Raw genomic sequence first — 60,948 nt, forward strand, 5'->3', positions numbered from 1 at the left:
TCTTGGCCTTCCAGGTAGGGGAAAAAAGTGGGATTGAGTAAGGAGAACGAAGAATAAAAGGAGTGATTTGTGTGAATCAGAAGTGAATGAAAGAGTTGGAGATAAAGGCTGTCGTCAGCTTTTGGAGGCCCTTGAAAGCCAAGATAGCGGGCACTGAAGGCATCTGATCAGAGGGAGGACATGCACACAGCCAGGTTTTAGGACGATTAGCCTGGCAAGAGTGGTGGAAAGAATTAGAAGAAGAGATAGAAGACTGTTTTGTTATTGGTTAGGAATGAATTTGGCTGCAAGTCACAGAAAGTGATAAACAGAAGTTTATTCATATCATATGACAAGAAGTCCAGAACAGCAGGTACTAGTGTCAGTTTAGCTGCTCACTGATGTTGGGCTGATGTCATTGCAGTTCTCTTGGTCTTTCCTTCGTGGTTGCAAGATGGCTGCTGCAGCTCCGCACATCCTATTTGCATTCAAGGCACAAGATGGAGGGAAGAGGAGGTATAGCCACAGGTGGCTCATTTTATTAGGAAAGCAAAAACTTCCCAGAACTCTCCCCCTCCCAGCAGGTTTCTATTTCTATCTCATCGGCCAGAGCTGTGTCCGTCCTACCTGCAAGGGAGGCTAGGAAGGCAAGTTATTTAGCTGGACACACTTCAAAGGAAAAATGGGGAATGAATATTTACAGGCAACTGAAAATGTTTTCCAGAACACAGAAAGTACCACCACTGCCAAAAATAAATAAATAAATAAATAAATAGGACAATGTTAAAACTAAGAACGTTTGTCTGTTCATCAAATAACACCATAGAGTGAAAAGGCAAACGACACTGGGAAAAAAGATGCTGACAGAGAAATTGTATTCAGAATTTTCAAAGATCTAGAAATCAATAAGAAAAAGACAACTCAGTAGGAAAAAAAGGCATATATATATATGTGTGTGTGTGTGTCACTTCGTATAACCACAATGAGTTACCAACACACAGCCACCAGCGTGGCTAAAATGAAAGATGGGAATTACGAAGTGTTGATGAGGATGCAGAGCAGCTGACACTCTCATACCCAGCTGGTAGGAGTAAAAATTGGCGCAATCACTTTGGAAAACTGGTAGTATCTACTGAAGCTGGACTTACGCATACTCATAATTCCACTTTTGGCAGAAATACCCAGCAAAGGAAAAAAGATACATATAAATATACGAGTGTGGATTTATTTACTTATTAACAAGAGACACGTCCTAGAATATTCACAGCAGCACTACTTGTAATAGTCCCAAACTAGAAACTACCAAGTGTGTATTAACAATAGAACAGGTAAATACATTGTGGTATATTCATCCGTGGGAATACTATCGACAGTGAGAATGAACCCCTACAAGTAGACACAACAAGATATAGGAATCATAAACCTCATGCTGAGCAAAAGAATCTATACAGCACACACTGCATGTTTACACTTACATAAAATGCAGAAATGGGTGAATCAATTGATGCTGTTAAAACTCGGGATAGTGGCTGTTCTTGGCGGGAACGAGAGGAGGCTGTCAGAGACTAACAGGGGACGTGGGGTGGATTCTGGCAGGTGCTGGTGATCTTCTCTTTCTTGAGCTGGGTGTTGGTCATACAGTTGTGTCCAGTCTGTGACACTTCATCACACTGTATATTTATGATATGTGTGCTACACATATCATATGTATGTAGGCTACACTTCAAGGAAGAAAACTAAGATTATAAAAAAGTGACTGTCATATACCAGGCGTGAGATTAGGAAAAGAGGGCCCCTTCACCATCTCCTTCGTACCTGTGACAGGCTCTGCCCACTGTACCCGGACTCTCAGGTACATCGTTCTGCAGGCACACAGCAGTACCACCCGCCCTGCCCCCACTCACCCGGCTGGCTACTTGTTCAACCGAAACAGCAGCCGCACAGGACGGTCACTCAGTAACTACCGTGTATCACAGGGTCCCACAGTCAAATGCCTACAGGAGCCAGGTGGGTTACGTAATTGAGTGGGGTGGCCGGTTCTCACATTAAGAAGTGGCGAGGACCATGGTGAATGGGCTTCTAAGGGGGCAGTTGGCTGTATCTCCAGCTGACGAATGCCACGCCGCAACGCAGGCCAGGCAAGTCAGATTTTCCAAATGTTTTTAAAAGAAACCGGAAATCCAGATGACTCTACGAAGCCTTTCAGTTTTCACGTTTTGGCAATTCCTTCAACCCAAATAGGCCAATGAAAACATGCCCTGGGGCCAGATTTGGACTCCAGCCTCCCGTGGCAACCTCTAGTTTACTGGCTGAATGAATCACTGTGGAAGCCCAGTCCGCCGGAGCTGTAATAATAAAAACAAGAGCCACTCTTTATTGAGCACTCACTGGGACCTTTACTAACCGTGTATCCTTGCTGCTACGATGCCACCCAAACCATTCAGACAACAACAGCTTTCCAGGAAAAAGAAAAGCAAACGGAAAAGAAAAAAACTACCCTGTGAAATGCATTCATCTATTAAAAGACACGCCTAGATCTGAGAAAGGTTAAAATGTAAAACAAACTAACAAAACAAATGTGCTCCTGAGAAATGAGAAAAACATGGGACAGTTTCTCGTTTAATTCTTACAAAACCATTATGTGGTAAGTACGGTTGTTAGGTCTGTTGTACTGTGTGAGGCTCCATGAGGTTAACTGTCCCAAGTTGACACCTCCAACAAGTGACAGGGCCAGGACCTAAACCCAGATCTGTCCCACACCCTGTGCCATGCTCTTGGTTATTGCTGCACCTTCTTCCTTTGTGGAGTGAGTGTCATTGAGAGCAAAGGTTGTAGGTTTGGGTGAGTGTCAGGGTAGGTTAAGCAGCTGTAACAAACAGACCCAGACATGCCCCGGCACAAATGAAATAAACATGCATTTCTTGCTTATCTCATAGTTTTTGGTAGCTGTTCAGGGCTGGGAGCAACTCTTCCATGCTGTCCTTCAGAGTGGTGAGTCTGCCATCCTCAACACGCAGCTTCCAAGATGTCACCAGCTTTGTGAGCTAGAAGGAAAAGCACATGGAAGAGGCACCTGCAGACTTAGAAATCCTCCGAAGTGGCATTCACTCATATTCTACCCAGAAGAACCCAGGCCACACTAAACCACGATGGGGCTAGGAAACCACTACACTATTACCGCGGAAGGGGAAAATGAATTTTGGTGAAAAGCTATCGGTCTCTTTCACAGAGTGGCTTACAGACATCAAATAATAGTGAATCACAGAGAAAAACCTCAATTTGGTGCTAGTAGACCTTTGACACTTTTCTGCATTTGCTAGCCTCTTTTTTAACAAAAAGAGCAAATGATGGTGTTTAATAGAGCTTACTAACATTGTCGATTTGTATGATCCTTTACAGTTGACTTCTGTTTTTGGCAACGGATGCCAGGAAAGCATACAAAGTTTCCTTTTATAATTAATGTGTTTAAGTTGAGAATAGTCAGTAAATGTTTTAAAACATTAACTACTTGTGCAGTGGCATGTGGATATGATGAAAATTATGCGGGTGTTTTGCAAATGACAGTACTCTGATGAAGGGTGCATTATGCTGCAGACACCAGACAGTGTTCCTGAAGCCGGAGGAAGTAATCCAGCGCGGTGGGGTGACTAGCATGGTAGCTAATGTTGTATGATTCAGGTTGAAAGCGGACAGGCCTTGCTTGGGGCCTGGCCTGGTCCGAGGGGCCGGTGGGAGCAGCCCAGCTCTGAGGGAAACATGAGGCCAGGTCCCTGTTCCTGTGTTCCCACTGGCCAGTTCCTCAGGGCATAAGCAGGAATGTGGGTCCAGTCAGGTGCGTGAAGCTCTCGCTGGCAAGCTTGCTGATGTCTCCTCCCTCCCTGTTCCCCTTTGCCCCACTGGGCCATCCTCCAGAGGGCAGAATTCTTGGGTGCTTTTTATGGAAGACTCTGTCCTCTGGCTTAGTACCTGGCTGGCTGCTGCCTCTTGCCGTAGGCTGCCATATTCCCTGGGGGGTAGGGAGGAGGTGAAGTCGGCTCCCAGTCCTGGAACTGGGTGAGTGTGGACACAGTCTGAAGTCTGCGTCCTTCCTGGAAATGACTGGCTAACTGAGGCATTTCTAGGCATCCCATCAGGCCAGTCACAAAGGACAGAATTTGCCCAGGGGATGGAGGATCGTGGGAAATTCCTTGGGAGATGAGCTTCCCCTGGAGTGATCTGGTAAGCTTTGTGTTGTTGAAGACTCTGACCCCAAGTATGCTTCCTGAGGCTCTGGGTGGACATGCCCACTGGTTCTTGGGTAAATGGAAATTAGAACAATGGGATTCTTTCCACTTTTTAGTGTGGCCAAAAGTTTGAAAGTCTGACAGTATCAGTGCTCTCAGGGATGTGGGGGAATGGTACTCTCGAACACTGATGGGGGAGACTGTCTTGGGATATTTACTTTGGAGAACAAATTAGCACCTCTAGGAAAATGTTACTGTTTGTTGCCAAAAAGTTCTTACACATGGGAGTAAAGAAGCATGTACAGATTTGTTCATTGCAGCCAGGTTTGTAATGGCAAAAAACCAGAAACAACCTCGATGCCTGACATTAAGGGAACATATGGATAAAATGTGGTTGTGGCAGCCAAAATAAATAACCTGATCTACGTGCTTCAGTATAAAAAGAGCTAAAAAATACGATGTTAAATGAACAAAGCATGATGCAGAACTATATGTGTGTTAGCTATCTATTGTCATATAACAAATTATTCCCAAACTTAGTGGCTGTAAACAGCAATAAACGTTTACCTGCTTCATAGTTTGTGTGAGTTATGAATTCAGGAGTAGCTGAGCTGGGAAGGTCTGGTTGAGGGTCTCATGAAGTTATAGTCAAGATGTCAGCTGGGGCTACAGTCAGCTGAAGACTTGACTGGGGCTGGAGGATCCATTTCTAGGTGCTTTACTCATATGTCAACTTTGTGCTGATTGTTTGTGAGAGGCCTGAGTTCCTCTCCATGTGGCCCTGTCCACGGTGCTGCTTGAGTATCCTTACAACATGGCGGCTGACTACCCCAGGTGAGCAATCCAAGAGAGCGCAGGTGGAAGCGGCAACATCTTTTATAGTCGAGCTTTGGAAGTCACACGCCATCACCTCTGCCACATTCTATTCGTTAGGAATAAGTCATTAAGTTTGGTCTACATTTAAGGGAAGAGGAATTGGTTTCCTCGTTTCAAAGGAAAGAGTTTCACAGAATTTGTGGACTTATTTGGTAACTCGCACATGTAGATTTTGATACCCTTTATGTAATTCAAAATGATGCATTACACATGTAGGCCTGGCCAATCAGAGCTCCCTACCACCCTGGCTATGGTGATTGCTTCAGAGATGGATATGTGACACAACTTAGATCAATCAGAATTCTCCCCAGCACTTGGGAACTAGAGATTCTGTCTTTGTTCTGGGCTTGTTAAGCTTTTAGGATCTTGGACTGCTTGAGCCCATTTTGTCCACCAGAATTGAGAGAGACTTTCTGAAGGACTGAGAGAGAGAAATACAGCCGTAATGAGATTATTTGAACTGCTGGATTGAGACATGCCTGAAGCCTGCATGATTGTCTCTGGATTTTTCAATTACATAAGACAATAAATTCCTTTTTTAGCTTATGCTGGCTTGAATTGGGTTTCTGTCCCTTGCTACTTCAACACTCTTGATAAATACAATAGTTATTGTATTGCTGTATTAGTCAAGGTTCTCTGGAGAAACAGAACCAATAGAAGAGAGAGAGAGAGATTTATTATAAAGAACTGGCGCTGGCTCATGACTCACGTGATTATGGAGGCTGAGATGTCCCACCATCCGCCATCTGCAAGGTGGAGACTCAGGAAAGCTGGTAGGGTAGTTCCCATTGAAGTCCAAAGGCCTGAGAACCAAGAGAAGTGATGATGTAGGTTCTAGTCCCAGTCTGAAGCCCTGAGAGGCAGAGAGCCACGTAAATCCCAGCCCAAAAGCAGGAAAAGACCAATGTCTCAGCTCAAATAGTCACGCAGAGAGAGCAAATTTTCCCTTCTCTTTTTTTGTTCTATTCGGACCCTCACCAGATTGGATGAGGCCCACCCACATGGAGGAGGGCAATCTGCTTTATTCAGTTTTCTGATTCAAAAGCTACTAAGTCACTAAGTTTTGGGGTAATTTGTAATGTGCCAACAGATAATGAATAAAGGTTTAGGATCAAGATTGAGATTATTAAAATTATCTGAGATATTTAGACCCAGATTGCTTCTCTCTCTTTTACTAGCGTTTTGTTCATGGCCATGCCTGTTCCCGGGATCTTTATTTGGAACAGTGTCTGGGCTAGAGAAATTTTTTGGAAAGGTATGTGGGTAGTATCTTTTCTGAACTCTTGCATGCTAGATTTTTTTCCTGTTTCACTTGCATGTAAATGGGCCACAATCTTTCCCACTAAAAATCTTACATGTTTCTCTGATATTTCCATGATGTCTAAATCTTAGAAATCTGCTGACAACCTAACTTGTACGTAACCTGGTTTTTCTGCCTGGGTTCTTAGAGGAATGTTTTCTGTATGTTTGAAGTTTTGAAAAGTTTCCCCAGGCTATATACAGATTATGGAGCTTTTTTCATTAATTTTTGCCAGATCATCAAGGAAGCATTTTATTTCACGGATTCAAATATTTCTTCTGTTGGCGATGATTTCTTCTGTTATTCTCTCGACTCTTTCTTCTCTGTTCTCTTCTTCTGGATATCCAATACATACACATTTCTCCCTTGAATCTCTTTGTCAGTCTGCTTATCTTTTTTTCTCTTTATCTTTTCTTTCTGAGCTTTATGACCTTTTTTTAAAGCATTTTTTAATGATCAGAAGATTTTATTTTTTCTTTTTTCCCCCCAAAGCCTCCTGGTACATAGTTGTGTATTTTTAGTTGTGGGTCCTTCTAGTTGTGGCATGTGGGACGCTGCCTCAGCATGGCCTGACGAGTGGTGCCATGTCCGCGCCCAGGATTCGAACCGGTGAAACCCTGGGCCACCGAAGCAGAGCACACAAACTTTAACCACTCGGTCATGGGGCCGGCACTGAACTTTATGGCTTTTTAATCTGCTCTTCAGATTCACTCACTTGATTTTACACAGCATCAAATCTTTTGTCAACTGCCTTTACAGCCTTTTAAAACTCCCTAGATAATATTTGCCATCTTTAGAATAGTTTTATGTACTAGGGTCATTTTCTTGTTAAGAATTGTTTGAGAGATTCAAAAGCCTCTAACCTTAAGACTATAAATTAGCTAATTTTTTCCCTTAAATTTTGTTCTCTGGGACCTCAGGGTGATTTATCCAGGGACACTTGCTCTAACCCTTCATAGCAGCATCCTTTGACGTGTTAGATCCCCAGATGTGTCCAGCCAATATTCTCTATTTACTCATTCTTCGGGAAGGAGGCCCGTGTTTGTCCAACAGTGGGCGTTAAGATGCGTTAAACTGTTTAAATATTTTGGTCCAGGCAAAAAAAGAAGGGAAGAGTGTATACTTACTGCACCTTTTCTTGCCCTGTGAAAGAGTCAGCAACCTGTAGAGATGGGGAGGGAGCTGCAGCCCAGGGCAGCTGCACCAGAGGGTTTCACCTTTGTGCCAAATGGCTTCTGTTATGTTCATGTCTGTTGTCACAGGCAGATTTAACTGGGGCAAAGACACCTTGTTTAATAAGCCCAACTGGCCTTACTGGGGGCCGTGCTAGGGGACGCCCTTGTTTAATCCAGCACACCTCTGGGACTGGAGAGACACGGCTGGACACTCTAGCAGAATCAGGTTTCGTTCCCCCCGCCCCCGTCGCCCCCAATCCCCACAGACTGCACCGCTGGAGTCCTCAGCTAGTGTCCTCAGAGCTAGCAGGGATCACAGACCCCTTTTGGTCCCTTCCCTCTCCTCCCTGAATGGGCTTTTCTCTTGCCTGGAATGAATCACTGCTTGCCATCGTTACTCTCAATCTGGTTTAAGCTCAGCGTATCTTGCAGAAAACCCTTAATGTTTCCGGCCCTGCCCTATAAGTGGCATCCTTCCCTACTTTGCCTCTGCGGGTGAGGTTTTTCCTCTCATGAGAATCCTCATTCTCCCTTTGCTTCATCCTCCTTCACTTGGCTGACCAAGCCATGCCTCAGGCCTCAGCTTAAACCCCACTTCCTCCAGGCAGTGTTCCGGGAAGTCCCCCCAAGTAGACACCCTATGCTACGCTCTTAGAAATTCTTGTGTTCTGTCTATCATAGAACTCATCACCTGGAATTCCATCTCTGTTTGTTGATCTGTCTTCCCCTGTAGACTGTAGTCCACAGAGCGTGGGCAAGGCCCACTCATTCATTCAAAAAATATTTATGGAGAGCCAAGTACATATGAGGCACAGGGCTAGTGTTTTTGTCTCCTGCCCAGTGTCTGTCACAGCTTATTTAGTAACTATTTGCTGAAAGAATTAAAGGCCAGCTTCAAGGAACCAAACCCTAGACAGCGGCGGGTGATCAGAAAAGAATGTTGGAACACCGGTGGGCGGAGCTCGCTCCAGGGAGCAAGATAAGTTCTAGGGTAGAGGGAACTGAGTTCTCCTAACCTGGGCTGGTGGCCTGCGGCCGGTGGAAACTGCCTGACAGCAGCCGCCAGGAATTTGTTTTGCGGGGCCCAGGCAAGGAGCGAGCCAGGGCTGGGAGTTGGGCGGACCCTCTGATGTTGGACTAAGAAATCTCAGTGTGTCTATGGCTAAATTCTCCACAGCTAGAACTCTGCACGGATGAGCCAGTGTGCTGGAGTGCAGTGAAGTGTCCAAGCCTGGGGACTTTGCAGTCAAAGAAATTCCCTTCAGTTCCCAGAGCCTCAGTGTCCTTTTCTGTAAAATGGGGATAAGATTAGTACCCATTTTGTAGGCCATTGTGAGGATTAAAAAAGATCATGTGTGTAGCACATGCAGTGTCTGGTGTATAGTAAAAGTTTAATCGACATTAACGATTATTATTATCTAGGTTTGCTTTTATTATATGCAGCACATCTGGGGAACATAAAAGGAGCAAAGTTTTTGCCTGAGTGTGGAGGTGTATCTTCAGTTATCTCTTAGAGCCCCAGGAATGTGCCAGCCAATAGCACGTAAAAGGCCCCTTTCTAGGCCTGCACTTCTCCGACCTTTCTGTGGCTGGATTGTGGTGCAGAATGGCTGGGTCATCCCCAACATGCTGTGCATCCAGAGACAGGGCACAGGCTGCTGTTGCCCATGTGAGACGGTAAAAACCTCAGTGCTAGCTAAGCATACCTAAGCGCAGTCCACATCCTCAGATGAAGGGAGTTACCCATATATCACGGACAAAGCTAGATAAGAGAGCTATCCTGGGACCAAGTGGAGAGGAATGTAGGCCAAAGGAGGTTTGAAAGAGCCACTGATGATGACCTCTGTCCCCAAATTCAGATGTCTAAATTATGACTCTGGTCCAACGCATTGGAACAATTTCTTTCTAAGCCTGTCCAACGTTAAGGGCTTGGTGACTCCCTGGATTGGGGGTGAAGGCAGAACGACTTCCAGGCTTTTTGTCTGACTAATTGGGTAGACAGAGATGCCACCAGGTGATAATTTTGGAAGATGATCAGATTTGGAAGGGGAAGAGATTGTCCAGTTTTTTGGGTTTTTTTTTTAAAGATTGGCACCTGAGCTAACAACTGGTGCCAACCTTCTTTTTTTTTTTTCCTGCTTTTTTCTCCCCAAATCCCCCCAGTACATAGTTATATATTTCAGTTGTGGGTTCTTCTAGTTGTGGCATGTGGGATGCCACCTCAACATGGCCTAATGAGCGGTGCCATGTCCACACCCAGGATGCAAACCCTGCGCCGCTGAAGCGGAATGGGTGAACTTAACCACTCAGTCATGGGTCTGGCCCCCTAGTTTTGAACGTAGAGACTTTTGAGGTGTTGGAAGGGTGTTGAGGTAGAAATGTCTAGAAGGCAATTGAAAATGTGGATCTGGAGCTCCCAAAGAGTTATATAAAGACATAGAATTAGAATTGAATATAAGTAGAGGACAGTGGCTACTGTGAGCAAGAACAGGTAGCCCAGAAATGCAGATTGAGAAGAGGACTAAGCAGAAAACCATGGAGACGAATTACCATTTGGAGAGGGAAAGTGGAGAAAGGGAAGCTGCAAAGAAGATGGGAAGGAAAAGATGTCAGAGAAGTAAGGGCAAAACCAGGGGCTAGATGTGATGCCCCCAGACATCTTAAGGAGAATTTTGATTCTCTGGAAATGCAATAGAATTTTAGAGACATGAAAACATACTCAGTCTCACTCATAATGGAAGAAGTGCACAATAAAACAATGAAGAGAGACCATTTTTAAAAAAAATCTACCGGATTGGCAAGAATGGAAAAGTTTTGCAACATGTTGGAGAGGATGTGGGGAAATAGGCACTGAAAAATAGTAAAGACACACACGCTTGGCCCGGTGAGCCCACTTCATGGATCTGTTGGATGGACGTGCTCAGACATCGTACAGAGAGGCTGGTCCAAGGATGGTCATTGCAGCACTATTTATTGTAGCAAAGGGTTGGAAACAACCTAACCTTCCATCCATGGGGGACTTGCCAAATAAATAACAGTACATCATCCGGTGAAATAGATGGGGTAGTTAAAACAAATAACGGAGAGCAATAAGTGCTGATGTGGAACAAGCTAAGATATCTGAAATGAAAAAAGTCAGAAGCAGAACAGAGCAAGATGTGCCATCACTTACGTAAAAATGGATAAAGGTTTGGCGTTGGAGCCAGACTGCCTTGGTTCAAATGCCAGCGCTCTCACCTCCCAGCTGGGTCACCAGGGGAAAGTGACCTGTGCCTCGGTTTCCTCAGCTGTCACCTTCACGGGCCTACCAGGGATACGAAGGAGATTCGGTTTTCCCTTTTGACTGTTTGAATTTTTTAAAACCATGGGCATGTGTTACCTTAATTTGTTTTAATTAAATATTTTAACCAAAGAAGATATATGAGTACCAAATATGCATATGAAAAGATGCTCAAATTCATCAGTCATTGGGGGAACGCGTATTAAAACTACAATAAGATACCACCTCATGCCTACTCACGTTGCCGAAATTATAAAGACTGACGATACGAAGTGCTGGTGAAGGTGTGGAGCGACTGGAACTCTTATTCATTGCTGGCGGGAATGTCACATGGTACAGAAACTTTGGGAGACAGATTGGCAGTTTCTTATGAAGTTAAACACACACCTACATAATGTCCCAGCAATTCTACTCAGAGGAATTTACCCAGGAGAAATGGAAAACATGCTCACAGAGAGACTCGCACTTGAATGTTCTTAACAGGTTTATTCAAAATAGTCAAAAACTGGAAAAGACCCAAAAGTCCGTCCACCTGGGAATGGATAAACCAACTATGGAACGTTCTTACATTGTAGTGAAAAGGAATGAATTACTGACACTCACAACAACATTGATGAATCTTAAAAGCGTTACACTAAGAGAAAGAATCCAGAAACAAAAACCCAAATATTACCTGATTCCTCTCGTATAAAATTTGAGAAAAGGCAAAACCACAATGATAAAAAGCAGATTAGCGGTTTCCAGGGACCAGGGCAGGGGAGGGGTTGATTGCAAAGAGGCACAAGAGAACTTTTTGAAGTGGTGGAAATATCCTATATTACAATTGTGGTGGTGGTTACACAACCATATATGTTTGTCAAACTCAAATTAGGTACATAAAATTGTAAATTCTATAAACAGAGCTGGATTTTAAAAACACAGGTTCAGTCCAACAACTACACGTTTTTAAAGGATGGCCTGATCTATCATGTACAGTGACAAAGGGAAATCAAACAGGATGAAGACGGGAAGGGCCCATTTGGTTGAGTGCCATGCGGCAGACTTTGCTGGAGCGTCTTGGTGGGGAGGGATGAAGTTGGATCCCACATTGTAAGGAGTCGAAGAGCCAATGGGGAGTGAAGAAGTGGAGGCAGAAATCTGAGGTCATCTTCCAAGAAATTCATCTGTACATAGATACTGAATAAACGCGGCCCAGCCTCTTTGGTTACAAAAGAAATGGATTCAAATACCACCACTGTGGCCTATCTGACTGGCACAGTCTGATAGCCTGGGTGGGCCTGGCTGTAGCGAAGTGGTGTATAATCTTTGTAGAAAGCAATTTGAAGTCAAAGGACACCGACACCCTCCTCCCCTAAAGTGTCTACTTTTTGACCTGGCCACTCCACTAGGAATTTATCCTGAGGAAATAATTGGACAACGAGGCAAAGGCAGAAGCATAAGGTGGTTAAATCAAAGTGTCGTTTATAACGTAAACCAGCAGAAACAACCTAAGTATCAAGTAATAGGGGACTGACTAAAATAATGGTTTATTCATCCAAGAATTTGCTTTTGGCATTTAACATTTTTTGATCTACAAAATAATTTGGGAGAGGAAAGGATTGGGTGAGTGAGAAATGGAGATGGGTAATTTTTGCTAAATATCCCTTTCTACCTTTTGAATTTTGAACCATGTGGATCTATTACCTATCAAAAAGTGAAAATAGGAGCCAGCCCCATGGCCAAGTGGTTGTGTTTGCACCCTCTGCTTTAGAGGCCTGGGTTCATGGGTTCAGATCCCAGGTGTGGACCTACTCCTCTCATCAGCCATGCTGTGGAGGCATCCCACATACAAAAGAGAGGAAGATTGGCACAGATGTTAGCTCAGGGCTGATCTTCCTCAAGCAAAAAAAAAAAAAAAAAGAGGAAGATTGGCAATGGATGTTAGCTCAGTGTGAATCTTCCTCATCAAAAAAAAAAAAAAAAGAAGTGAAAATAAAAAAGTTTAATAAAATAAAAATTTATGATCTGGGGCTATATAATTACTAACATGGGAGGTCATTTATAATGTGGTATTTAATGGGAAGAGCTGATTCTGGGGCAGGGTAAGCATATTTCCATAAAAAAATATATATTTATATGGGTCAAACATTGCAGGAGAAACAATAAAACATTAGCTGTGTTTGTGTCTGGATGGTGGTTTCGGTGACCATGATTTTTTTCTCTTTTTATATCTGTACTTTCTAACTTTTGAAAGAATGATGAATATAATGAAAAATATACACTTTTTGGACCTTAGTGGAAAAACTGGTGAAATCGAATAAAGTTTGTAGTTTAGTTCATAGGATTGTACCAATATCAATTTTTCAGGTTGGACAAATGGGCCCTGGTTCCGTAAGACGTGAACATTAGATATTGTGTTCTAATGAAGGAAGCCAGATGAAGGGTACACAGGAACTCTCTCCCATTTTTGTGACTCACCTATAAATCTAAAACGATTTCAAAATGCAAAGGCTTTTTAAAATGTTTACAAAACAAGTTTGCTGACGTCAAAGATCCCTTTTTAATTACAGCATTGTAGGACCTAGATAGACGTGATTTAAAAAAAGCTCGGTGGTGAGGGAGGAGGAAGACAGGATATGAGTAAAGAGGGAATTCAGGACGGGAGAGTTTTCGCAGGCAGAGAAGGGGCCAGGAGAGGGGCAGAGGTTGAACAAAGCATGAAAGGGTCCAACAACCGGGCTGAGGACAGCTGGTGGAGGAGGTGCCTCTTTCTCCAAGACTAGAGGGAGAAGAACGAAGAAAGAAGGATGTAACTGTGTAAAGTTTATTGGCAGAAGAGTTTATGCCAACCCACCTGGGTTTTCTCTGGAAGGTGGGGCCAGCTCACCCGCTGAAGGTGGGGGAATGGGGAAAGCGGATTGAGAAGGCCTGGAAGCCAAAATGAGTCATTCAACCAAATCACCATGAGCCAGCAGTATTTCCCCATTATCCCAGGAGATAAGAGTCATTTGGAACGTGTTAAAATCAGGAGTCCCTGGACCTCCAACCCACACCTACTCAATCAGAAATTCCAGGGGAGAAACTTGATAATCTTTTGTATTTAAAAAGTGCCCCAGGTGGTTCTTCCCTGGAGGGAAGCGGGAGGAACAGCGAGGTAAAGGATTGTAACCACTGGCTCCTCAAATTGTGCTCTGAGGACCAGCAACGTTGGCCTCACCCGGGAGCTGGTTAGAACTGCTCACCTCACTCGAGATCTAGGAAATCAGCATGTGCATTTTAAACTCGATCCCTAAGTGAATCGTATGCACATGAAACTTTGAGAAGCATTATGCTAAGTAACCATAAACACGCACAATGGCATCAAAACATGATTGTCCCCAGTGGAGAGCCCAGTAGCAGGAAGAAGAAAATCCCATTTGGACTGAGCAGGGTTGGGAGGGTGGAAAGTTGAAGACGGGGCGGAGGGGGTTGAGATGTTTGAACATGGGTCAAGGATGGAAGGAAGACGAAGGGGGCTGATGAGCTGGGAGTCTAGGGAAGGCTGAGGGGTCTGGAGATTCTGATTGGGTCAAGAAGCAGGGCTGGAGGGAGTACAGAGTGGGCAAGGTGGCGGGTGGGAGGTAGGTTTCCGTTCAAGGTGTAGCATTGGGAGTGGGCGGCTACAGAGGAATGGAGTAAAAGCTATTAGAGTGGAGGAACTCAAGGAATTGTGAGGTCTCCTGACTGAGTGGGTCGTTCACAGTTCAAGTTCAATTTGCTCAAGGTGAGGGTCTATGCTTGTTTGCTCAGCCACCATTCTTTGGGGATCCATGTGATTTGGGTGGAATTCACCCTTGTCAAGGACGGGTATGAGACACAGACATGGCTGACTAGAGTACTCCCTTCTCCGGCCACAGCGATCGGTTCAGAGCTGGGCATGTAACCCAAGCAGGACCAATCACAATCCCTTGGTGAGCTTGGTCTACGAACGCTGGGAGAAGAAGGATCATGTTTTCTTTGACATGAATGAGCTGTCAAAGCAATAGGCTCAGGGGGGTGGTGGTGGATGTCAGAGGCCGTTTTCCCACTTTATGGAGAGAAGTGGTCTTGAGAATAAAGGCAAGGAGATGAGGGGGCTGGAGGAGAGGGATGGATGAAGCTCTGACAACTGACTGAACACCTGGGTCTGTCCATGCCTAAAACTGGATGCATCTACACGATTCACTGAAGTGAGTTAAACATTCCCCTACCCCATCCTTTGCCGAGCCAGTGTGAGCTGGGGTATCTGCTATGACTGGAAAAGCACTAATGCGAGAAGAAACAGGGCAGCGGGGGCTGACGTCTTCAGGGGATGTGGACAAGGGCCCTGGATGATAGTGTGTGAGGTGGGCAAGGACGAACGAGGGTGGTATGTCATAAGCCAGGAGGCTCAAAGGAGGAGGCTGTGAGGAGTGGCATGGGAGTAGCAGAGAGGGTCCAAGGAACCTTAAGCCCACCTGGAGGAATGCCTGCAGACGAGGAAGCGGCCGCCACCGAAAGCCTGATAGCACAGTGGGGTGAGCAGGACCAGAGACCAGGTCACTGACTGGGCCTGGCCCTAATTGGGCTAAACCCTCATCCTGACCACAGATGGACTCCTGACTCTGACTACAGGCTGGGCCCTCCTGTGGCCTGAGGTTGACCCTTGACTCAGGCCCCATGCCAAGCCCTGATCCTGTTCTTTTTCTCCCTTTGTTCTCAAACTCACTGAAAAGCCTTTGGAGCAAGCTGGCTGGCTCAGGGCAACCATAGTCTCCCCTCATTTCTTGAGCTGCATCCATCACTCAGGAGGGCCTGGAACATTATTCCAAGATCTCACCTCTTGGACCAGAAACCCAAATCCAATGTTCTTTTTTTTTTTTTTTTTTAAAGATTGGCACCTGAGCTAACAGCTGTTGCCAATCTTCTTTTTTTTATTTCCCTTTTCTTCTCCCCAGAGCCCCCCAGCACATAGTTGTATATCCTAGTTGTGAGTGCCTCTGCTTGTGCTGTGTGGCACGCCGCCTCAGCATGGCTTGATGAGCGGTGCCATGTCCGCACCCAGGATCCGAACTGGCGAAACCCCGGGCTGCCGAAGCAGAGCGCGTGAACTTAACCACTTGGCCATGGGGCCAGCCCCCCAAGTTTCCATCTGGAGAACCAGCTAGTGACTTTCACAGTCCTCCCTTCTTTCCCAACATCTCTGCCCCGGGGGGGAGAAATGATGAGGACACCCCCTCAGCTCCTGAGGTTGTTCTGTAAGCCTGTCAGTTTCGGTGAACTGCCCATCAAGGGTCTGAAGGGTGGGCTGCCACTTGTCTGTTCCCCTCCCCAGATCTGGGGCTCCCCAATGGTCCAGTGGGGCGATTTCTCAGGTGCCCAGCCTGAAGACAGGAAGCTGAAGTCAGCAACAGCAGTTCCCAGGCCCACACAACTGCCTTAAGGACCTTTAGGAGTTGCAAAGCCGGAGTTGCCTTTTCTGTTTTTCTTTTAAATTGCAGACACAGCAGCTTTTTTATCAGTAAATCCCAGAGGACATTACCCTGTGGTCCTCACAGTTCTTTGTAGCCAGAACCTGCCTCGAGGCAGTGACAAGGGGAAAGTTGGAGTAGGTGGTTCTCTTCCAACCTCAGCCCATTCAGCTACCTGTAGGCCGCCTGGCTAACATCGGATCATGGTAAATACCCAATGTTATTGAAACAACAAAACCCAACTTCAGACAGCTCTACTGAGGATCTTTTGTGGCCCAGGCCCTCAGCGAAGCACTTAGTATCTGCCTTATCTCATTTTATCCTCAAAAAAATCTTATGCAGGGGCCGGCCCGGTGGCACAGTGGTTAAGTGCACACGTTTCGCTTCGGCAGCCCGGGGTTCACCGGTTCGGATCCCGGGTGGGGAGAGGACACCGCTTGGCAAGCCATGCTGTGGTAGGTGTCCCACATATAAAGTAGAGGAAGATGGGCATGGATGTTAGCTCAGGGCCAGTCTTCCTCGGCAAAAAGAGGAGGATTGGTAGCAGATGTTAGCTCAGGGCTAATCTTCCTAAAAAAAAAAAATCTTGTGCAGTAGAAACTGTTACTAGCCCCCCTTTACAGATGAGGCAACTGAGGCACAGATTGGTTAAGTAACCTACCCAAAGTCACACAGCTGATAAGTGTTGGGACCTAGATTATGAACCAGGTCCCAAGACCACATAGTCTGACTTCAGAGCTTATTGGATAGGTAGTGAGCGGTAGGATGGACGGGTGGATATGTGAATGGAAGGATGAGTGGATGAACAAAGCCGCGATGGATGCACGGGTGGCTGGAGGTATTCAAAGGGGCAGAAGTTTGTTCTGAGGTTGGGGGGAACCGGGGACTGACTGGCCGTGGGAGCTTGGTGGGGACCATGGAAAGCCGGTCTCGCCACAGCTCTCTTTGCTTTTCTTCTCTTTCTCATGTTCTTCCTTGAATCCCTGCCATGTTGCTGGGTTGGGGCATCCTCCGAGCTTGACTGAGTTTCCCCACGTGTGAGAAGATAGCCCAGAGGATCTCGCAAGGAAGGCTGGCCTGGCAGAACTATGACTGGGCTTTGTTTCCTTCCCTGTGATTTTCTGAAATTTTTCCACTTTCTACAGCGTGTCGCAGGTTTCTCTTGTTTGCGCTGCGCTAGCATACATCCTTCCTTCTTGTGACAGCAGCCCCTGGGGGCTCTGGGGCGACCACTCCTTACCTCGCTCTCTCCTTCAGTGGAGCTCTGGAGGCGGGGAGGCTGCTCCCTCAATGTGGGAATGAGGACACCATCCAGGCCTGGCCAATCACAGTGTTTCATCTCTTTGGCCGTAGTGATTGGTTGCAGAAAAGGTCAAGGATGCAAGTGTGTCCAGCGCAAGCCCATTAGATAATTTTGTTTGGGGAATAGTTGTAAGACAGAAGCTTTCTTTCTTCTGAGGGTGCTGAGAGATGGGACGCGTGTATGGGGCTTCCAGCATCCATCTCGACACTGTAGGGGGGAGTGCGTCTGAGAATATAGCTAACACGAAGGAAAGCACTGAGGAGAGACGGGAAGTGAGAGTTCTGATCTTATCATTTGAGTCTCTGGATCCAACCATACCTGAAGCTAGAGAAGCATTGCCAGTTATGTGAGCCAAAATTTCTTTCTTTTTTCTTAATCCAGTGTTAGATTTTTGGCACTTGCAGACAAGATTCCTAATGCAATATTTATTACTTTTGAATAAATACAAATACAAATTTGTATTTGTAATGATGTTATTAAAAAAAAAAGAACAGAAGACAACTGTCAGATTCCTGAGTACATGCAGTTAGTCAATAAACAGAACTGCCAAACTACAGAGTTTGTCAAACAAACACCTGCAGGTCTGGCCAGAGACGCGAGCAGACGCGGCTGGGAAGACTCCTCCGGGAGCGTTCCTGGAGCAGGGTGAAGGAGCATCTGAACAATCAGCTCTGTTTCACCTCTTCCTCCTGCTCCTTGCGGCTTCCAGCTGGACACAATGAGGCTCCTTCAGTCTGCAGCCGGCAATTAGAGCGCGTGTCTCAGGAATCCGGCCGGGCCGGGCCCCTTCTCCAGCCCCGGCTGGCTCAGCCTCGGAGACGAGGAGCGGGAACGGTTCCTCAGCTTGTTAGGAGCAGCGGCGGCTGCGTGGGTCAGCGCTGGGCTTGGCCGGGGGTCTTCCCAGGGCCCCCACCCTGGGGGACGTCTCACTGGCCATCTCCCGGGGCTGCCTCAGTGTAGGAGGGAGGATCAGAGCCAGAGCATCATTTGCCCCTTGGGGGCAGTTCCTGGAACACTGTGTTGCTTTTAGGATGCTGTTAACATCCGTGTGACACCTATGTTACTACCCACCGAGCACTTTCTTTTCTGAGATTTTTTAAATCGTGCAAAATCATGCACGATAGGGAAGTGCACAAAATACACATGTGGTTTAAACAAATAGAGAAGCGAACATGCACGTCTGTACCCCACTCAAGAGGAGGAACAGAGCATTGCCAGCCAGTTCTTCGCAGGCCCTGGGTACCTCTGATCCCCTCCCTTCCCGCCCCCAGAGGTTTCTGCTGTCCTGACTTCTGTGATCAGTGCATCTTGCTTTTCTTTATAGTTTCACTTATTTTTCTTCAAATCCACTCTTTTAATTCAAAAAAATTTATTTTTTTGATTTTTTTTATTGTGGTAAAATTCACGTAACATAAAATTAACCATTTTAAAGGATATAGTTCAATGGCATTTAGTACTTTCCCCTCTTTCTAGTTCCAAAACATTTCCGTCGCCCCCAAAGGAGACTTGTACCCGTTAGGCAGCCCCCCTCCATTCTCCCATCCCCCAGCCCCCCGCAATTACTACTTCATCTCTACGGATTTACATATTCAGAGTATTTCGTATAAATGGAATCGTACTGTATGTGGCCTTCTGTCACTGGCTTCTTTCATTTAGCATAATGGTTTTGAGGTTCCTCTGTGTTGTACATGTCAGCACTTCATTCCTGTTTATGGCTGAATAATATTCCACTGTCGAGACGTTTATTTTAGAGGGAAACTGTTTCATTCCCGCTGGCTTTTCCCTCCACCTGGAACGTTCTTCTCCCAGATATATCTGCGTGAATGACTCCCTCAAGCTGTTCAGATAACGCCCTTGCAAGAAGGTCTCCCCTGACCACACAGTGAGACTGGCCTTTTGTCTGCCCCCGAGTTCCAAGTGCCCCCGGAAGTAGGTAATTAAGCACATGACTTGTTACATTGCCTCCGTGTCTGTGTCCCCCGGTAGGAGTATGTTCCACGAGGGCAGGGAGCTTTCTCCACTTCACTCTCAGACGCATGCCAGCTCCTCCGTCCCCAGCCTGCAGTGAGCACCTGTGGGGGCTGAATAACGGACCCCCGAGATATCCCTGTCCCAACCCCTGGCAGCTGTGGGTGTTACCGTCTACGGCACAAATAGAAACTTGGCAGACGTGATTAAGTTAAGGATCTCGAGATGGGAAGAACGTTCCGGAGTTTCTGGGTGGGCCGTAAATGTAATTACAAGCGTCCCGAGAGGGAGAGTTGGCTGCGTCCGAAGATGTCAGTGTGACAACTGAAGCAAGATGCTGGCGGGCTGGCTGCAAAGCCGGAGGAAGGGGCCAGAGCCACAGAGTGCAGCTCTGGGAGCCAGAGAAGGCAGGGGAACAGAAACTCCCCAGAGCCTCCGGAGGGAGCACAGCCTGCCCACTTGACTCTAGCCGGAGAAGACTCTATGGAGCTCTGGCCTCCAGGACTGTAGAGAATAAATTCCTGCCGTTTCCAGCCACGAAGTTTGTGGTCATTCATTACAGCAGCCATAGGAAACTAACACAGTGCTCAATAAACGTTTGTTGAATGAATAAACACTTGTCGACCAGTGACTAAAGGAGACACCAGTATCGCTTACAGTAAGCAGAAGGCGTCTGAGCAAACGCAGGCAGTGAAAATGCATGATGCTGAAATTCAGCTCTGTAGCTAGAGAGCCGCAGGCCTGAGGCAGCTCGCTCTTCCTTAGGCAAGAGAGTTGGGCATGTGTAAGAGAGCATGAAAAACCAATGAGCACCCAACGGTTGTCTTTACACATTGAAAAACAGAATGGCTTTCTGATTCTGTCAGTCAATCGCACCTAATGCTCCGATTCGCTGGGACAAGGGAGGGGGTCAAGGCAGATTTTACAGAGATGGTGACATCTGTGCCTGGTCTTGGAGGATGAACGGAGAAAGAGAGAGGGGGACATTGGGCATAGCAGCTAAGTTTGTGTGCCGCCTAAGTCACTGTAGGGTGAGCCCTGTAACTTGAGAAATGCAGCCGAGGTGGTGGGGAGCCACCCTGGCTGCTAAGCCAGAAAGTGCCGTGGCCCAGCCTGCCCTTTGGAGACACCCTCCGGGCAGAGCCTGGAGTGAGGAGGGGCGGAGGGAGAGCTGGGAATCGGGGAGATCCGCGAGGAGCAGGGGAGCCTCATGCTGCTTCTTCAGCCTTCTTCTCCTGCTCCAGCTGCTGCTGAAACACAGAGGCCCAGAGGTCCCCATCCTCATTCTCTCCTCTTCTTTGACCTGCTTTTCCTCCATGGTGACCTAACCCGTAGCCTGGATGACTCCCACGCGTCTCTGTCCAGCCCAGAGCTCGCTCCTGAGTTTTCAACCCCAGGAGAGGGTGGAGTCTTTATCCGACGTGTCCTCTTGGGGTGCAGGCTCATGAGAGACAAGTCGAGTCTGAGGGGTCTGTGTCATCGGGGAGATGTTCCGTGGGCTGTGGGACACTTAGGTCTGGCACTCAGGGACCTGGGAGTGTACCCAGAGGAGCAGCAAGGGCAGTAGCTCAAATAGTTTGAGAAGAACAAGGTATATCAAGGGCAAACATTCCCACGACCTACAAATGGGGTCATTGTCCCTTGGAGTGAGTAACGCCTGGCCAAGATGGCTGCTTAGCCCGGGGGTCTGGGTTGAAACAGCTCTCCTGCACCCTTGCCTCAGCCCTGGCTCCAGGGGGCCCTTTGGCTGAGCAGGCTGGACCTGAAGCCGGAGCAAACCAGAGGAAACTCCCTCAGGGCCAGGTGGACTTGGCCTCTGGGGAAAAGCTCCCATGAGAGCAGTTTGCACCACGGTTAAGCGCACAAGCTCTGGGGGCCGGCCTGGGCCCACCAGTTACTAGCTGTGGGACGACGAGGAGAACTCTGTGCCTCAGTTTCCTCATTTGCAAGAGTGCCCGAGCTGTGAGAATTCCACCAGCTGACGTGTGCGAAGTGCTTAGCAGAATCCCTAGCAAACAATACGTGCTCAATAAATATTAGCCATTATTATGATTGTTACGGTTTGATTGGCTCCATCAGCTTTTGCTAAGTGCTATCACTGCTCAGACCGGTCCCCGTGTGCAGACAGAGAGCTAAGACACAATTCCTGCTCTCAAAGAGCTCACTGTTTAATGAGAGAGACAGATGGATAAAAAATCATACCAGTAGGTGAAAAATGCTATAATGGAGGAAGCTCCCACTTCTTGGGGTGAGGGAAGGGCAGGGAAGACTTGACAGAGGTGGTGACACTTGTGCCTGGCAGAGGAGAGAGTGTAGCATTTGGCACTGCAGGCGCACAAGCCCGAGGCTGGGTACCAGGCGGCAGGGGACGGCTGGAGCCACGGGGTGTGCGCATCTGTGCTCGGGGTGCAATGGGCGGCTGTTGGCTCCGGATGCTCATGGTCTCAACTTTGGCAAAGCCAGCAGCGGCCTCAGCCTTGCTGGAAATGTTCCTGCCGGTGACATCACGCTGAGGCTGGTCACTTCTCGAATGAATCTGAGGGCACAGCCCCCACCCTCCTGCTGTGGGGGAGGAGGGAGCTCCTCTTTGGGCCATGCCCAGGCAGGCATCCACTCTGCACTCCCTGCCCACACCGGCTGCAGCCACCCAAGCCCAGCATGGACAGGAGCCAGGCTTGCGCCCTCTGTAACCTGATGCTTGCCTGCATCAGCCCTAGTTTCTGAGCCCACTCCTTGGGGGAGCTCCAGCCAGCCTGGGGTCACAGTGACGTCCTCCGTGCTGGCTGTCAGGCCTCCTGGCAGCAGCCTGCCCGGTGAGGTACAGAGGAATCACAACACGGGGCCAAGATGGCTATTGAAGCCATGAGTCTGGGGTGGGGTTGGACCAAATGTTCCTGGGCTCAGGCAGGTCCCCACAGCCCCTGCTCTTTCACCAAGATTCCTGCCTCCACTAGCAGCCATCCTTAGCGGGAAGCAGTCCTGAAATGCAGGCCTCTCCACACCTGCAGACGAAGGACTTCCTTGGGCCCTGCAGCCAGGGTGTTAATCCTCCCCCACTGCCCGCCCAAACTGACAGGAGCCTCACCCTAACAGGCAGAGAGGCTGATCGGACACAACATGATGAAGGGCTAGAGTGCACGGGCTCTGGAGTCAGACTGCCTGGGTTCGAATCCCAGCTCTGCAACTTCCTAGCTGTCTCACCCCGGCTGGGCAAGGAACTACCTTTCTATGTCTGGGTTTCTTCATCCAGACAATGGGACAATCATACCTACTTAACGTGCTAATCCAGGGGTCAGCAGGTTTTTCCTGTAAAGGGCTGGAGAGTAAATGTTTGAGGCTTCAGGGCCATAGGGTCTCTGTTGCAACTACTCCACTCTGCCTTGCAGTGGAAACGCGGCCATAGGTAATATGTAAACGCGTGGGCGTGACTGTGTACCAATAAAACTTTATTTATGGACACGGAAATTTGAATCTCATAGAATTTTCCTGAGTCACCAAATATTTTTCTTTTGATATTTTTAGCCATTTAAAAATGAAAAAAAAAAAGCTCTTCTTAGCTCACGGGCAAAAGCAAGATTTGGCCCGCGGGCTGCAGTTTGCTGTCCCCCATGCTGATCTCTGTCCGTGCCTAGAGGCACCAGGACACGGTTCTGACATCGAACAACTGCTGTGTACTTGATACCCGTTAGCTATTCTCACGTCAGAAGTGTGAATACGGTGGTTGGCTCGCTGGTGAGGGGCAGACCATCGGTGGGGGTCTGCCTTGGAGAAAGAGCAGCTGAGGTAGCTTATTGGTAGCCAATCCTCCAAGCCTTGGACTACCGCTGGACAGGAGTGTCCACAATGCCCTCTAACTGGCCCTTCTCTGCTTGGGTGAGGGGCCCAGGGCACTGGCTCAGCTGTTCAGAACATGGCCCCACCCACACCCCCAAGTGAAGGCCTCTTGTCACACCTGCAGACCTTCCGCAGACGCCCCTCCCAGCTACACACTCCAAGGTCCTCGGGCCAGCTCCCTGCCTGCGGGCACACAGGAGACCTTGCCCCACTGTCAATGACTCAGGACAGTTTCTTCACAAACAGCTCCAGCTCCAGGCTGGTGCTTCCTCCTCTCTTTGGCACCAGGCAGTGGTTGTCTGTTCTCAGTACCTAAGGTCACATCCTTGGGCCCCAGCTCGGGCTGGGGGAGTAAGTGAAACCCCGGGTGGGGCTGTGGAGGAGTTGTTCTCTCTCCAGGTCTGGCGAAGAGCTCCGTCAGGCTTCCCTCTGGCCTGAGCCCAGGCCGACCATTTCCTGGGCCCCATCTCTCTCTGCAGCAGATGTGCGAAGGGTTAGGCCCGCAGGATCTATCTCAATCTGGATGGTCCAACAAGTCCCCTGCACACGCCCAGGCCCATCTTGTTCAAGGCAGACTTTTAGTCAATGTCTTTGAAAGGCCCAGAGAGGGCGCAGAGGGTCCTCTCTGTGTCCAGGAGTTCTCAGCCCCTGACTAGTAGTCTTGGCTAGATCTTTCTTGCCCACCCTGCCTCAGAACTCAGCTGGCACCTGGGTGTCTGTGAGCTGGTTGGAGAAGGCCCTCTCCAAGCGCAAGGTATTGTATTTAGGGGGTGGTGTGCCAGGTACCTGGGTCCCTGGGGCTGGCGGGAGGTGCAAAGCGGAGGTGAAAGTGGGCAAGTCATCGTCTATATCGAGAACTGGGTTGTCCTGGCCCTGAGGGCTGGGGGGAGCTTCGGGGCAGGGGGGCGCCTGCCTCTGGGCCCACCACTGCTTGGCTTTCTGCCACTGCTGGCGGGCAATGATAGAGAGGGAGTCGATGAAGAAGACTTCAATGATCTCAATGACGCAGACGATGGAGCAGCTCATCCACAGGCCCAGCTGGCCACCAAAGTTGGACAGAAGCATCTCGATCTGCAAGGGAGGCCAAACTACACCATCAGGAAGGAAGCCCCCAAGTTGGCCTCCTGCAGGCACCCCAATCCCCAAGGGAGCCACCAGCTAGCCCTCGCTCTGAACAGGCTTGCAGGAAGAAGTGGACAGGCTTCCTGTCGTCTCCTACTCTGCTTGCTCTGATCCAAGGCCTGGCTGGCCTACAGTAGCCCCACCAGCTCAGGCTGGACCCCCATGACCTCACTCTGCTCCCGGAGGCTAGGCAGATGGGCACATGTGCACACCAAGGACAGGTCCCAGGAAGAAGCCACTCACGCTGTTGGCAGGGTTCTCCATGATGGATCTCTGGTTCAGGTCTTTGTAGAAAATCAAGAGTTTAGCCAAGTCTGTCCTGCAGAAATTCCAACAGGTAGGGCCAAGGTGAGTCGGCACCTTTGCATTCTACAGATGACCAGCCCTTCAGTGTGGCTGTCTGCCTCCTGCCCAGCTGCCAGCACGGCCCAGGCTCTGAGCTCCATGGGGGCCTCAGAACCTGGCCCACGGGCCTCCTCTATATGCCAGAACACATCTCCAGCCTGGGCCTGGACGCTCAAGCCGTTCATTCACTCAAAAACCATTTTCTAACCTCCAAACCAAGTCAGTCCACCCAGCTATACTCGCATAGCACTCTGTTCTTCGTTAAACTGTGACATTTGTGATTGTTTGATTGTAATCTCAAATACATGCAGGAGACGGGCAGGTCATGTAAATGAGTGAGGTAGGCTGAGTATACAGTAATAATCATAATAATCATAATAGCATCTGGCATTTATTGGCAACACTTCCTGTGCTGCCAAACACTGTTCCAAGAATCTTACGTGAATTAACTAATTCCAACAACCCTACGAGGTAGGTATGTTTTAATCATAAACTTTACAGATGTGGGAACTAAGACACAGATCGCTTAAGTAACTCGCGCTAGACTACGCAGCTCGTAACTGGCAGAGCCAGGGTTCAAACTTGGATGGCTCTGGCTTCCAAGTCCGTGCTCCTAACTGCTGTGCTAACCTGCGTCCTGAGAGGATGGTGCAAGCCAGAAAGCTCACACTTACTCCAAAAGGGCGGCTACTCCTCAGCCGTTGGGTGCTATGCAGGAACGGAGCTTTGCTCCTGCCCTTACTTTTGATCTTTCGGAAACAACTGGAAACAATGGATGACTTTTGGGGAGCTAGATTTGGCCTGGGGGGTCACCAGTTTGCAATACTCAGTTTAATAGTTTGCAATTTCTTGGTCAAAGTCTATCTTTGGCACTAAGCTGTAAGCACCCGGGAGGCAGGGTCAACATGGTGCCCCCAGCACTTCACACAGCGACTGGAGCCTGGTGGATATTCAACAAATGCCAGAGGCCAGTCTGGCTCCCAGTGCGGCCAGGCCTGGTGCTGGGCACCGAGGAGATGGGGATGGTGCAGAGAGATGCGAGTTCACATGACAATTTCCCCACCCTCTGCCACCTTTGCCTCCATCGGCTGAGGCCCCTGAGCCTTGGCCTGCCTGATTTTTGCCAAAGGTCCCTTGGAAGTGAATTTCAATGTGGAAAATTCAACTGCAGTTAGAAGCTGCAAAGCTCAGAGAAGCATTTTTCCAGCTGGGTCATGCTACACCACGGAGCCATGAAATAAATCTACTGGGCCATGATCAGTATCTTTTATGACGTGAAATAGAATAGAAAACATCAGATTGTATCCATAGAGATAATAAAAATTTTTATCAACCCATATGGGCACTAATCAATGAGAATCATGCTGTGACTAAGCAGAAGGGATGTGAACGATTCGTTTGGCGCTCCTCGTGTGTACCATCTGAAAATCAGCCCAAAAGCATCCCCCATCATAAGGAAGCGCTGTTCCACGAGACTTATTTTGGTTACATATTCAATGTGCCACCGCGCCAAAGAATTTCATACTGTAAGTTGCGGTCAAAAAGCTTGAGAGCCCCAGGCCTGGAGCAGGTCCTGGCTCATGATTCCAGCTTGATAAATATTTGTTGAATAAAGCAAGGAGTGAATGAAAAGGAGAGGGTTTGGCAATGAGGAAGCAAGTGAGGGGCCCAGGGCCTGGGGCCAGCGGAGGCAGAAGAAACAGGGCAGAGGTGAACTTACTTGTTGAGTTTTTTCTTTATTTGCAGACCTTGGTCCCACGTGAGAACGGACAGCAACCATTTCTGTGATGGAGAAAGAGGAAGTGGTCTGGGGAGGCCCAGAGAGGCCCGGCCAGCTTGTCTGCCTGCCCCCTCAGCCCCAGCCCCGGACCCGGGCCTCCCCTATGGATGACCCTCGAGGCCAGAGGACACAGCCAGGACCTCAGCGAGGCTCCAGGTGGAGGGCTCGAGGGGGAAGAGTGGGCAGAAGAACTTACCTCGGAAACCTCAGACGGCCACTGCGCCAGGCTGGTGGTCAGTGTCCACTCCTTAAAGCTAAGAGGAGAAGGGCATGGAGTGAGCATGGGTGGCCGGGCCAGCCTAGCCCTGCCTGTCCCATCCCTCCCGGGCCACTCACCTGCAGGCTTCCCGGCACACCGACTGGCAGCCCAGCTCTTCCCGGACAAACGCCTGGTGCAGTTGGTAGTAACAGTACACTGAGGGACAAGGCAGAGGACAGCGTGAGCTTCGGGAGCACGGGACCCTTCCTGAGGTCTCCAGTGGTCCCCAGAATCTCCTTTCAATGGTTTCTCCTCCTACTCTCTATAAAGACTGGTTCTCTGCAAACAAATGCTGCTTTGTGATGTTGGGAGACAGAATACTGCGGTGGTAAGGACGTGAGTCGGGAGGTTGGCAGCACTCGAGTTGGGTCTACCTCTGTTACTCCCTGGCTGTGTAACCTTGGCAAGGTGCTTAACCTTTCTGAGCCTCAGTTACCTGTTCTGTGAAAGGGGACTATCAGTAGTTCCTGCCTCCTGGACTTGACTCAGGTGGTCAAGCTCTTAGCACAGGCTGGGGTGGAGCATTTGGTCCTTAGTTGGGAAACTCGGTTCCAGCCAGGCTTGACAACAGAAGTAAAAGTCTGCTTAACACCAATCCCTCCCTCAGGCAGAAGGCCTTAGTGCTGGCTGGGCCGGGGTGTGCAGGGCCGGGGTGGGTCTCACTCACTCCAGTTGGGGTGCTGCTGGTAGTTGCAGTAGTTGGCCGCTGGGGGCAGAGGCTGGCTGTACTGGGCGCACCCACACTTCTCCACCATCTTTGTCTGGAAGCACGAGTGAAGGCAGATCTGAAAGAGGAGACCTGGGGGTTCCCTCAACATCCTCACACGTGGATGCCAGAGAGCTCCCTCCCCATCCAGAGGGCCCGCCTCCCACAGCCTTGGCAGACTGCATAAGCCTGCCCTATGTCACAGCTGAGCGGGCCAGGGCTGACGCCCTGCCTCCAAACGGACCAAGCTAGAAAATTTACTGAGAATTTAGACTAACTGAGATGTAGAGACCAGGCTGAGCTGGAGCTGGGCCTGGGGTGGTCATTTTCCATCATGTGAGTGCTGACACAGACAGAAAGGGGAAAATTGGAGCAGATACCAAGAAACAGAGAGAAACCAGCAGCCTCCAACTTTCCAGTTCTCAGGTCCAAGACCTCTGTGAAGCTTACAGCATAAAAGCTAACGGCAGGGGCTCTGAAGGCAGCCTACTCGGGTGCAAACCCCAGCTTTACCACCTCCCAGCTGTGTGACCTCGGGCAAGCTACTTAACCTCTCTGATGCTTTGGTTTCTTCCTCTTCAAAATGAGTATAGCAATACCTACTTCGCAAGGTTGTTGTGAGCATGAAACGAATCAATATTTATAAAGTGTTTATACATGATAGCCTCTCACTAAATATTACCCAGGAGTGTCTTTCCAATGAACTGATCCTTTTTTTTTAAGGGGGGGAGGGGTCTTGAAATCAGTTTGATTGTATTCTATTTCCTACAAGAAGACATTCTCTAATAGTCTCTTTGTACTCAGTGTGTCCACAACCTCTTAGCTCAGCTCTGAGGCAAACTGGAGGACTCAGAGCAGAGGACCCCTGGTCGGTCCTTCATTCTGCTGGGATGACTTTCATCGACTCCCTGGGTATCCAGTCGGAGATGAATTGCAGACTCTTAGAATGTGAGACAAGGCGTACCCGATGACTGCACTCACGGTTGAAAACTCAAATGCCGACAGGGGCCAGTGACATAGGTAATTCACTGGGGGGGACGAGGATGTGAGGAGTGAGAGGACACCTGTACCAGTTAACAGGGTACTCCATCCACTGATTATCCTACAGGAATATGGGCCCGGTGTTGCCAGATCTTGTTTTTCAAGAGAAGCTGGAAATCCAGGTTTTCTTGTGAAATTCCCTGACTTTTAAACACCATCCAGGCCAGAAAAACCAGTGCAGCCTGGAAGGGTCCTGGGAGCTGCCAGTTAGCAGCCTGGGGGATCCAATCCAACCTCCCCCTGTGACCGTTGAGGATGACACAACTTGCCCCAGGCCATCAGTGAGTGAGGGACACAAGTGGCCCAGAAGCCAAGCTTTCGACCCCCAGCCAGAGCCTCTCCCAGCCTACTCCCCTCTTGCCTGTCACTCGCCAAGGCCCATTTAGGAAGCAGGCGTGTCTCAGCTGTACACTGCGTTCCAGGCAAACCTCAGTGAATCAGTTAAGCTCCGGTTACAGACGGACGGAAGAGGACTGGAACCAGCCGGCATCATTTGTTCTTGAGGTCTCTGGATGAACCCCAAGGATTCTCACCAGAGTTCCTGGTCCAAGACACACCCCAGCCTATAGAGAACTTTGTGTCCTGGGTCCAGGCCACAGTGCAGGGTTGGGTGTCCCCTTCAGTCCGTACCTTGAGGGAGTAGGCAGCCTTGTAGATGTTCTCGACTGGCACGTCACTCCCGTCCTCTGTGCACTGGCTGTAGGGTTCACTCAGCTTGAAGGACTCTGTCTGTAATCACAGCAGCACACATTCAGCCCCGCCCTCCCCCAGGAACCAGACAGAGGGCATCACTAGCAGTCACTCAGTCATTCATTTAACACATATTTATTGAGTACCTACTAAGTGCCTGGAGCTATTCTAGGCACTGTGGAATCAACAACGATCAAAATGGACAAGTTCTCTGCTCTCATGCAGCTTACATTCTAGTAGGGTAGACAGATGGCTAAAAAGCAAATAAATAAATCAGATAATTTAGGATAATGATCAATGAAACTGGGCAGAGAGACTGGAGAGGTTGGGAGCAGGAGGGTAGTCATTCCAGAAGAGTGATTAGGGAAGACGTCTTTGAGAAAGGGACTCATCTGGAATGGCAACATGGAATGGCAAGAAAGAGAGGACGTCATTTTGCTAAGAAATGGAGGACAAGGATTGGGCAGAGGAAGCCGCAAAGGCTGGAGGTAGGAGAGGTCCCAGGCGGCTGGAACATGGCAAAAGGGAGAGAAGTCGCTGGAGATGACATCAGAGAGGGAGGCCGAGGTCACATCATGTCGGCCCCCTCTGCTGTGCTGAGAATCTGGGTTTGGGTTTCAGAATGGTAGTGACCGTGGAGGATCCACCGGGAGGGGCAGGAAGGATCCAGAAGATGAGCGGTGGCTGGGAGCTGCCCGGGATTTTCATCCTGGCAGAGGATCCAATTCCTACCCTTTTGTCCTCTGGCCCCAGAAGTTGACTTGGAAAAATGGACTTTCTTAGAGAGGGCCAAGGAATGCCCAACAGAGAAGAGTGATCCCCTGATCAGAGAGGGGTCAGGGCATCTTAACTTGCAGTTGAAAACCGTATTACATCGTGTTTCTTGTGGCTGACTAAGTTTGGCTCTAGCTTAACATTTGTCACTGCAAATAAACAATCAGACAAGCCAAATAAGGAAAAAAAACCCCAGAATAACATCTCGCAAGGGGGAACAATAATAGATTACAAATTGTGACCAGCTTATACTAGGTCCCAGGGGGTGTGTGTGTGTGTGTGTGTGTGTGTGCGTGCGTACACAGTTTTGTTTTGTTCTGAAAGTGCAGGTAAAGGGAAAATGGATGGCAGATTTAGGAGAAGGAAGAAAATTCTTTTTTCTTTGAAGAGTGGCTGGATAGAGAGAATGATAATGGGGTGGCAGGGGCAGGGTGCGGGGCAGGAATCAAGAAATTTGCGGCAGGTAGAAACTGTAGACCCCTCGAGCGAGCCGGCTAGGCCCTCTGTCTGTTTGTATTGTAATTCATCTGCAGATCTATTAGTCTCCCTCGATTAACCGCAAGTACCTCAGGGCAATTAGCAGGGCTCATTTTAAAACATTTAAACAGCAGAAGCGCACAAAGGGGAAAGTAGCCATCTAGTCTCTTCCCCAGGGTACCTACCACTCCAACAGAGCAGATCTCGATCTCAGACAGACAGACAAATACTTCCACGTTCCCTCTGCCTTGCAAACTCCCTGTCACTAACAGTAGAGTGAGCGTCTTTCCACATCAGTGCAGAATCAACAGACTGACTTCATTCCTCTAACAGCTGGGGAGCAAACACATTTTGAGCGTCCAGCACACGCCAGGGCTGGGCTGGGCACGGGGGTACCACGACGCCGAGCCGTGGCTTCCCTTGAGGGCGCCTCAGTTCAGTGCCACCCTCTAAGCTTCTCCAAGCAGCAGGCTCCCTGGGCAGATGTTCCCTGGAGCCCCCAGGTGCTGCTGAGCTGTCCACAGAGCCGAGAGTGTCAGCTGCGGCTCGGCCTGCCTGGGGGAGGTACCAGGCCTGGCGTCTCGGCGAGAGGGTCTGTCCACTCGGGAAAGCCCCGTGCAGCCAGCAGCTGGCACAGGTGGCTGGGGCGCCTTCTCCCCTGAGAACCAGCCCCTGGGCCACTTCCAGGAAACCAATTATGAGATATCATCTTTTGATTTTTATGCTTTTTGAGAACTCAATGGCCCTTTACTCTGCAATGATGCTTACTGAACTCAGAGCTCTTGGGTTTTGCCCGAAGCAACTGAGGTACGGCGGATGGGGCAAATGGCCTTTGCAAAGTGGGATAGAGGTCTTGAGCTTCTCAAAGACTCAGCTGGATGAACTTGGACAGAGTTCAAGAGAGCTCTCTCTCGACCTCCCACCTTTCACTCCCCCGCTCCACCATCACTTTTCCAGAACTGCTGAGTTTTGCAGGGTGGGAAAACATTTTGGCTTCTGTCCTGACCCCTAGGGACACAAAAGTGAGAATGGGTATATGTGTGTGTGACCGTGAGCAACTTATGTGTACCTGTGTGTGAGTGTGCATGCATGTCTCTGCATACGTGTGTGAGCGTATGCATATGCGTATGGACGTGCGTGCACAGGGATGTGTAGGTGTGACTAAGTGTATGTGTGCACACGTGTGTATGTGGGTGTACACGCGGGAAACAGGACCTGTTTGTACCACACCAGGTTCCATCTGCTTCCTTCTGGGAATCCTGGGGGAGGAGGGCATTTGCACAGGAGGCTCTAGCTCACCTCTTCAAAAGATGAACCGTGCCAGGGAAAAGCCCAGGTGGCAGCATAATGCCCTCGATGGAATTATGGGTGGTTTAACTCTTTTTTCTTTTGTTCTGTTTTTATATTGCAATAAATTACAAAAGTTATTTGTGTATGATAAAGTTTACACTTCTAATCAATGGAGAACAAAAAAGGATTACTCAACATATGAAGTGAGGGCTGTCTGTAAACCATTTGGAGGAAGTAATAAATTCCATCTCTGCTTCCCATCCTGCAGAGAAAAATGCCAGTGGGTTAAAGTATTAAATGAAATAACAAACTAACTGGAAGGAAACTCAGCTCAGTATCTGATCTCAAGGAGGGAAAATCCTCAATAAACAGAATGACAAAAGAAGAAAACAAAGATTTTGACTATGTAAACATTTGCTGTTTTTACACGTGAAAAAGTAGCATAAAGAAAACTAAAGGAAGGCACAAATTGGGAAAGATATTTGCAACACATATGGCAAATAATTAGTATTCTTTGTATATATGAGCAAGTGATTAACGTCTCATAAAGGACGGGGGTGTCACAAAGGGCAAGGGAAACTTCCTTAACGCCTCTTTTTGCTTCAAATTTATTTTTCCTTCCCTTCACATCTCTTTTCTTAAAAAAATGTATAGTGATTGGCAATATTTTTGGAGCACTTACTACTTGACAAGCACTGTTGTAAGTGCTGCGTGTGAATCAAGTCATTGAATTCTCACCAGCCTATGAAGCAATGTTTTTATTATCATATGCATTTTACAGAGGAGGTGACTGAGACACAGATTACACAACCAAAGTGCAAAGCTGGGGTTTGAATCTCAGCTGTCTGGTTCCAAAGTCTGAGCACTTAATCCCTCTTACACATACGCTTGTGAAAAGAGTTGTGTTGTGCTTTAAGATAAAAAGGTACAGTAGGGTTTGCAAGGACAGTGATGTCTCCCCGTCTCCAGAGCCTGGCTCCACACCCCGCTGGGTGAGCTGTCCACAACTGCCCACTTCCTCATCTCCCATTCATGACCCAACCCAAACTTTGGTTTCTGTTCTGCTCCTTTCACTGAAAACTGCTCTGGCAAAGAACACTGGTGACCTCTTGGTAGCCAAACCCAGAGAACACCTTTCGCCCTTTATCTTGCTTGACCTCTCAACTGCATTGGCCAATGTGGCTCACATCTTCCTTGAAACTCTCTTCCTTCCTTTATCTGACGCCAACTCTTTCTGGCTTCTGCTCCCACTTCTTTGCCTTTATTTCTCCCTTTTCTTTCTGCTCATCCCTTAAATATTTGCATTCTGTCTCAGGTCCCTTGGGTGATGGCATTTATTTCCAAGTCTAGAATTATGCTAGATGCCCCCACACCTCGGGTTTCTCTTCGAGCTCCAGGTTCATAGCACCTACTTACTGGATGTTTTCACCTTGATTTCCTAAAGGACAACAACTTGAGTCTATCCCAAACTGAAATGATCACCTTCTCCCCCAAATTTACGCCTCCCCTTGTAGTCCCTAATTCTGAGCCTAGCACCTCCACCCACCCCACTGCCCAAGCTGCAACCTAAATATCAATCTAACTTCCCTGGCCTTCCTCGCTGACTTCGGTTGTTAAACCCTGTTGCTTCCAAGCTGTAATATCCTCAACTCCATTCACTTCTGCTCATCCCCACAGCCATTGCCTCCACTAAGGTCCTCATCATTTCCTTCTAGAATTACTGTACAGTCATGCACCGCATAATGACGTTTCGCTCAACAACGGACTGCATCCACAATGGTGGTCCTATAAGATTAGTACCGTATAGCCTAGGCGTGTAGTAGGCTATACCATCTAGGTTTGTGTAAATGCACTCTGTGATGTTCCTGCAACTATGAAATCACCTAATGATGCATTTTTTAGAACGTATCCCCACTGTTAAGCAACACATGACTGTAAATAGGCTGCCTCTATATCTTGATTGCACTTCAGCCACAGCGATTTTTAAAAAAGTTTCACTACACAGCTTAAAATCCTTTCTGTGACCCCTTAGTAACTGCTATGCCCTTTGTCTGGACTAGCCCTTCCTGACACTGTTCGCCTGACACTTGTCCTTCAAGAATCCATCATCTAGAAAGCTTTCGCCAACAGCTTCTGCCTGGGCTCCCATCCATCCATCCATCCACCCAACAATATGTACTAAGGATCTACTATTTCTAAGAACTGGGCCTGGGAGCAAGACAGAGAAGTTCCCTGTTCCCACAGAGCTGGGAACTGCATTGCAAAGGTGTGTTGTGTTCTCCTCTTAAAGGTAAGATCTTTGAAGGTAGGTGCTCTGTTGTACTCATCTCTGAATACCCAGTGCTTTGGACACACAGTCACTTAATGAATGAAGAAAGATATGACTGGGTCTATCAGCTTAACGTGCCTATCAAAATAAATAAATAAATAAAAATTAAATAAGAAAGGAAGACTAGTTTGTTTGGATTTATTGTTAGTGACTCCCTGCTGACGTCTTAGTAATCCCTGGGTTTTTGTTGTTCTAGATGCTCATAAATCAGAACTAGAGCTGACTGTTCCTGCTCTGTGGCTTTGATTTTGGACATCTCAAATTAGGTGTAGCAGACAACCCACCCAGGCCTTTGTCTACCCACCATTGGTAAAGAGAACATTTGCTTAACAATGTGGTAGGTATTTCTAAGCTCAGAGAGGAAAACCAGAGGGCAGAATTCCTTGGTTCTTGTACTTTTCCAAGCTCTTGTAACTGTCCTCCAAGTGTGCAGGCACCGTGAGGGGCAGAAGGGAAAGAGAGGGCAAAAGAATAAGGTAAGGATGTGCACACATCCCAGGTCCTTCTTGAGGGTGCAGGTAAAGCCACATGGGAAATGTCAGGTCAAAATGGTCACTATTCTGATCTGGCGGTCTCGAGATCTGCCGGTGAACAAAGGGATCAATGACCCAGCTCCCTAAGTGGTACCTCAAGGTCTTTTTAAGCTACAGCTTGAGCAGGTTGGGGCTCAAGATTTTTTTCTTGGACAATCATCATTCACACAGCCTGAGTTGGCGCACAGTACCTCTCATGTTGGAACGATTTCCCACCTTGGAACAAAGCTCCCAAACGACATGCCTCCCGAGAGAAGCCGGGTCCCCAGACAAGAGTCCTGACAGCTTCTCTTGTCCAGGGTTGCCCTTTGGTAGAGCACCATGAGGCACAGAAGCCGCAGATTTCCTCTGGAACGTCACCACTCCCATTCATCATCTCTGCCGTCTCAACTTAAATATCGCTTCCTCAGGAAAGCATTCTTGAACTCCCCACCTCACCCCATAAAAAAAGCCCTGGGTCAGGCGTCCCTGTGACAAGCTCTCACGCATCCCACGTCTCCTTCTTAGCACTTATGATGATTATAATTAATCATTTGTATAATCTTTTTTTTTGTTATTGATTCTTTCTGCTGGACTCTAAGTTCCAACAGGACAGGGACACTATCGTCCAAACTGATGTAGTCCCAGTATCTAGCACATAAGAGGCACTCAGAAAAGGCTTGTTGGATGGATAAATGATGAATGGACATACAAGCTCTAAGGCCCACCATATTACTTTATAACCTGATATGAAGCCATCTTTTATGGCTGGGCTATACCTTTTGTGTCATTCTACCATTACTTTCTCCTAAGAAGACACAATTGGCTTCTCCTTTCATTCAGAACTACTTCAGTTTCTAAAGCTGAGGTTCCTGAGTTTGCCGCCTCCTGGAATAACCACTGGAGTTTGGTAAAAATATGGATCCTTGGGCTCATCTCTTAAAGATTCTCATTCTGATATCAACCCGGTTTAGAAACTACTGCTCTGGAGGACAAACTTGTGAGGGATAAAGAAGGCTAAGAAGTATAATTTGGGACATTAAGGTTGGATATAAACAAAGGCAGAAACAGATGGCCCACAAGGAGATTTTACCCCCACAAACAGGTGGAAAAACGCCACTAAGAGGGACTGTAAATTAAAATTACAATAGATACCATTTTTCTCTTGACAGATTAGAAAAGGTTAAAAGTTGGCTAATACCCGTGTTGGTGAAAGTGTGGGAAACAGCTACTCTCACATATTGCTGGTGAGGTTGGAAATTGCTACAACCTCACTAGAGGGCAATTTGACAAACACACATACTGTCTGACATACTTCCAGGAAGTAATCAGACAAATACACAGCACATCACACCATGGTTGAGGCTGGAAATGACCTAATGTCGATCAACAGGGAATTGCTTCAAGAACTTATCCATCCAATGGAATATTATGGGTCTTTAAGAAGAACGAGGCAGATCTATACATATTGATATGGAACCATTTCCAACCTACAGTGTCAAGTAGAAAATAGGGCAGAAGAGTATTTTGTATTTGCATAAAAGGAGAAATGCTTATACCTATACACAGATGCTTGAAGACTATAAAGTTCAGGCCAAGACACAGAGGCAACAACGATGATCTACGTGGAGAGGAAGGAGGGGACTGGACGTCAGAGATGGAAGGGAGATACATCATCATGGTATGCTCCTTGGTGTGGTCTGGGTTCTTTATTTAGTGCATATAGTCACTTTAAATAAGTTCTTTATAGTCATTCTATTAGAGACAGCAAGAGACAGTGAGAGAGCAAGAAAGAGAAAGAGGGACTAGCATAAAAAGACGCCAGGCCTGGAAACAAGAAAACTGCCTAAGCAGTGGAGTGACCAGGGTGTCAGAGCACACTCCCCTCCTTGTCCTTCTGCTCCCTCTGGGCTAGCGGACCCAGGATTGGAGTCTGCAGCCCAGATGGGCTTCTGTTGACAGCTATGCGTGTTCTCCACACCCAGTGAGGTCAGAGAAGGTCAAAGACTTGAGGGAGAAGGGGGTTCTTGATAAATGAGGTGACATTGATGGGAGTGTGATAGGTTAAACAGAGCTTTGATGGCCCAGTGACTTTCCCTTAGCCTTTCAACGGTAGTTTACATGCCGCATAGGCCTCTAGGCAGCCCAGAAAGAAGGTGTTAATCTGCCCTATTTATATTACTGACAAATATACAGTTAGTGTCTGATTCCTTGCTTCCAGCACAGGTCCCATAAATGCTGGTGTCTGTCTTTGGAACAAGGAAGGTTCCTTAAATTCTTTCCCCAAATGGCATCCTGTCCTTGTTCCTCCATACAGAAGATACAAAGATGGTCTTTAGTGTAACTACTGGAATGACCATTGAGACAACCATCAGGAAAATACAGGACCATGCTCCCTTTTGAAACCAACATCCTTTTCCATAAGCCGCACCTCCTTGATTATCCCTGAAAGAAGTCTGCCCTCCTCACCGAGCCTACAGAAGTCAGAATGTCCTCTTACCAGGTGCATCCCTATGGAAGTGGCCATCGCCGTCTCAATCTCCGTTCCCACGTCCTCGACGAAGGGGTATTCATCCTGCCGGTGGATAATCACCTTGGCCCCAGTGGAGGACACCAGGAAGGGGTTATACTCCTCTTCGTTTATGTGCAAGATGACCTGCAGCCCTGGGAGGACAAGGCAGCCTGCTGTGGTCAAAGGCTAGGAAAACATTCCCTGGAGGCAGCCTGCCTCTCCTGCTGCTTCAGGAGCCTCAAGACCAAGACCCAAGAATTTCCAACAAGTGAAAGGTGGACAGGGGCCAGACTGGAAGCTCCACGAGGCGAGGAGTTCTGCTAAACGTAAGTCAGAGAACTGCTACCCTGCCAGGGACATGCATCTCCTCACGGCCCTTTGAAATGGGGAGTTCTGCTGAGCATGCAGAGGGACGGGCAACACTGTGGCTGCTTAAACCCTCAGGGAGAAGCACTGATGGTGCATCTATCTGATCACGGACCTAACTTCTCTCCCTGCTCCTGCTTTCACCCTGCAGGCGATTCTGCACCCAGCAGCCAAGGGACCTTTTACATCAGAAATCTGATCAGCTCACTCCCTTGCCTGAAACCTGTCACTGGATACATGGGAACCCACAGAATAAGATCCATAAACTAGACTGTGTCTGTCAGGCTTTGATGACGCGCTCCCTTCTCCTCCCACTCTCCTCCTCCCTCGAGAAGCTCCAAGCACGCTGGTCTTTCTGTTTCTAGAGCATATCAAATTCATTTCCTTCTCAGGGTCTCATGCTTGCTAGTGCCCAGAATGCTCTTCTGCGGACTTTCAGACATATCTTCTCATCCTTGAATATCCCTCCTCACAGAGGCCTTTCTGGACCTGCTTATCTGAAATAAAACCCCCATCCCAACCCCAAGCCCTCTCTCTTCCCCGGTGCTGCTTTCTTTTCCTCATTAGCATTTACAACTGGATAATGTCTATGCACTTGTTCACTCATCTGCCTCTCTCCACTATAATGCAAGTCTCCTGAAAGCAGAGATGGCATCTGTCATGTTCACAGGCACCTGGAAGAGGGCCTGGCACACAGCAGATACTCAATAAATGATTGGTAAATGAACAAGTGAACTGAACAAGCACGGTCTCTATGGATTGAAAGAAGAGAACTTAGAGAGTCATTCTGACTCTTTTCATTTATAAATAAAGGAACCAAAGCCCAGAGTGGGGAAGTGATTTGCTCAAGGTCACACAGCCTATATGTAGCAGAGCTGGGCTGTGCAACTCCTTGCTCCCAGTTCCCAGACAACTTCCCACTGAAGTCTGTGCCCTCAATTCCACTTCCTGGCACACTTGGTAAGAGCACAGACTGCACAGTAACAGGGCCAGGAGTCCAATGTGGTTTTCCTCCACGACAAGGCCTGGCCTTTCTTTGTGGGAGTAAATTCAATTTGCTTAGGGCCTTTCAAGAATTCTTTTTATAGGTAAGCCAGGCCAACCTGTTGAGTTCCTGCCTTCCCTACAAAAGTCGTGGTAACAGAATGGTAGTAATGGTAATCCTGGAGGTAGTGATAGTTGTATTGGTGGTGGTGCCAGTAGAAGCAGCAGCAATGGTAGAACAGAGCCATGCTAGTGATGGTAGTAATGGTAGTAACGGCAACCACAACTAGCATTTAGTGTGTGCTTAGTGTGTGCTATGGACTGAATTTTGTGTCCCCCTCCCCATATGTTCAAGCCCCAACCCCTGATGTGACTGTATTTGGTGACAGGGCCTTTAGGGAGCTCATTAAGGTTAAATGAGGTCATAAGGGTAGGCCCTAATCCCATGGGGGGGGGGGCATCCCTACAAGAAGAGGAAGAGACAGCAGAGCTCTCTCTCTGCACGCCACAGAGGAAATGCCACGTGAGAACACAGCAAGAAGGCAGCTGTCCGCAAGCCAGGAAGAGAGGCCTCCCCAGAAACCGAATATGCCGGCACTTTGGTCATGAACTTCCAGCCTCCAGAACTGTGAGAAAATAAATGCCTGTGTTTAAGCCACCCAGTCTGTGATATTTTGTTATGGCCGCCCGAGTAGATTAATACAGTATAATCGGGTCTTATTCTAAGTGCTTTACACATTTTGAGCCCTCTTAATAATCTTGTATCCGAGATACTGTCATTATCCCCACTTTACAGATGAAGTGCAGCAACTTGCACAGGGTCACACAGTGAGAGGCAGAGCTGGGTTTTGGCTCCAGAATCTGTCGACTAAGATAAAGGTGTGCTTGCCTTGCTAATTTCCTGTTCAGCATATCTGGGTTTAACTCCATCTGGAAGCCGCCTGCCTTGCATTACTCAATCCAGCAAGAAGCCAAACCAGAGTGGTTTCCCTGGAGGAGGAACCCCAGCAAGGTCCCTGTTGCTCTCTCAAAAGTAAAGAGGAGACATCAAAAAGGAAAACAAGTACCAAGAAAGAAGGAAGGAACCAACACAGAAGCTAATGGAAACACTGCAAAAGGAAAAATGGTGTCCCTGGTTTCCAGCCAGGTGGACAGATCCTGTATTTCTGGAAGGTTCAAGTGGCCCCAATTGTCCTGTGGCCAGCATGCTCACTGTTAGAGGACCCCGGAATCTCCTTGGTGCAGAATTCCTTACCATATTCACTGCCCCCCATGGAGGTGCTGAGGATAGTTTCATTTTGTCTGTTGTTGAATGTGTAGCAATTCCCATACATCGGATGGTGGAAAAGTGTGAAGTTCCTGTGGAGGAAGATTCTGGGTCAGAAAGGTCTGTGCTGGGGACTCCCTCATGCGTCTGAGCTGAAGTCTCGATGGGCAGTGCCCACAAGGCCAGCTCTCTCTGTGGACAATGGGTGACAGACACGACTCACTTGCCCCACCTTTCCTGAGATAAATGACAAACAAGGCCCCTCATCTGGTTGACACATGTTGACGGAGAACTACTTTGTGCTTTCTGTTCTCCCTCTTAATCCTCTCACCTCTGTCTCCATCCTAACTTGGTATTCCTTGTGCCAACGTATCTGTCCCAAATTCCTCTGCTCTTGAATTTCTCAGCCAATACTTGACATTTTTCCACTCCATCCATAGGAAATGATCCCCAGAGAAGTAATCACATCATACATGCCCTCACACTGACTTTAGAACCCAACCCTTAGGGAGACATGATTCTAATCACTCAGTTTTCGCAGACCAATATAACTAGCAACATACAGAAAGCCTTGGTATTTAAAAAGAATGAGGTAAGCCCTTCAGAGAGGCAGGAACAATTTATTTTTTATTTTTTTGTTGAGGATGATTAGCTCTGAGGTAACATCTGTTGCCAATCTTCCTCTTTTCTTTGCTTGAGGATGATCAGCCCAGAGCTAACATCTGTTGCCAATCTTCCTCCTTTTTTGCTTAAGGAAGATTAGCCCTGAGCTAACATCTGTGCCAATCTCCCTCCACTTCATATGTGAGTTGCTGCCTCAGCATGGCTGACAAGTGGTGTAGGTCCACGCCTGGGATCTGGGCCCGCAAACCTGGGCTCCCTGAGCTGCCGAAGTGGAGAGTGCTGAACTTAACCACTATGCCAGGGTGCTGGCCTCAACGGGAATGTCCCATCACTGCTCAGTCACAACCAGGGATCCGAGTGTTAACTTAAGGGCAGAAAGGTTTGAAAGCTCACACGTCTGTACATAGACCTTTTTTCTTCCCTTTCTCCTTCCTTTCCTTCTTTCCTTCCTGTCTTCCTCTGTGCTAGATCGGTGGTTCTCAATCATTGGTATGCATGATGGTAATATACAAGGTTATACGTACACCATCAGCTACTTGGTTTTCATGAGTAATTTGATGAGTTTAAGGATATTTTGACTGTATGCCATCTCCACTTCCTCACTGACTCTAGAGCCCAGCTCCCGTGTAAGCTATTTTCCAAAGGGCAAGGTCAATGAGAAGAGCACTTTTCCTTCCCAAGACCCACAGCTGAGCTGCAGGTGCATGCAAGAAGCCTCGAGCTGAGAGAGCAGCTTCCTTTCCTGACCTGGCATTGCAAGACACCCCGTCAAAGAAGCAAGTAACCAGCAGCTCCTCGGCAGAGTAGCTCATGTTGATTTTCTTCTCCAGAGACACCTGGGCCATGATATTCATGTAGTGCAGCTTGTACCACTCCTGGATGGCATTGACCCCCGAGCTGAAGGTGTAGACAGCACAGTTGGACGTGTCATTTGAACACTGTGAATAAGAGGAGACACTGGGCTGAAGCCATCGGCCCTACCACTGACCTTCAGCAGGACTGGACGGATGAGGAACTGAGACTCGAGAACAGACACTTAGGGGAACAGGAGGGATACGTGGGGCAAGATGGGCTTCCTTTCACTTCTGGGAGACATCATCCTCGAGCCTCAAGGACCAAGGAGGGACTGAGCAAGGAAGGACAACACAGTCTCACTCTCCTGACTCCCTATCAGGAGAGAAGCAAACCCAGCTTCTTCAGGTTCCCCAGACATCCAGGCTGCAGCTGATCATTGCCACTGAGTTCCTATACAACCCTTACCATTTCCCTGTGGATCAGCAGTCTAGAAATCTGGATTCTAGCCCAAACTCTGACAATACTTCTCTGCTGGATCTTAGGCAAGGCATTATGTATCCATTATTGCACCTACAAAATGTGGATGAAAATACCATCCTTCCCAACTTCACATGGTAGTTGAGAGGACCAGCATTTAAAATATATAATAATGAGAGCTTTACAGCGAAATTGTGGTACATTCTAGAAGTTCTCATCCCACAGGGCTTGGAAACTCTCCTAAAAGATGGACATCAAAGGACTGATTTTGGTATCAAAGAGAACCTCGTGGGTATCTTATGAAAGGACCCAGGAAGACTTTGAAAAGTCTCAACGGTTAAGAAAAAGGGCCCGGGGCCGGCCCAGTGGCACAGCAGTTAAGTTCACACATTCCGGTTCTCGGCGGCCCGGGGTTCGCCTGTTCAGATCCTGGGTGCGGACATGGCATCACTTGGCAAAAGCCATGCTGTGGTAGGCATCCCACGTATAAAGTAGAGGAAGATGGGCATGGATGTTAACTCACGGCCAGTCTTCCTCAGAAAAAAGAGGAGGCTTGGCTGTAGTTAGCTCAGGGCTAATCTTCCTCCGAAAAACAGAAAAGGCCATTTTTTCGGATTTGTGACTGGGGCCATGAGGTCTCATAATCTCAATCAAGCCTACAATGGATGGAAGTAGTTCTCATCCGGCAGAGGTGGCTGGGGCATGGAGAGGAGGGGGGTGACTGAGTTTGCCCAGGAAGGTTATGGGATTCACTTTTGGTGAATGACTGCTTCTTCAGAGCCCCTCAAGTAGGACCAAGAAGGAGAGATGAGAAGTCAGGCTATAAGCACCTCACAATGGCAAATACTACAAGGAACACTGGGAGTTTCTGCTGTTTATCATCTATTTTCTTCCTTCTGACGTCTGCATCCCAATTTTGCTTTGGCAGAATTTCCTTTCCCCCTTTGGATACAGTCTGGTGAGACTGTCCATCAAGATGCCCCACCCTCCATAAACCATCAGGTGATCCAGTCTTGACCAGTCAGATAGTCCCAAGATGGGCTTGAATCCATCTTTATGGATGGATTAACAAGAGACTGCAAATAGTTGAAGCTTATTTACTCCAGTAGTAGATATGAAATAACTTTCCAGCATTTTTTGCCACCAAGATCCCTGGATCTTCCTTAATTTCTGTCCTTTGAGATGCCTCCCTGAGCTACTGGTTACTGTCTAAGACTTTTTTTTCTGCTTAAGATTGCCTGAGTCAGTTTCGGTTGCTTGCATCCACTTCACCCTATCTGGGTATGTTTCTACCTGGGGGACTGCAGGGGCTAATGGCAAAGGAGAAAGCTCCCTGGACCCACTATCTCCAGCCCATCCCATGCCCCAAACTGTAAGAAGGTGCATCTCACCAGTTGGAATCCCACCACCTCCTTGGACTCGTGGACGTTCATGACATCTGATTCCTTGCGAATGATGCTCCCGCTGACTTTCCGCTTCCGCCCTGTGAGGAAGTCCCTGGCCTTGCCCATCTCACCCTCTTTGAAGGCCAGCAGTGGGACCAGGTTGAGGAATTTGGGCCGTGTGCCCTCCCAGACCGAACTCCAGGACTCTGTGTCTCGGCGTTTCCGAGACTTAATCTCCGAAAAGCCATACAGGGTTTTCAAGGCCCCTCTTGTCTCCTGTTCCAAGTCGGCTAGAAGGTCCCGCACAGCACTGTACCTGTCAAGGTGGGAAGGAGGAGTGAGGAAGAGTGGAAGCCCCTCTGGTGGAATGCCCACAATTTTTGTGCTGCTTTCCATCAATGTGTGTCAACCTGGTGCCCACCGCTCCCGCCCCTTTGGCCAAGAAGACCAGGCCTTCCATGACTTGCCCCATCCAAAGTGACTGCCAGCTCGAGTAAATGGGGACAGGCTCCGGTGTGACCCTTGTGTGACTTCCTGTGGCTTTACCTCTATCACTACTCTCTGCTTGCTCTCAGGGTGTGTTGGCGAGTTTGTCCCAACCAGCATTTCTGGAGTGGTGACTATCAAGTACTCCCATAAACCAGCCACAGTGAGGACAGGTAAATAACTGCTAACCAAGAGTCCACCCAGGGGCAGGCTCTGTCTCCACCCAGCACACTTGCCCCTGCCCACTGACTGTCCTCGAGTCTGGGAGCGCTGGGAAGGAAGATGTGTAACTGTCAGCTCGACAACCCCCAGGAATAAGGATACAGGAGCTGACCGCATGAAGCATAATGACACCAACTTTTAATTTTCATGATACCAAATGGTCCTGGCCTCCCTCTTAGGTTCCCCCCTGTCTCCCCTCTCTCCTCCACTTGCTCTGGGCAGAGGCAACACAGCATAGTGATGGGGCATATAAACTCCAGAGCCAAACTACATGGGTACAAGTTCCCCACCCTGGTTCTGGATATGTGACTTTGGACAAGTCATCGAGCCTTTCTGTGTCTCAGTTCCCCCATCTGTAAAGTGGTGTTATTGGGAAGAGTCAATGAGTTTATTATCTCTATCTATCCATCTATCTATCTTTGTGTCTACACGTGCTTGTGTGTGTATATATATGTAATCAAGTGGTCGCTATTATTACTTTTCCTAGCATAATTACATTTGATAATATTTCATTCCTCTACTACAACATTAGCTCCACCAGGACAAAGACTGTGTTTGGGCTGTTCAGTTCTATGCCTCAGAACCTAGCACAGAGCATGACAATTTGTAGGTGATTAGTAAATGATTATGGAACAAACAATGGATGAAAGGAAGAAAGGAGGAAGGGAAGGAGGGAGGGAGGAAGAAAGAAAGAAAAGACCATGAGGTGGAGGATGAGTCTTAGAGCTGATTTTGATTTTGGGCTTTGCCACCAACTCATTGATGACTCTGGAACGGTTATTCCCCTTTGGTAACCTCCCTCCCCTGCTCTTGCCTTCTCCCAACCCCCACACCTGCTCTGAGAAATTCTGCCAGACTCTGACCTGCCTCAGAGCAGTTTTCTACAATCCTGAGGACTCCAATGACATATATAGAACAGGTCCTGCGGCAGACAATAGGGCAGTACCAACAGCTGACCTGCTCAGAGCCCAGCCATCTCAATTAGTGGGGCTGGGTTCACTCAGGTGAGGGTTTGGGGCAGGTGAGATGCTTCCGGAAGTCACCTGAGTGTCATGTCTGAGTCAGCCTCGAGCTCACAGTCTGGGGAGAGTGAGGGTGTGAACTCGGAGAGCTCAGGAGATATGGCTACGCTGGGCTTAGTGTGTGTGCGTGTGTGTCTGTGTGTGTGCACGTCCAGGGTGAAGGGTTCTAGTTCATTCCAGGCTCAACCTGCAAGTGAAACTGATCCTTGCAGGCTCCCCCTCCTGCCTTCCCCGAGTTAGCCCATCCTCAGAAGTGGGTGACGGACTGAACACTTGGTACAGATTTAGAACCTGGGAGGGAGAAGTTTACCAAGGCTGGCGACAAATTCCACTTTCTACAAAGCATGTCTGCAGGCCAGAGTGTGTCACTTCAGAAGGGGCTCTGGCATCTGCCAGCACTCCATGTCCCCGCTCCTGCCTCTTACTTGTAAGGGTTAATGTTGCAAATGGTGACAGCAGGAAAATCCAGCTTCTGGAAGTGGATCTTGATGGAGACAGAGACGGTGTAGAAGGAGATGACGAGGAGGGCACACTGCCAGAAAATCAGGGCCACGGCTGTGAGCGTGAACAGAATCCAGAGCAGGCGCCGCAGGCGGCCGCGGGACACCACGATGCGGCGGCAGCCATGGGTGTTGGTGTTCAGGCAGTACCACCGCATCAGCTCTTTAATGGTGGGCGCCTGAGGCCCCGTAACGGGCAGATTCTTCTTGATTTTGGCTTTGATCTTCTCTCCAGGAGCCATGGCAGGGATGGGACTGTGGGGCACAGGCAAGCTAGAGGGGCAGAGAAGAAAAGCAGGCGAGCTCACAAACCTGGCCTCTTGGCACGTCCCTGGAGGCCAGGTGCTGGGAAACACCAGTCCACGTGCCCTCAGAGGCCACTTTCCTTTTCCCCGCTGTGGGCTGGACAGCCTGCATTCTAAGGCCTTGGCCTCTTCTCTAGGATATTTGTTCTTTGGCCACCATAGCTGCCAAAGAGCTGCCTTCTCCTCTTGCGGCCCCCAGGCCAGGCCAAAGGGGATCTCTATATATTTCATTTCATATTTCAACAACCCCACAAGGTATGCATATTATTGTTATCTCCATGTTACAGAGGAAGGAACTGAGCTCAGAGAGGTGGAGTAACTTGTGCAAGCTCACACAACTAGTAAGTGGAAGAGTGCAGCCTTCACCATCACGGCGTCTGCCTCTGAGGGGCCTGGTATTGCGCTGGGTGCTGCCCCCTCCCCAAGACAGTTAATTAACAGCACCCAGAACTAAAGGAAGGAGGAAAGAGAAGAGATTTTGAACTATTTAACTTCCAAACTCTGGACAGTAGATGTGACTGCTTCCCACAGTAGTGAGCACTGGTATTTCGGGAGGAGGTATATGGAAACCCTGTCCCCGATGCCTACCGTAGGTGACAGACACAAATTAGGACATATTGTAACTTGGAGAAGGATATACAGGGTGGTCCCCATGCCCCAAGAGGGCCTGTGTCAGGACAAGAACTTTAGTTTGGCCCATCGGGTTCTTCAGACAAGGGTCTGGACTGGAGGAGTTACTTTTTCTCCACCCTGAACCCATAAGATATCGTCCCAAATCGGGAGCTGGGGCAAAGCTGGGAGGCTTTCAAGTTTAGGATGCTAATGGGTTTCAGGTTTATGATGCAAAAGAAATAGAGTACAGGGCGGGGCTGGGGGAGTGGGTTGGGGTAGAGGCCATGCAGCCAAACCGCTCCAAACCCTCCACAGAGGTATATGGTCTTGCTGGGATGAAGGAAACCATCTCTGACCTCAAAATTATGCTATTAGCCTCTTGGCAAGAGGAATGTAATTTATTTTGTTTTATCATTTAAAATATTGTCCATCCTCACCTCCTCTCTCAAAAACAGTTAGCAAGAGTTTGTTTTAAAATCCTAGGTCCAGGTTCAATTTATTGTCAAATAAAACCGCAACCTAGGGAAGGTTGTCTCTCCTGTGAATGTTAATCACTGGGGTCCCTCTGCCCCGTCAGCCCCTTCCCCAGGACTGACCTTGACCCCAATGGATCAGCCACCAATGTCAGTGAAGCCACAAGTGAAAGAAATGAACCGATCGAGCTCATCACAAAACATAAATGTTCGCACAAACAATGTTTCAACTTCAAAGCAAGGTTGCAGCTGCTATTATTTTGCACCGCTTTGCAGGATTAAACATGATGCATGGTGGGAGAATTAGTAGCTGACACACAGCCCTCACTCTTCTAGGCATTTAATTTCCACAACAGTCTTCTGAGGTAGCTACCATAACTTCCTCCATTACACAAATGCAACTGAGACACTGAGAGGTTATCCTATCCAAGGTCACCTAGAAAGTGGCTGAGTTGGGATTTGAACCCAGGAGTCCAAGCCTTTAACTACTAGCTATGCTGCTCCACCCATAATAATAACAACAGCAATAATAGCAGCTATCATATATTGATCCCTCACTCTACTCCCAGGCATCTTACTCAGCTCTTTTCACACACCATCTGATTTAATCCTCACTATAATTACATGAGCTACTAGTGCTACCTCCGTTTCACAGAGGAAACGGAGGTGCACAGAGGTAAGACAACTTGCACAAGGCCACACAGCTAGGAAGGATTCTCTGGAATGCCAGGGTACTGGTTTACGCCAGCGACGCTACTGCATCCCGCTCGCCTCCCCGCCGCCCCTCCCGCCCCCAACTTCACCTTATCCCCATTCCACGGTGAGGAAACCCGAGCCTTAGGCTTTGGGCGCAGGACCCGAGCTCCTCCGGGGCGACTCTGCAGCCCCTGGCCACCCCGCGCAGAGCCACCGACCGGATGCTTTCCTGTGGCCAAAGCCACGTCCGCCCCAGGGCAGCCCCGGCCGAAGCCGCAGGAGAGAATCCAACCAACTCGCTTCAAGTGTTTGCTTCTTTCCGCAACCGCAATCACCCCAGAGAAAACATTCCAGAGGGTAAAGGGAACAATCGCGGTCAAGTCCATGCATCTCACCAAGGCCAGGAAGGAGGCCGAGCAGGTGCTGGGCGGAGAGGCGAGGGGCGGCCCCGGAGTCCAGGAGCCCTGGACCTCGTTACTGAGAACTGACTCCACCCCGGCTCTGCGCCCCGGGCCACAGCGCGGGCAGACGCCAGAGAGCTGGACCCGGATTGATGTGGGAAGGTGCCCCAGCATCCCAGCCTCGGGGGGGCAGCCTAGGGCTGACGCCGGCACCGCCATCGACCGCGCGGACGGCGTCCGGGAAACCACAGGGCCCCGTGTCCGCTCCGGTGTCCGAACTCCCCGAACTTGTGCGACCCGACCCGGCTGGACTCACCTCACTCAGTTCCAAAGGGTCCGGGGCTCGCGTGAGCGCGAGCTGGGTACGCTCTGTTCTGCTCCCAGTGCAGCGCAGGCATCCAGCAGCCGGAGAGGCCACTGGCTCTTGTGGGCCGGGCCTGGGCTCCGCCCTGGGGCCCCGCCCCCTCGGGCCTGCCCTTACCTGCCCAGGTGTAATCCCCACGCGGCCGAGGATGTGCGGCCGCCCAGAGCGTCCCACGACTCCGCAGCGCCCCCTGCTGTCCCGAGGCCTCTCTGCGTCCCGGCCCGTCCCGCGCTGTGCCTTCCGGTGGCACCGCGCAGTGCCTGGTGCCGCCCTGAGGCGGCCCTGTACCCTGCATTCCCGCTGGGAATGCACCCAAGCACCTGGCAGCGCCTCCTGCCGTCCTGTTACTGCCCAGCCCCTTCTACTCTTGTCCAGTTGGGCGTCCTCTCACCAGCAGAAGTTTCAAACAGCCTCTTGCCCAGGGCTTCATCCTCCACCTGCGTTGGGCTGTGGGCAGCAGGGCCTGTTCAGCCAGGCTGCTCATCCTTTGGTCTCTTCAGCCGCCTTTCTACAGGGACTCAAGGTGATAACTACAAGAAATGAGCTTAGAAAATTGCAACTGGGAAGGACCACAGACGACACCTCCATCACATCCCCTTTGGGTAGGGAAGAACCAGGCCAGAGAGGGGAAGGGATCTGTTCTCGCTCAGAGCTTCTCAGACTTTAACGTGTAAGCAATCACCTGCGGTTGTGTTAAAATGCAGATTCTAATTCAGTAGGGGTCGGTGGGGCTTGGGAATCTGCACTTCTTTTTTCTTTTTTCCTTTTTGATGGGGAAGATTGGCCCTGAGCTAACATCTATGCCAGTCTTCCTCTATTTTGTATATGGGACGCTGCCACAGCATGTCTTGATGAACTGTGTGTATGTCCTCACCTGGGATCTGGGCCCACGAACCCAGGGTTGCAGAAGCAGATCACGCGAAGGTAACCACTTCACCAGCAGGCCAGCCCCGGAATCTGTATTTCTAATTTCCCAGCTGATGCCTCTGTTGCTGGTCCAAGGACCACACTTCGAGCAACAAGGTGAATGGAAACAGGTTCAGTATTTTTGGAGGACAATTTAAAGAAAAGCCTGTAAAAAAATCTCAAGTGTTTTTTTTAACAATACATGCTTATTGTAAAGAATTGAACAATAAAGAGAAAGTGGAAGTCTTTCGATAATCTTCAACCCCTCTAAATAAGCATGGTTAACGGTTTGGTTATTATTTGATATATATATATATATAAAATAACTGTGTACATATTACGTATATAATGGGATTATGAAACACAGTTTTTTAATTTTGTAAAATTGTTTTCATGACAATATACTACACAGTTATATTCTCATGGTAAAATAAAGCCAGCTTTTTCACTTCATGGTACATTACGAGTAATGTTCCCTGCCAATATATACATTTACCTAAGTATTCCACTCACATAACTTATTTACTCAATCTATTGATATATTTAAGGTTGCCTCCAATTTTTTACTAATATATTTTGTGTATTATATCTTCAAGTGCATCTCTGATTATTTCCTTGGAATAAATTCCTACCAGTGGAATTCTTTTCTGTCAATATACTTACCCGGTCTAATTGGCACGACAAAAAGAACCGTTCGAAAAGAGCATGCTGGGGGCCGGCCTGTGGCTGAGTGGTTAAGTTTGTGTGCTCTGCTTCGGTGGCCCAGGGTTTCACCAGTTCGGATCCTGGGTGCGCACATGGGACCACTCATTAGGCCATGCTGAGGCGGCATTCCACATAGCACAACCAGAAGGACCTACAACTATAGTATACAACTATGTACTGGGGGCTTTGGGAGGAGAAGAAGAAAAGAAAGATTGGCAACAGTTGTCAGGTCAGGTGCCAATCTTTAAAAAAAATCAGTGTGTTAAAAAAAAAAAAGAAAAGAGCAGGCTGCAAAAACAGTATGTAGAATAATAAAATATATATCAAAATGTTAAAAAAATGTTATCTCTCAGAGTAGGCTTACAAGTAATTTTTACTTATCCATGTTTTATTGTTTTTCTATAATGGGGAGATTATATATAAATATCTAAAATAGATTTATTTTATATATATTAAATATATATTTATGTATATATCACCTGTGCCATATAAGTAAGAATGTTTTTTAAAAGATAGCAAGCTAGTTGAAGTCAGGGATGAGATCTATAAAATCAGATCTATGTCACTATCAGATAGAGTGAATTTAGGCTGAACTGACTTCTTTTTAAAAATCAAGTTAAAATTTATATACAGTGAAATGCATAGATCTTAAGGATACAATTCAATGAATTTTGGTAAATGTATGCACTCGTGTAACCATCACCCTAACCAACACGTAGAACATTGCCAGAAAGTTCCCTCAGCTCCTTTCTACTCAATTTCCACCCGGGCAACCACGGTTCAGATTTATATCACAATAGGTTAGTTTTCTTGGTTCTTAAACTTCATCTAAATGGAGTCACATGATATATACTCTTTTGTGTCTGGTTTCTTTCATGAATTCAATTCTGACTTTCATTTTTCCGCCATATCACTATTGCCTCTGGTTACTGAGTTACCCAGTTTTACAGATGAGGGGACCAGATCTCAGAGAGTTTAAATTTACCATTTGTTAACCAGTAAGTAAATGGTAGAACCAAGATTTGCATCCAAATCTGCTCTTCTCCAAAGCTGACACCACACTTATCCACAAAGCTGCACGAGAATCTTTCTGTGAGTAGGACCAACCCCCATCCTCCCAGGTCCCACATGAGGAAGGACAAAAAGTCTTCAGAACGGCTGAGTTGGAGAGAAGCCCCTCACGTTGTAGGCCACAGGGCAGCAAGCTTCCTGTCAAGATGACTGCACGGAGCATGGTCAATCAAAGTTACAAAAACTATCTTGGGTACAGAGTGGTGCTGTCTCTGAACCACCCCTGTCATCATTAGACCATAGGCAACTTCCTTTCCCTCTGGAAGCATCAGTGTGAAGTTTTGTAAAATATATCTGCGATCTACTTCTCACCACCTCTGGGGCCACCACCGTGCTCCAGTCCACCATCGTCTCTCATCTGGATCATTGCCGTGGCCTCCTAATTAGTCTTGCTGAGTTGGCCCCCTATAGCCTACTGTCAATATACTAGCCAAAGGGATCCTATTCAATTCGAGTCAGATCATGTCACTCCTCTGTTTAAACCTGTTCAGTGGCTTCTTACTTCATTAAGAGTAAAAGCCAAATGGTCAGTGACCAGAGCCTTCATGACCTGACCCGTGTCGTCACCATTCCCTCATCTCTACCACTCTTCCTTTGGCTCATTCTGCTTTGTTCTCATTGGCTTCTGTGTTGTCCCTTATATCGAACTGACGCAATCTTGCCTTAGGGCTTGTTACCGGTGTTCACTCTACCTGAACCACGGTCTTGACACACACACATGCTCAGATAATCACGTGGATCACCTCCTTGCCTCCTTGCCTTCAAGTCTTTGCTTTATTATTACTCAGTTAGAACTTCCCTGGCTACCCCATTTAAAATCACAATGTTTCGCATCTTCCTAATACTCCCTATCCTCCTTCCTGTGTTACTTTTCTGGAAAGCAAGCCCAATCAAGGTAAGCAGAATTGCCTAACCAACCCTCCAGCTGACTCTAGGTGCATGGTCATGCCATATTGTTGTGGCAGTTGATAACTGGTATAACTTCATTCAAACAGAAGCTTTGAAAGACCCAAACATTTCAGGACTACTGGGACTAGTGACAGGCTCAGCAGCAAGTCACTGATAGAAGAGCTCATGCCCTGGGAAATGCAACCACCAGGGGCGCCAAGTTCAGAGAGCATTAAAATCATTTACATGCAAGATCAGCTACTCCTTCCTCAATGCTACTCAAATCCTGTGACTGGAATTAGTCTTGGTAAAGTTGTTTGGTTTCAAGCAACAAAAACAGATTCAGATGAGCATAAGTAAAACCAAGAAATTATTAAATGGATACAGGCAGAAGTCCTTTACAGAATCCAAAGAAACACAAATAAGGCCTCAGGAGAATGGGAATTAGTAAAGATCCAGATGCCTCAGGAGGAGGATTTTGTTAGCCTTCTTAAGTTCCCAAACTCTCTCTCAGTCTCAGTGGATCCCCAGAAAGAATTTGATTGGCTGCTAGCCTGCCAATGAGATAGCTTCTTTGGCTCAGGTGTCCTCTTCCCTGGTCCAATCAGCTAGCACCATGAGGGTAGGAACATATAGAACAAATACGGTTGTCAAAGTCCACCACTATGGGCGAATGGGCAATTCTCAGAGAACATGGCTATGAATGAGGAAGGAACCTTAAAAGGAAGTGAACCAACACTTCGTTTTGTTATCAATAATACCATTTCTAGGCTACTTAGGAAAAGGCAATATTAGACTTACAGGGTCCCCTAAATAGACAGATTTTATAGACTTGCTCGCCAAAAACAATGATGTAGTGATTATTTGTTGTTGTTGGGTTTTTTTCCTACCAACATCCATTTTCTCTTATTTTGGAGACATCCCCGAATTTCTTTTGGAGAACTATTCATTTCCATTTCTCAGTCCACGTGGTTCAAGTTGGGTTGACCCCACGCCCCCCCCCCCCCGCCCCCCCCCCCGGCTCTAGGTCTAGCCAATCAACTTATCTTATCACTCAGGTCACAGTGTTTTGTTTAAAAGTTGGCATGGGCCCCAGTTCAATCCAATGAGAGTCAGGCCCATCGAAGACATTTTCTGGAAGATTGCAAAGGAGAACCTCTCTTTCTGTTTGAGCTACTAGCAGAAAGGAATATGTAATCTAAGAGCTGTGGGGAGTATCATGTGGTGCCTGGGAGTGAAGACAACACAAAGAAAAGGGGAGCTTAGAGATGGAGAGGGTTCCCTCCCTCATAATAAATTGTGAGTCTTTGGACCCAGCACAACCTAAAGCTGGGTCTACCTCCTTGACTTTTTAGTCACATGAGCCAATACATTTGCTATTTTGCTTAAGAAATTTTTAGCTCAATTTTTCTCACTAGAAGCCAAAAAGAGTCCCAAGTAATATAGAGGATAAAAATCCTATCTTCCCAATGTGGTTATATAAATACAATGGAATACTACTCAGCCATAAAAAGATGAAATTGTCCCATTTGCAACCACGTGGATGGACCTTGAGGGCACCATGTTAAGCAAAATAAGCCATACAGAGAAAGACAAACACCATATGATTTCACTCATGTGTGGAATATAAACAAACTTGCAGACAAAAAGAACAAATTAGTGGTTACCAGGGGAAGGGGGGTGGAGGGTGGGCATAAGGGGTGAAGGAGCATACTTATAAGGAATATGACAAATAATAATGTACAACTGAAATCTCACTGTGTTATAAGCTATTATGACCACAATAAGAAAAATCCTATCTTCCTACTTGGATGAGGTGATGCCATCTTCTGTTCCTGTGTATTCTGTATCCAGTTCCAGACTCGGGACCTACAAATCTTCTGGGGAACATTTTTCAATGCCAGATGACACCCATGAGGACCCTGAACTACTAAAAGGGAAATTTGAACTCTGACAAGAGAATAGACTGTTCTTGATCCTGGACCTCCTTAGCTAGCTCAATAAAGCCCAAAGTTCACCAAATTATCTCCGCAAGGTGATTTACAGCTTGATGTAAATCAGGTGTGGGGTCAATGGTATCCAAACTTCCAGGTTCATATTTATACTATATAATAGAATAGTAGGATTCTGAGAAGTTATCAACAAGGTCTTCCATGAGCTGCTGGGCTTATGAGGGGTGGTGGCATGATAAAAGATCATTCTTATTTATTAATCAGACCCTAATCCCCAATGACGTGGCAACTATTTCTGCGTATAGTCTTAGCTTGGGACACTAGCATCAATTGTCGCAATATTACAGAAATGCAAATTTGGCTACATCCATTTTCTAGGACACTTACTTTCTCCAAAGGGTACACATGCTTCTGAGAAAAGTTAGCATCATTTTCCCAGTGTAAGAAACATTCTTTTATTAATCATATTCTTTAAGGATCAAGAAACATGCACAGGTTACCTATGATGATGAGAGTCTTGTTGAAAGTACACACAAGATGACTATCACAGGAGATTTCTTGGAATCTGTTTCTCTTGCCTACATGGAATCCATTCCACTTTCAACTGGCAACAGAGCCTGCATTTTCCATTGGGGAATCATCTTCCCCTACCTCATGTCCATGTGATTGTGGTAGGAACCCCACTCTCAGCACCAGTCATTTCTCTCTCTGGCCACAGTTGGTTCTGAGAAGGGCATGCTTCCCAAGTGAGCCAATGAAAAACTTCCCCTGGGGAGAGCTTAACCAGCATTTTTGCTAACAGATGAAAAGTCTTGCTGACTTTCCAGCTGTGTCAGGATTTTCACTGCTCTGTATCCCACCTACTAGGCTCTTGCCAGTTCTATATTTAGCATGCATCACCTAAAACAGTCCACTTCTAGTATTTATTTGTAATTCAAATAAGACAGAGTATACTGCAACTATCAGAAACAAACAACCCTGAACTAGCTTAGGTTTAAGGACGGAACAAATTATCTCATGTACTTGGGAGTTTTTCTTCAGGTGCAGCTTAAACCTGGATTCAAAAGATGTCACCAGGTCCTGGTTTCTCTCCCTTTGAGTCTTGGCTCTACTCTCAGTGTTCATTCATAAGATGACTGCATTAGCTCCAGCTTCGAAACGAACATAACTAAGTCCAGCAGGACTGGTGGCTCAAGTATAGACTGTAGGTTTAGTTCTGAATTTGGCTTTATTACTTTGCTTGAGGTATGTTTCAACCTCTAATTGGACACTATGATTAGAATAATGGAACGCACTGATTGGTTTAGGTTTGGATTACATGCTCCACCTTTGAGTACAACCAGCTTCACTGAAAACCAACTGGCTGAGACTGAGGAAGGGGTGGTTCCCCAAAAGCGAAATAAGAGTAAATTCTGGGTTGCAAAACATCTAGCCTTCCATCATTCCCCTACCTGTGCCTTCTTTGGCATTTATAATTGATAGTTGCTTCAGTGAAACTCTCTCTTCTCTTGGCTTCTCTGATGTATCACTTTTTCTAAAATTTATTTATACTCCTTGGAACTTTTTGTAATGCCTCTGTAGAGTTTACGGACTTTAGAGGATCATTGTTGGCGTTTAGGGACTCAGGAAGCCAGTCATGACAATTAGCAGGAGATCTTAAATCTTCTGGCGAGTCAGAGGAGATCTAAAGTGGTTTGGAAGGCTTGATTAAACTGATCCTAAGGCTTGGGTGTCAGAAGCACAGGATTGGCTAAGTGTGAGAACCCAGTGGTAATAAGCTTGCTCCCAAGTTTGACTCTTTCCAGGATTCCTGTGGTTCTAGAATGATGGCCCTCAGATCTTGTGGATGTTATCTTGCCTCACGAGGATGGGATGAAGGCTTTCTCTTTAAGCATGCTCATTAACCTAGTCTTTCTGGAAACCTACTCTCCTTGATCATAGGCAGTAGGGGGTAGGATCCTTAGATTCACTTATTGTGAACTTCACAATGATTTTTCTGACGCTTCTTCTCTTGCAGGAAGCTAGCTGTAGATGATCAGCACCGCGGACAGCAGCCATGGACGCTGTTTTGGGCTCGCCCTTCACGCAGGAGGTCTCTAATGGGATGCTCCTCTCCCACAAAATGCCACTTGCAGCTTTGAGATAGATACAGTAAGAAGGATGAAGTAGTGAAAGTGACCTCCTCCAGCCAGGTTATTCAGTTGCTACGGGTGAGAGATGTCACAGTCAGATTGTCTACAGAAACAGAAATGTATAGTCAATTCTTGATATTTGCATTTGCAATAGTTATGTTCTGTAAAGTTGCCACAAACAGTGAATTACCAAATACTGAACCATTACTCTTCGTTGAAACATAGAGCTAGGTTCTTGCGAGCTCTGATCACAACATAATCATCAACTGATCAATGCATAACTTTTTGAAATGTGTGTTTCTTTTTAAAGATATCTTATTTAACATATATTATTGATCCACTAACATTGAACTCATGGCCAACAGCACTATAACTTATGCATGAATGAAACTCATCTAACAGATATCTTTTCTCTGAAAGGCACATCACAGCTTTCTCATGTTTAGGGACACTGGACAGTACTTCAGCGCCACAGTTGGGGACCATTTTAAACAGCAAAATCACCAACAAAAAGGCATAAAAATGTGAAAAACATGGCCCTAAATAGACTGCAAGAAGAACAGTTGTTTACAGAATGAAAGCTCAAATAAGAAGGCAGAGAAGGTGGATGTCCCAACTCAAGAAGAGAGAGAGGAAATTTGTTCTTTTGCTGCCTTTGTCTTCTATTCAGGACCTCAGTGGATGAGATGATGCCTGCCCACATTGGTGAGGGCCATCTTCTTTACTCAGTCTACTGATTCAAATGATAATCTCTTCCAGAGACACCTTCGCAGAAGCACTCAGAAATAATGTTTTTCCAGCTATCTGGGCATCCCCATGCCCAGTCAAGTTGACATGTAAAATTAACCATCATGCCAGGTCTCAGGATACAAAAGATACTCAGAGGTTGTAGAAGCTCAAAGCCATAAAGTTCTATACTACTTAGTTTGCTCTTCCTTTTCTTGTGTCTTAGGGTGGAAGTTTAGCTTATTGACTTGAGATGTTTCTCTTCTTTAATATAGATATTATGACTATAAATTTCCCTCTAAGAATTGCTTGGGCCACATCCCATAAGTTTTGACATGTTGTGTCTTCATTTTCACTCATCTCAAAGTATATTCTAATTTGCCTTGGGGTTTCTTCTTTCACCATTGCTTATTTAGGAGTGTCTGGTCCAATTTCCATGTATTCGTGAACCTGCCATACTTCTTTCTGTTACTGATCTCTAATTTCACTCAGTTGTGGTCAGAGGACATATGATATATTATTTCAATCTTTTTTTTCGTATTGGGGGCTGCTTTATGGCCTACCATATGGTCTGTCTTGAAGCCCTACATGATTTAGCACCACAAAACCAGTTACCACTCTAGCCTCAGATCCTACTACTCACCCCTCATTTATTCCCCTCCAGCAATGTTGGCCTCCTTGCTGATCCTCAGACACACCTGGGCACGTTCCTATCTCGAGGCCTTTGCTTTGTTCTCCCTCTGCCTGGAACCCTCTTCCTAATTTTTGTCTACCTTACTGTTTCTCCTCCTTCTTTGCTCACAAATCACTCCCCAGAAAGCATTTCATGACCACTTTATTTAAAATTTCAGCCTCTACAAAAATGTTCTATTCCCTTTTCCTGCTTTATTTTTCTCCATATCATCAATTTTCATCTAATACACTGTTTATGTTACTTGCTTGTTGTCTGTCTTCCCCCATTAGAATGAAAGCTCCCTGACAGCAGGCATTTTTGCCTGTTTTGTTCATTGCTGTCTCCAGTGTAGAGTGCCTGGCACACAGTATGGCTCAATGTTTATTTTATGAATAAATGAATGAGTAAAATAACAGACTCCGTTCTAGTTTGGATTATGGTTGGTTCTCCTGGCTCTAGAAGGCTATGCCTGAGAAGAAAGAGGTGTCTCAAACAGTGGAAATGCTCGGCTAACTGCAGCCTGGGGAGTTGAATGGGCTGGTGAGAGACAGTTATATTACAATTTGTTTGTTCCATGAGGACTGAAACCTGTTTGTAAATGATACACACAGGGCCAGCTTCATTGGTGTATGACTTGTGTAGTTGCACAAGGCCCCACACTTAGAAGGGCCTTGTGTTGGGTTTAATGCTCTGCTGTCACCATCTTAAAATTCTTCTTTTTTTGTGTGAGGAAGATTGGCCCTGAGCTAACATCTGGTGCCAATCTTCCTCTTTTTGCTTGAGGAAGACTGTTGCAGAGCTCACATCTGTGCCAATCTTCCTTTATTTTATGTGGGATGCCGCCACAGCATGGCTTGATGAGCAGTGCTAAGTCCACCCCAGGCTGCCAAAGCGGAGCGTGCGAACTTAACCACCATGCCACTGAGCCAGCTCCTTAAGATTCTTTATAATGTTTGAACAAAGGGCTCTGTATTTTCACTTTCCCTGGGCCCCATAAATTATGCAGATTGCTTGGATTTAAGAACATTGTGAGGGATAAAAGTGGGGAATTGCTGCAGCAAACATTAACGGAATCCAGCTGGACTCGAAGCTTTCCGAACAGAAGAGAAGCCAGTCAGAGTGAGAATATGGGCCAGAAAGTTCAGGTTCTGCAGGAGAAAAAAAATAGGCAAGCTAACATTTACTAAATTTTAAACACTATGAGGGCAAGGATCTGGTCTGTTTGTATTGGGGAAAAAAAGAATGGAAGTTTAATGCACTATTCTTTCACCTTTTGTCTATGTTTGAAAAATTTCATAACAAAAAGTTTAGAAAATCAGTAAAATAGTTAGCAATATGTGTCTTTTGACATAATATGTACATTTCCAGGCTTGTTATTCATCTAGTGATGAAGCTGAGGATCTCTTGTCTCCTGGTTTGATCATATTGATCTTACTATTGATCTACATGGTTTGATTTTATTGAGCTTACTGAACAATTGCTTGCTTTTCACAATGTTTTCAAGCATCTCTTAGCAAGTAATTAATTCAGATTATCAAGAGGAAGTTTGCTATTTCAATAGTTGTTAGTATCTTCTCAACAATCTCTTTAGAAAAAATTGAAATGTACTTAAATTTTGTTTGATCATATTAATCATTGTGAAAATGTTAAGCAATACAGAAAAAATGAAAATCTTGCTTAACAACCACTCACCTCAGACACACAATCCCACCTCACTATTAACAATTTTGTGTATTCTTTCAAACTTAAAATTTTTTATATAAATATAGAAAGCTATTTTTCTTACCTGAGTGGGTTTATATTTCTTTGCAATATTCTTTTTTCACTTAACTACAAATTATGGTCATCTTTCCATGTAAATCCATAAAGAGGTATCATATTCTTTTTAATGGCTGCTTAGCATTTCCTATGCCACTTGGTCTGTAAGTATTTTTCTTTATCCCATTCAGCCAGCAACTTTTCATTAAAATATGAGGCAAGTAAGCAGGATTTTAAAAGCATAATTAAAGTTAAGAGAACACTTTTTAAGAGATTCCAGGTTTTCTCCAGATTATCTCAATCAAGTTCCCACCCCCCCAACACAACTGAATTCGAGATACCTAATGGAAGCTTTCAAATTTTGTTTTACGAAACTCTAGACCATGATGTTAATGGTGCCCCCTGGAGTTGTGCAGGGAGCAATTAATTAAGATTTCATTCCGCTCTGAGTGTTGGAAGCCCTGATTAACAGGAGCTTAAACAACTGAGTCCGGACGACGCAACTAAAGCAGTGCTCAGGGGGAAATTTGTAACTCTAATGCACATATTTAAAATTAACATTTCCCGGCAAGCATGCAGAGAAACCGGATCTCTCACACGTTGCTGGTGGGAAAGTAAACTGGTACTCTGGAAAACAGTTTGTCAGTTTCTTATAAAGCCAAACGTGCACTTACCATAAAACCTAGCAATCACATCCTTGGGCATTGGGCACTTTTCCCATAGAAATGAAAATTTATGTTCAGACAAATACCTGTATGTGAACGTTCATAACAGCTTTGTTTATAATGGCCAAAAACTGGGAATAACCCAGTTCTTCAGTAGGTGAATGGTTTGCAAACTCTGATACATTTATACAGTGCAATAACATCCAGCAGAAAAAAAAAAATGAATAGTGGTAAGTGTAACAACATGGATGGATCTCAAAGGCATTATGCTTGGTGCAAAAAGCTAATTTCAAAAGGTCACATACTATATGATTCCATTTATATAACATTCTCGAATGGACAAAACTATGGGAATGGAGAACAGATTCCTGGTTGCTAAGCGAGAGGGATGGGGTAAGATAGGGTGAGTGGAAATATAGAGGGGCAGCAGGAGCTGGTGACAGACCTATTCTGTACCTTGATTGTAGTGTGGTTACATAAATCTATACATGGGACCAAACTGCCCAGAGCTCCTTCCTCCCACACACACACACGAGTGCACGTTAAAGCTGGTGAAAACCAAATCAAGTGTGTAGTCTATTCAATAGCGTCATACTAACGTCAGTTTCCTGCTTTTGATATTATACTTCAGTTATATAAGATATCATTATAGTAGAAGCTGGGTGAAGGCTTCAAGGAACTCTATGTACTAGTTTTGCAGCTCCTTGTGAGTCTTGTATTATTATTTCAAAATAAAAAGTTAAATGTTTTCACAAAAAGTAACAAATGTTGGAGAGGTTGTGGAGAAAAAGGAACCCTCATACACCACTGGTGGGAATGCAAACTGGTGCAGCCCCTATGGAAAACAGTATGGAGATTTCTCAAAAAATTTAAAACAGAAATACCATATGACCCAGCCATCCCATTACTGGGTATCTATCCAAAGAACTTGAAATCAGCAATTTCAAAATAACCATACACCCCTATGTTCATTGCAGCATTATTTACAATAGCCAAGACGTGCAAGCAACCTAAGTGCCCATCAACTGATGATTGGATGAGGAAGATGTGGTATATATATACAATAGAATACTACTCAACCGTAAAAAAGGACAAAGTCGTCCCATTCACAACAACATGGATGGACCTGGAGGGTATTATGTTGAGTGAAATAAGACAGATAGAGAAAGACAATCTCTGTATGACTCCACTCATACGAGGAAATTAAACACACAGACAAAGAGAACAGATTAGTGGTTACCAGGGGAAAGGGGGGTGGGGGTGGGGGTGGG

At 47.0% G+C, this 60,948-nt stretch overlaps 1 protein-coding gene across 1 annotated transcript; it reads right to left on the reverse strand.

The window, feature by feature from the left end:
• Positions 1 to 22,981: 22,981 nt before the first annotated feature.
• Positions 22,982 to 48,386, reverse strand: SCNN1G (sodium channel epithelial 1 subunit gamma). The gene is made up of 13 exons (XM_014864745.3): positions 48,154 to 48,386; positions 45,276 to 45,623; positions 43,127 to 43,436; positions 41,211 to 41,401; positions 39,828 to 39,931; positions 37,211 to 37,374; positions 29,269 to 29,367; positions 27,559 to 27,676; positions 26,969 to 27,047; positions 26,829 to 26,886; positions 26,573 to 26,634; positions 24,751 to 24,826; positions 22,982 to 24,456 (listed from the first exon to the last, which is right to left on the reverse strand). Exons 2-13 carry the CDS (start codon positions 45,590 to 45,592, stop codon positions 24,076 to 24,078), a joined length of 1,959 nt encoding a protein of 652 aa, XP_014720231.1. The 5' UTR covers positions 45,593 to 45,623; positions 48,154 to 48,386; the 3' UTR covers positions 22,982 to 24,075.
• Positions 48,387 to 60,948: the final 12,562 nt, after the last annotated feature.

Source organism: Equus asinus, chromosome 14 (assembly GCF_041296235.1).
Source record: "Equus asinus isolate D_3611 breed Donkey chromosome 14, EquAss-T2T_v2, whole genome shotgun sequence".
In the NCBI taxonomy this organism is placed as follows: Eukaryota; Metazoa; Chordata; class Mammalia; order Perissodactyla; family Equidae; genus Equus; species Equus asinus.

What these genes read in the sequence shown, in the direction of transcription:
- SCNN1G (XM_014864745.3), bottom strand. Translation starts at nt 45,592, where the DNA reads ATGGCTCCTGGAGAGAAGATCAAAGCCAAAATCAAGAAGAATCTGCCC. An exon ending in GTGTGCCGGGAAGCCTGCAG is followed by an intron (nt 26,887 to 26,968) that starts GTGAGTGGCCCG and finishes TTCTCCTCTTAG; the next exon opens with CTTTAAGGAGTGGACACTGA. An exon ending in TGGAGAACCCTGCCAACAGC is followed by an intron (nt 24,457 to 24,750) that starts GTGAGTGGCTTC and finishes CCTCCCTTGCAG; the next exon opens with ATCGAGATGCTTCTGTCCAA.